The 67,874-nt window shown below is 39.2% G+C and overlaps 1 protein-coding gene and 1 pseudogene across 1 annotated transcript; both read left to right on the forward strand.

Annotated features, from left to right (window-relative positions):
• Positions 1 to 26,992: 26,992 nt before the first annotated feature.
• CXCL13 (C-X-C motif chemokine ligand 13) lies at positions 26,993 to 33,064 on the forward strand. The gene is made up of 4 exons (XM_019719978.3): positions 26,993 to 27,139; positions 28,791 to 28,923; positions 31,813 to 31,890; positions 32,180 to 33,064. Exons 1-4 carry the CDS (start codon positions 27,076 to 27,078, stop codon positions 32,199 to 32,201), a joined length of 297 nt encoding a protein of 98 aa, XP_019575537.3. The 5' UTR covers positions 26,993 to 27,075; the 3' UTR covers positions 32,202 to 33,064.
• Positions 33,065 to 50,670: 17,606 nt separating this feature from the next.
• LOC109439699 (small ribosomal subunit protein eS26 pseudogene) lies at positions 50,671 to 51,409 on the forward strand (annotated as a pseudogene).
• The last annotated feature ends 16,465 nt before the right edge of the window (positions 51,410 to 67,874 follow it).

The raw sequence follows: 67,874 nt of genomic DNA on the forward strand, positions 1-67,874 counted from the left end.
AAATATGTGTCAGCAAGCAGCACTTGTGGAGAATCAATGTCTATGGTCATCTTGCATAATCTGATCATTTACTAGAAAAAGTATACTTAAATTTTTCTAAAACATCCAGAGTTAGAAATATGTGTCCCTACCTCTTGTTTATCAGTTCAATTAGGGGTTTACAAAAGGACACCTGTTACAAAAGCAAACCATTGCCCCGAACTTTGACTCATTAACTGGCAAGCCTCCTTCAGATAATACGGATTAGAGAAGAGACCAAGAATAATTTAAGACATATCAGCTCTAAAACAATTGCTATATTTTTGCTTCCCAAACCATAGCTTTCCCCCCTCTTTTAAAATAATTATTGTGGTAAAATATAAATAACATTTACTAAAATTTACCTTGTTTTAAATTATAAAAATAAGTACATGGAATGTGAAATGTGAAAATCAAGACCTTTGAAAATTATTTTTCAATTTGTAACTTTTGTTTTTCCTACTAGCAAATAAAATGCTAAAATACTTCAGAGCCTCCTGTCCCTCCATCTACCAGTTTTGGAATATTTATCATTTTTTATCCTAAATTAGCCACTTGGATAGAAATGGGTAAACTTTAACAACCACAAGAATAGTTTTAGATATTCAACTAGCTGTACCTCTTACATAAGCTTACAAATTATGCTATTAAAGGAAATTTGGGGATTCCAAGATGTGTCCTGTTGACGAATTAAAATTTGAGGCTGTAAAACAAATCAAAAGTTTATTTGGGGTCTTAAAGAATTCAAATCCAGGAGACACAGATTTAGGTAGCAACCCAAACTGAGCTCTGGACAGAACAAAGGAAGTCAGGGTTTATAAGGGCAAAACCCACAGTTTGTAACAAAAGAGCCTTCCTATTTGCGGTCTAACATGGTGTGATGACTAGTTCAAAAAGGATTGCTCAGGAAGAGGAGGTGAGACTCTGAGATAAGCAAGTTCCAGGGTGTGCTTCTGCAGTCAGCATGAAAGTCCAAGAGTTCAAACTTCCTTTAGGTCCTCCATGCAAATGATGGATACACTGGTGAACTGGATTGGCTTCTTTCAAGATGAAGAATACAGATGGTCTGGTTGCCACAGTGAGTAGTAAGTCAAGTTCAGGGTGTGGTCTAACAGCTGGTTCAAAAGTTTATAGGTGGGACAACCTGTCTGTGACCCCCCAGATCCATTGTATTTCCCTTAACAAACTCGTAAGTGACTCGATCATGGCAATTTCCACCACAGTTTCGAATCTTGACATTAAGAATAGGAACCACGCTCCCCACCAATACTTTTTGGAATATTTTATGAGTCATTTGGAGCCTTCTCACAAATGGAAGGAAGCTATTTTCCAAAATGGAAGGAGAAGCTATTTCTCCTTTATGTATTAGGAAATATGTAGCAATTAATGCAGTATAAACAGAGTGGGTTGTCTCAAAGGCATGCCCCCATCACAAAAGAGATTCAAGCAGAGGCAAGGTAACCTGCTGGTATGTTATCCAGATGCAGAAGAGTGTCAGGATTTATAGACTTTGGGGACTTCACTTAGATGACCAGAACTGGCAAGGGACATAAGAGTAATAAACAGGAATTTCTTTCTTTTTGTTTTTTTTTTGTCTCCTGGCCAGCTAGAGGGTGAGCAATCTCTTAAGCGCTCAGACTCCTCATCTGTAGGAGCTGGGTATCCATGAAGCCAGAAAAGATGCTGATTGGGAATCAACCTTGGGTTCTAGTTACTGGTGGGCTCCACGACCTATGAAAAGTCACTTAGCCTTCTTGGGCCTTGCTATCCTCTGATATAAACCCAGGACACAAGGCTACTGCTCCTCTATGTCTGCTATGTGATCATTCCTTGCCTTCTTCCCCTTCTCCCTGGGCAACAAAACTTGTCTAATACTCTGTTTCTTCAAGTTTCTGGTCACTGATAAATGCAAATAATATGAAAATAAAGGCAAATAATCCAGTACACCTTCTTTACATTTTTAATCTGGATGTGGAGGGGCAACCAGCAGTCTGTGCCACTGGTTGAGAATCAGCACTCCCATTCTCTAGTTTTTCCAGGATAACCACATTCCCAAGTTTTACCCAGTATATAATCATACAGAATAAAGGTGCACATCCTAACCTCTCTTGCATCTGCTGGCCAGATAACTATGTCTGATCAATAAAATGCATGCAGAAGTGTTAGATGGCAATCTCTGGATATTCCTTATGAGACAGTGGGAAGGTGCTTTTTGAACTTCCTTCATCATCTTTTCTTCCATCTGCTGCCTGAAACGAGAATTTGAGGCTGAAATTCCAGCCACTGCAAGGACCCACTCTGGGGACAGCAGAGCAGTGAGGTGAAAGGGCCTGGGCCGCCCCGACTGTGAAGAAGAGCCACCACACAGCCATGACTACCTTCCTTCAAACTGACACCTAGCAGGAAAATGCATTTCTGCCTCATTGAAAGCACTCTTATTTTGGCTCTCAGATACTCATCTCATCCTAAATGATAGAGTTGTACCCAAACAAAATACTTTTTCTTTTCCAGAAGGCTCCTAAGGAGTCACTCTCCAGGTGAAATTTTGGAAAGCTAGAACGGGGGCCACTTTTTTGAGGAAGTGCGTATTGCTGTTGTCGTTTACCCCATCAAGTACGAGTAGGCTTTCTGAATTCTTCACATTTCTACTTCTTCACTTAAATAATAGTGTAAAAAACAAGTCAAGGATGCAGCCTCTGCCTCTCAAAGGTTGCCCCTTGGTTCAATTGCAGCCACAACCCTGTGGTGAAGTGACCATCACTCAGACCGAATGATACTCTAACTAGAAAGTGGTTGTTTTGTCATCAGTCTAGCAATCCTCATTAGCTATGTCTCCAACTCATACCCCATATTTTATCTTATTATTTTCCTAACAAACGAGGTCTGTTTTATTATTTATTTATTTACTTATTTAAAAATAATTGCTTATTTTTCAATTACAGTTGACATCAATATTACATAAGTTTCAGGTGTACAATATCATGATTGGACATTTATATAATTTATGAAGTGATTGCCCCAATAAATCTAGTACCCATCTGACACCATACATAGTTATTACAATATTAAATATATTCCTTATGTTATACTTTATATCCCCGCGACTATTTTGTGACTACAAATTTGTGCTTCTTAATCCCTTCCCCTTTTCGCCCATCCCCAACCCCCCTCCCATCTGGCAACCCTCAAAATGTTCTCTGTATCTATGAGTTTGTTTCTGTTTTGTTTGTTTGTTTATTTTGTTCTTTAGATTCCACGTATAAGCAAAATTACATTGCATCTGTCTTTCTCTGGCTGACATACTCCACTTAGCACAATACCTTCCAGATCCATCCATGCCACTGCAGCTGGCAAGAACCCATTCCCTTCCATGGCTGAGACATATTCCATCGTATATATGGACCACCTTTTATTTATCCGTTTATCCATTGATGGACACCCAGGCTACCTCCACATTTTGGCCATTGTAAACAAGCTACAATGAATGTATGGATGCATACATTCCATCAAAGTGGCATTTTGGGTTTCTTCAAATAAATACCAAGAAGTGGGATTGCTGGGTCTTCCTTTGTCTCTAGTTACAGCCTTTGTTTTAAAGTCTATTTTGTCTGATATAAGTATTGTTACCCAGGTTTTTAAATTTTTTTTATTTCAATTTTCATGAAATGTTTTTTCCCATTCCTTTACTTTCAGTTTGTGTGTGTCTTTCATTGTGAAGTTAGTCTCTTATAGGCAGCATATATAAGGGTAATGCTTTCTTATCCATTCAGCCACCCCATGTCTCTCATACACTGTATTTTAAAAATGCTCGTTTGCTCTCGTGGTTTTACTGAAAATTCCAGAGTTGTATCCTCTGGTATGTTGTTATGGAATAATTTTTTGTTTCTTCTTTAAATTCTGATGAGCATCAAGCTCTTGAAATTTGACCTCCAGCCCCTTGAGGAATGATGTGCTCAGTTGCCTGAAAATACTCTGCTTCTTTGCAGAGGATGTTTTTGGATGATTGTTTCTAGGAAAATACACCTGAATGTGTTGGGGTTAGGCACCCCGGATCCTTAGATTATTCTCCAGTTTTGCCTGTCCTGAGGAACGCTGGTAACTCGAATCAAGGATTTACTCAAGGATAATATCCTGAAAAATGGTTATGCCACCCCAGGGTGATATTTATAATTTTCAGCAATAGACAGGACACAGGTAAAAATAATCACATGAGACCTTGGCTATGTAAACTGTCGATACAGCCTTGTACACACCAGTGTGAGGCAGAATGATGATCAAAATGGAAGTTTCCACACAGATAGATTCTTGAGGTGTCCAATACATGGTTGCACAACAGGACTTATTTCTATCTTTGCCTTTCTCAGTTTTGAAGGATCGTTTTCAAATCTTGACATACTCTTCTCTACCCTATTCATCTTGGTGTTGAGACAACATGGCTTTTCCTTTGACCGAAATTAAAAGCCTTCCAAATTCTTCATATTCCTACTTCTTCACTGAAAAAATACCATCCCTTAAGTGAAAGAAGCCAGTCACAAAAGACCACAAAATACATGATTCCACTTAAATGAAATGTCCAGAATATGCAAATCTATAGAGACAGAAAATAAACTAGTGGTTGCTAGAGTTGAAAAGTAGGTGATGGGGGTAGATAGAATAGTGATAGCTAAAGGATGCAGGAGTCTTTTTGAGATGAGGAAAATGTTTTTACAATTGTCTGTAGTGATTGTTGCATATATTTGTAAATTTACTCTGAAACAATTGAATTGAATTAAAATCAATTGAAATGGGTGAAATGTATTTTAATAAAACTATTAAATACCATACCATCAATTCTCATCTAGAGAAAAATGTGCTAAAATACAAGTTCCCAAGTATTTGCCAATTGACTGAATATTAGCTACTTTTCTTTAACTTTTGTTTAAATCAGTTGTCAAATTTAAAAATTAAAGGAATCTCACATAAAAATCCAATTTATTGACATCAGAATCTCCAGTGTCAATGGCCCCATTTCCTAGCATGGGGGAAAATGCCTGGCTCATAATTGCTTAGGACCCCTTGAGATGAGATCTCCCCGGCACCTCTTCATGCTGACTTGACTTGTTTTTTACATTATTATTTATTGAGTATATGTTAGGTTCCATGTACCTCCCTCTCTCCTCTCTTAGGACAAAATCCCCATAAACTTCTATAATCTCTTCTTCTTCAGCTTATAGACTTTCTCTGGTCTCTATTATAAAACATTTCATGCAACTAAAGAGTCTTCTGTTGATTCTTCTATTTTCTCAAGTCAGGTGTTATATCTTTCCTCTTCATTTTCACCTACAAACTTGTCACGAATAATCCATATTCACTGTCATTTCTTTACCGCCTACTCCTTTAACTGCTCACAGCTTTGACTTTTATTACTCTACTGAAACTCTCCCATTAAAGGTCACTAGAAAGCAGTAGTAAGCCATCAAACCTAATGCCCTTTTCTCAATTCTCATTTTCCTCAAGTCTTTGTCACGTTTGTGCCTGGAAAATACAGAAAAATTAAAAAGGAGAAAAAATTCTCTATTCCCCTAACATGACAATTTTAAAACTCCATGGAAAATGAATTTTGTTTTGTTTTCCCCCGAAAGAACTCTTCTGACATTTCATAGATCGCCCTCAAGGACTACTCTCCTCCCTGTATATATTGGGGCTGACCCACTCATTCAACAAATAATTAACCAAGCTGGGCCCTATGGACAGACATGGCCCTTCCTCGTGGAGTTTATAGTCTGGGGGAGTATTACATAAATGCATAATTTCTAACTGGGCAGCACTCCAAAAGAAAGAGCATGGTTCTTAGACACTACACCATGACAAAGGAAAGTGACCTAGATGAGATGGATGATGGGATCAAGGAAGACATTCTTGGGGACGTTATGTTTGCCTAGTTAATTTCTACTCATCCTTTGCCTCTCCTCTAATAGGAAGTGAGGGCATGAGAAGGAGAGAGAGAGAGAGAGAGAGAGAGAGAGAGAGAGAGAGAGAGAGAGAGGAGGCATTCTAGGTAGAAAGAAAGAAAAGCATGTTGGCTGGACTAAGAGAATACAAGATGAGGCTAGATAGATTAAACAGGGTCTTCTAGGTTTCTAGGTCATGGTAAGAATTTTGTTATTTCTCCTAAAAATATAGTAAAGCATTGAAAGTTATAAGCAAAAGAGATGACATTATCAGAACAACGCATTATTTTAAAAATGTTTTTGTTGCATTTTGTGGGGAATTGGCAGAGAAGAGAGATTCCAGTTAGTAGGCTATTAATGTAGGGTACATGAGAGTTAAATGTTGCCAGATTCCACAGAAGTTTAGACAGTAAAATCAAAAGTAGGCATTTGGATATTTGGGACACCATCTAAACATCAGAAAAATCTCAAGGTTTTCTCCCCATTCCCTCCAAACTCAAGAAGGAAATTTTCATATCTCGGTCATGGCTGAGTATACTGTTAGTTATCATGTTGTCACGGTGGAAGCTTTTGATGTAAGGAACAAAGACTTAAAACACTTCCTTCCAGATAAACTTAGTAATCGGACTGGGACAGGTTCCCTCCTCACCTCTCCCTCAGGTCAGAAGACCAAGGAAGAACCAGAGTTAGTTAGACTGAGGAGGCCATTTGAAGAGCGTATCACTTACGCCTTGAGCTAGAAGAACAAAAGTTCCTCTTGTGGTTTACCTTGGCTTCTTGTAGACCGCCTGGCTGGGTTAAGGCCCAAATCTCAGCCCTTTGGGAACTGAACATGGACTGATGAAGCTTGGTAGGGATATAAAATCCCTCAGAGATACCATTTCACCCTTTATCTGCCAACACACTTTTCTCCTTGCTCCCTTGTTCTTGCTACCCTCATGGTTTGACAAGTCTTATTTAGCATGACCACTGTCCAAGCCATTGCCTCAGATAGTGAGGAAAAGATAGGAGAGTAGGGGACGGAGAAATAATTTTGCTGGATGGACCCCTCAGCCTTATCTGAATGAAGTACTCCTTCCTGTTTACCTCCTTTTGCACTTCAGTTAGGGCCCATTTGTACAGCACTTCCTCTGCACCTGGCAGTACTGAGTTGTCCTTTCCCTGGATCCCAGATGTAGCTGCAATTAGGATACCAAAGGTACAGGGCTTTGTTGATACTTCACCAGATTAAACAGCCTAGAAATATGATGTAGTAACAACTGGGCTCTCCAGCTGACAGAGAAAATGCTAGGTGGTCATACCTGTGAAGGCCTGTTTTAGGCCATTACGGGAAAGCACCTGATAGAAGTAATGAAGGTGCTGAAGATAACCGCCTATCTGAAATGTTCTCTTCAAAGGCTAGGCAGGTTTATTTGGTGTTTGTTGTTATTGTTTATTTGCTTTGTCTTGTGTATTAGTTTTTTTGTTGTTGCTGCTATTGTTTTGGATTTCAATGAGCTCACCAAAGGAACTACAGGACACACTCTCTCCCTCGAATTCCCACTTTCTCCCTTTCAGATTCAGTCAGTGGCAGTCGAGGTTGGACCCAGGGGAAATAGGCCAAAGCTGCCTCTGAGACTGTCCTAATTTAGGTCCTACAATGGAGGGGCAAAAGAAGACTTCCTGGCGGAGGTCCACCCCATGTCACTGAATTAGGACATTACATTTGACTTTAGGGACAACACACAGACCAACAGCATTGTTCCATGTCTAGAGTAATCTTTAAATATTAGTCCTCAAAAACTGTGGCGTGGTCACACCGGATGGCTATTCAGGATTTTTATGCCAACCACTGATTAATACTTACCTTCCCAACTCTTCTCACCTCACAATTCTGTTCATATCACCTCGGTCTATTTGCCATTTCACCAACATGCCCGATCTAAACCTACTAACATGCCCTGTCTTCGTTAGACAGTTGCTAAAACTGATGTGGTTTCAGAACAGGGAAGAGACCATTCCAGGCTTTCTATCATTTTATGCTGCTATTTCTCCAATAAGCAGAGTATAGGGAAATACCCTTTCCTTAGTTGCTACCTGAAATCAAAATCATATCAGAATTTGACAGAAAAAAAAGTTATTCCAGATGGTTCCAAAGCCTTCTAAAAATCTGAATTTTATTTAGAAGATACATTTTTAACAGTATGGAGAAATTCACTGAACAAAAGCAATGGCTGGATTTGACTTCCTGGGACACTGGAATGCCAACAAATCCACCAAGAGAAAAAGGAGCATTGTTATTGGCCTAGAATATCCAGTGCACTGACTGGGAAAGTCATGGGCAAGAAGGAATTACCTGCAAGGAGATGGAAAATCTCGTCAAGGACTTCTGCTCCTTAGGCAAGTGGTAGGAGACAACAAGGATACTGTGATCTGCTTCCACTCCTCTAGGTTTTGTTTAATGGCAAAAATAAGGAGATACACCAGGCATCGAAATCCAAGCATCTCAAATTCAATTACCTTCAATCCTATAGCTGTTGCAGTGACAGCTAGAACTTACACCTGTCCAGACCTCTTATATGCACTAAAGATTTTTCCTTCTTCAGAGAATTCAACATGAAAACACATGCAGCTGGATGAACACACTGTCAGAAGAAGCCCATGACTTGTTGAAAGCTTTCCTGAAGGAGTGCCCTGAATTACACGTATTGGGCCACCATCCTACAGCATCACTGTGCGCCAGATTCCCCGTTAGGGCCCCTGAAAGTTGAGGTTTTACCAAAGCTGTTGGCTTCTTTATTTGATAAAAGTCTTAATCTTAGTATCTGGTTATTTAAAATCTCTCTCCAAGTGTGGATGCTCAGGGGAAAGAGGAAGCAGTTGATGTGGATCAGGAATGTTTAATTTAAGGAGAAACTAAATTTCAACAAATGTTTACTTAAATCACGACAGATCTCCAGGTCTGCAGAGCAGCTGGGTGCTGGTGTTACTGGATGCCACATCCCGTCCAGGAAGCTGCAGTACTGACTCCTAAACTTCCTCAGCCACTCGATATGAGCCTTTCCCATAATACACACAAAAATGATAAGCAGGCAGTCTAGTTAGCACCGCCTTTGACACTCTAGCTCTTTTCCATTCAAATGCACGGGGTCAGGGGAAGAGAAGATGCACCCCCAGCGGACGCCAAATCTGTGGCATTTAAACCTAACCCATGACTAATGATCACTAATTATTAGCTAACCATACTCACTTGAAGAATATTTTTCTTAGAACTGGAAGTTCATGGTAAAATAACTGGCCATGTATACTTTGGAAGCTTCAAAACATCTAAACATTTAAGAAGTCACCCCAATAAACTTTAATTTGAAAACAAAAAAAGAGAGAGAAGTTCTAGTAAGTCCCCAAAAAGTTGACTGATGACCTTTCCACCTCTACAGGGCATGCAGCAAGCATTGTCCTGAGTGACAAAATCTACACCTGGTGATTCTCCTGAGGGTGATTCTCACCTAACACTTCCCAGACGTTGGGCCTCAGTATTTTTACAAAGGAACTGTCAAAAGAAGGTTACAAAAATAGAGTGCATTTTAAGGGTTTACATTTAATAAACTAACACATAAACTTAATACAATGTAATTGTGCCCAAAGTAAGTTATAACAATTAATTCCGGCTGTGTAGTATTATAATGAGACAACTGTATAGATGCACAAAAAACATGTCTTCTTTCACTCCCAGTCTCGATCTCTGTGACAATATGTATAACTTCATTTACATTTAAGACAAAAGTGTAAACTTGATGCGTTTTGTGACATGAGGCCTAGGCCAACACCAACGGACTCCTGAGGAGTCATCCGGGCCTAGATAGACTTCGCTCTTTCTGCTCTCAAACAAACACAATGGATCGTATTTTTAAATTTTTTAAAGGAACAAGATGATTAAATTTGATGACAGAGGCCCACATGTTGGCAGGATTCTTTTTTTTTTTTTTTCATCTTTGCTAAGGTTGCAATATCTCTGGTCATGCAATATCTTGTCATGTCATGATATTCAGGACTGGCTCTCTGACAGTGGGGAAAGAATAATAGCTTTTGTACAGGAGGCTTAGCAGCCATATTTCCCTGGCTTCAGGGGAATAACTCATTTTTTAATCTGCAAATAGAGGACTGAGATGAGACATCAGCTTCACGCAAACTTGCTGTACGTCAGGGTCACTTTGGGGATCATTTTGCAGCTTAAGGGAAATTTTACAGCAGAGGTGAAAGTCCAGGGAAGAAAGGGATCTAGATAGCAATTGAAACTTGGGTGACGATGAAGGCTAGTTTGACACCACAGCTCCCGTATGCAAATTACAGACCCAGCTGCAGTAGGTGGTGCTGAAATGTGAGAGGTGGAGGACTCCATCCTCTTCAACAGGTGACAGATAACGTGAAACCACACTGTGTCCTGGCAGTGTGGGGCTTCGTCATCTTACTCACTCCTAACGCAGCAGCCTGGTATCGAAAGTTGGAGGAGGCTTCCCTGCCCGGCTCTTTAAAAGTAAAGACAGCCTAGACTGCCTTTGTTCACGAGTTAGTCAACAGCACTCAGAATCAAATCCAGTAAGTCTGGTGTCTTGCTAAACTAGTCAAAACAAGAAAAGGATGCTATGTTGGAACATTCTCCTCGATTAATAAAGAGCTGCAGTTTCGTTTCTCCTCAGCACCATCCCCCCGTCATTCATTCACATATGCACTCAATCAGCAGAGGAACCACAGGGATCTGACACGCTTGCATTGACTATGTACTACTGATGGTGCTAGTTACAGTGTGAGGAATACAAAACCATCGGGTTTGACTTTTTCCTGCAGAAACTCACAGTCTAACTAAAAATAATGTATAAAAATAAGTAGTTGTGTTCCTTAGGGTTGGATGCAATAATGGAGGTGAGTACTTGATAGAACATGGGCTCAAAAGAGGGAGACAAGGAATCTGCTTAACTGCACTCTTCACAAAGGCTGATATCTGTGTGCCAGGCACTGTGTTAAATACTTCACCTCCTTTAGCTTATTTAATTCAATGACGATCATTTGGAAGATTAGAAAACCAAAGCTCCAAAAAAGCAAGTAACACAACCAAGGCCATGAAACTAAGAAGAGGCAGAGCCAAGATACATGTCTAGGTGGGTCTTTTCAGTTCTCTGATTCTCCTCATCAAGTGACTGATTGCGAGGGCAAGCATGTCACTGCCCAGTACATTTGGCCTGGGGGTAGGGTCACATGGATTAGGGATTAGCGTTGTGTGGAAAGGCTGAGCCAAGGACAACTCCTGCTCCTGGTTGCAGAGGGAACTGGATGGAGGAGGCAGCCCTTCCTTAGGACTGGCATGAACTCTGACCAGCACCCTTCACCTCTTTTTCTACTCCTTTCAAGGGGTCCAGGTGTCCTTGTCCCCAGCCTCATCTCCACCCAGGAAAGGCCTTTGGGACACTATAGGGCACCAGTGTTGGTGGCCAAGGGGATTTTTGTCTTCCTTCCTTTACATGATATCTATTTCCTCTTTTTACCCTTGGCAGATTCAGTAGAGAGAAAAATGTCTCTTCAATTAAATGTTGTGACTCCTACTTAATTTTCCAAGAGCCCCCTACTTCTATCATTACAGTCTTCATAGAAAAAGGTCTAGTGAACAATCAAATATCTCTATGAATTTGGGTACATACTTTATTCTACTGTCTCTTACCACTACTCCACCCTTGAGATATAAGACAAACTACAATTTGAAAGAGTAGTAGGTCACTACAAGTGGGTGGGTGGGGAAGTAGATTGGTCCTGACCCTCAGGGATTCTAGTGCCACACCTGCTGCCCACCTCTGGGAATCACTCTTCTGGTAGGAAAGTATTAGCACCTTCATATTCCAGTCAGCTAAGTTTAGCCTTACAGGGGTCCTGCCTTCTATATTATTGACAATGCTGGTGCAGCTGAGATAGCATACCAGAAGAATTATTTTAAAACCTGTAATCTTTTCTTATTCGTCCTTGGCATGTGTGTCATCCGTGGAGTTTCTCCCCAGAACTACCTACCTGGCTGTTGGTCCTTTAAGCTCCGAGTTCTCTCTGGCCCAGATTTGGATCTGGCTCCATGTTCATACTTTTAATCTGTTCTCATGTATATCCTCTTTCTCCACTTCTTTCCTGGGTTAACCTCATATGCTCTGCTCACTCCTCCCCCAACCTTCCCATCTCAAACATACATAAACAAGGACAAAACTGAGCCCTCCCATAGCAATCACTGCTCACCACCCTTAAAACCACTAAATGAAGTCATGTAGGTACATCAAACCAAGGGAGACTAGGTTAGACAGGTCCCTTTTACAACAACCAGAAATGAAAATTACCCCTCATGGTTGAAGCAACATCTGCTGAGCCTCTTCTATTTTCAGTCTGTCTAAGTTTCTATTTCAGGATCATGTGTCTGGGAAGGCTGAAGATTACTATGGACCATATACATTTGGTAATTTACAGAAGTTCTTGCAAAGATCTTGCTTTGATTGTAGGCAGGGTGGAGGAAATTGTTGAGAATTATATCTAAGTTCTGCTTCCTGATTCCAGGGCCAAGCACCAAGTACTTTTCATGTAGATGGTATTTGGCAAATGTTTGAGAGGGATTGTTTGCTTTTCTAGAGTCACAGAGAGACTTTGAAAGATATTCATGTTTTCAACTGGCTCAAGCTGTCTAATGTTCCTTTTTCACCAGTTAGACATAGGAAGTTAGGAAGAGGTTTGTTCAGCTCAATAGACAGCACATAGACACACCGCCTGAGCCTCCATCAGAAGAGGAACACTGCTCGTCTCCACTTCGTCATTGCCCTAAACACCTACACGTATATTCCCCACACTCACATCTTCCACATACCAAAAGTTCATGACCCATGGAAATGCTCTATGAAATTTGTTGATGATGGAAGTACACAGAGGACAGTTTTTATTAAAGGGTAATCACAGCTCCTCAGGGTTTGCAGGGAAGTTCCAAGTCAGAGACCTTTGCATTGAGTGGCTCCAGGAGACGGTAAAATATATATTTAATTCAGAAGCGAATAACCTCCCAAATTTATATATAAATTGCTAACCACTTACCACAAATCAGAAATGTCCCTTTAGAGAATGTCTCTTCTTTGTCTTTAGAAACCAGTTTCCACAGGAGGAAGAAACAGTCAAAGGTAAAGCAGAGTCTTTCTCTTCCAGCAGAACAATGTGTGGGCCAAGGTCAAAAGTGCTTATTCAAGTTACCATCCCACTTCAAAGAAGCTGATGGTTGTGGGGGATTCACAGAGGCAATTTACGGGAAGTTTGAACTCTTCACTAATTGCAGCCAATAGAAGTTTTATGCCTTTTAAAAAAAAATTATTTTAAATAGAATTGCACATGGCATAATGATTTAATAAAGCAAAACACAGTATCTAAAGGTTGATCATAAACTTACCTCTAAAAGGCCTAAATAATGCATTCTCTATGAACACAAGACACATTGTAATTCCTTCCTTTTCTGCTCCTGGTTTTAAAACCAAACAGCGTAAGTTCTGTTGGCATGACAGTAGCCCATGAATTATCCCCTCTCCCGCAGAGATGCCACACACTAATTCTATGAGGTAGGATTCATATAATAGCATTGTGCAATATTTTTGTTTTGTGACTAGAAAGGGCATGTTAAAAGCTTTTTATGCCATATAAAGTCTGTCCATAACAAATGCTACCTGTCTCATATTCTGTGCTATACATATATCATATAAGGTGTGATCAACAAATACTGTGAATGTTTAAATAAAAAAATATTACAGTAAAAGACACATTGCCATTAATCCTCCTCAAAACACTCCCCCTTGCTTCAAACACACTTATCCCATCATTCTTGCACTTTCTGAAGCAGTTCTGGAAGTTCTCTTTCGTGAGAGTCTTTAGTTGTGCTGTAGTGGCTGCCTCGATGTCCTGAGTCGATTCAAAACGTTTACCGTTCATCATCATTTTGACTTTGAGGAAGAGCCAGAAGTCGTATGGTGCCAGATCCGGTGAATAAGGTAGATGAGGACACCCTGTAATGTTTTTATTTAACAGAAATTACCATACCAGAAGCGATGTGTGACAAGGAGCCTTTCCATTGTGATCACAAAATACGGTGACCGCTGCTACTGAGTGCCATCCAACGGAAAGTCAGGGATCTTCAATATGGGAAGTGGCGAGTTGACCCTTAGTAATAGTGTATGATAAGTTTCAACTTGTTTGGTTCAGTCAGGAGGGTCTCAGCTATGGTTGAGAGAAGGTGTGTTTTAAAGTGAGCCATAAATCATCCTCCATCATGACAATGCTCCATGTCACACATCACTTCTGGTATATGGCAATTTCTGTCAAATAAAAATATTACAGTGTGTCCTCATTCACCTTATTCACCAGATCTAGCTCTGTACAACTTCTGGCTCTTCCCCAAAGTCAAAATGATTCAGGACATTGAGGCAGTCATGACAGCACAACTAAAGACACTTATGAAAGAAGACTTCCAGAACTGCTTTGGAAAGTGGCAAGAATGATGGGATAAGTATGTTCAAAGTGAGGGGGAGTATTTTGAGGGGGATTAATGGCAATGTATCATTTACTGTAATATATATATATTTTTTACTTAAACATTCACCATACTGTTTGATCACATCTCATATACTCATATTATCTGTGGCTGGTGTCACCATATTAGGAATGGTTCTCAAACTTGAGAAAGAATCAGTATCCCTTGGGAAGTTTTTAAAAATTGAGCCGTAATTGACATATAACAATGTAAAAGTTTAAAGTGTACAATGTGTTGATTAGATACACTTATATATTGCCAAATGTTTTGCCAAACTGCAGCATTAGCTATCATCTCCATCACATCACACAATTATCATTTCTTTTTGTGGTGAGAACATTGAAGATCTAGTCTCTTAGCAACTTTCTGTACTGTTAAGTATAGCTGCTATGCTATGCAGTAGATCTCCCCCACCTGGGGACATTAACCAGGCAGCTTCTCTAGTGTGAGCCCCAGATATTCAGATGCAGTAAGTTGGACTCTGGAATCCACATGTGCATAAGTGCCCCAGATGGTCCTGACGTATATAGGACCCAGGCCACAGTTTGCACAGCTCTGCACTGGCTTCCCACCCATGTCATTCACCGTGGTGTCTCTCATGCACGTAAGTGCCTGGCACATAGTCAGTATGCAACAAATATCTGCTGAATGATGGACTTTAGAATTAGGTTACTTAGTTGAGAGTTTGTTCATCTCTAACTGATCACTTAACCTCTGAGCTCCATATTTTCTTATCCCTGTGTATCTGTCTACACAGGGTTCTGGGTTGTCAGTGACAAACGAGCAACAGCAATAAATAAAAACAATTCTGGCTACCTGAAAAAAACACTGGGAGGATGTTGGATAGACCATGGAACCCAAAGGAAGGCTGCAGAATCAGGGGGCAGTCCAGTTAGAATACAAACTTTGAATCATTCAAGATTTAAAGTTTTGGTGACAACACTGAGGTTGCCCTCCGGTCTTGTGCCCTGACTGCCAGAAGCCTTATTTGATTGCATAGTGAAAATTAAGACTTTACTGCCCTTCAAGACTCACACAATAGGAGATCTCTCCAAAACAAGAACTTTTGAATGCTGTGCAGATAAACGCACATTACAGTATGATTAGCTCCACTTTAAAGATGGAGGTTAATAACTGACAAACAAGTGGGTAGAATTGTGATTTTAACTCAAATCTTTCCTCTTTCTAGACCACTCTTTTTAGGCTCTGTCCTTTCATCATTGCCTTCGACTTTGGTAGTCTCAGGCAATTCTTTTCCTGCATCCATTCTTCCAAACCAAGATAAGAAATTCCTGGCCAGAGGAGATTAGTAGAAGTTGAAAGCTTGCCTTATTTCCTTGACTGTGTGCTGTTATGAATCACTTGCTGATAAAACAAAGCTGTTTCTAAGTGAAAATTAAACATTATAAGAGCCAACTAGGCTTGAAAGAGTAAAGAGAATTACCTCCAATTTACAGTAAAAAGGAGCAATAACCATTGCCTCACATCACCTCGTATGTGTCCTCTGTTGGGAGTCATACCAAAGTCAGAGATTTGTCACTGAAGCTGTCACAATAAATGAATGGACATTCCCTTGAGACCTAGCCATTAAAAATAAAGCTAAAAAATTACTGTGGCATTGAGGAAGTTGACCTCAGGAATTACATTAATGGGAGTGCATAAATGGAGCAATGAAGAGATAGTAAGTCTCAAAATTATTTTATAGTTTATGAAGCACTTTCACATACATTAATGTCTTACATCATCCCTATGTAGACAGGTTTTATTTCCCTTTTCAAAGGAAGCAAATTTGGAGCACAGAGTTTAAGTAGCCAGTTTAAGAGCAGTGAGCTTTCAAATCTACATTTCCTGATTTCAGTGAAAACCTTGGAATGTTTGAAGCAAAGGGTATCTCGTACAAAGGAATGTGTGCCGCAGAGGTATTACCAGCTGGGCAAAAAATCTCTCTTCAACCAGTAGAGAGGAGGGCAGGACAGGTGCTACCCCAGATGTGGGAACAGACAGAGAGCTGCTTGGAAATGAGAGGACAGGGGTCTCTCTAACCGTTATCAGGGACTGAACCCAGAGACTGGGCTGGGTGAGAGGATAAAGAAGGGCAGTGCTATTCTCTGAGCAGCAGCAAAAGGTGCGCATTGCTTTTACATGACGTGAAATTCATACTGAAAGCCATGTCAAAAAACAAGGCTTAGAACTTCCAGAACTATGTTGAATAAAAATGGTGAAAATGGGCAGCCTTGTCTTGTCCCTGATCTTAAGGAGAACGGTTTTAGCTTTTCTCCATTGAGTTGATGTTAGCTGTGGGTTTATCATATATCCCTTAACTATGTTGAGATATGATCCCTCTATTCCCACTTTGCTAAGAGTTTTTATCATAAATGGCTGTTGGATTTTGTCAAATGCTTTTTCTGCATCTATTGATATAACCATATGATTTTTATTTTTCATGTTGTTAATATGGTGTATCATGTTAATTGATTTGCAGCCACAAGATTGCCACGGGGATATGAAAGACAGTTTGGGAATATAATCAATAATGTTGCAAAGATTTTGTACAGTATCAGATGGACACTTGTCTTATTAAGGAGACCACTTCATGGACAGTGTAGATGCCTGATCACTGACTGCACTGTACACCTGAAGCTGAATAATATTGAATGTCAACATATATATGTATATATATATACACATATATATCCTGTGACTATATATGTGTATATACTATATATGTGTATAGGATGAGGAGTACAGCATAGGAAATAGAGTCAATGGAACTGTAACAGCTGTATATGATGTCAGAGGGGTAGTAGATTGGGGGAGGGGGTTATCACTTTGATAGGGGTATAAATATATAACTATTACATTGCTTTGTACACATGGAACTACAAAAAAAAAAAAAAAAAAAAGCAAGGCTGCTTTTCCTTAAGAAGTGACAAGTGACATCTGCCTCTTGGCAATACTTCCTGCAATGCAGGTGCTTGGGAGCTCAGCTTAATGGTAAGAACTCTGGGTTTTAAGTTGGAAGAGCTAGATATGAGTGTCTCAAGAGCCTATCAGAGTGAGTTATAAAGAGGAGGACAGGGGTGAGCTTTTAGACAACTAGATTCAGGTCCACAGAGACCCAGTTTCCCCCTCAGCCCTGGAAACCTGGGTCTGCAGACCCCCTCACGGGTCTCGAGCCCAAGACAAAGGCCCTCACAGCATCCCTTCTCTGGAGAACAAGGGCACTGGAGCCAATGTGTCTCTTCTTTCCCAAACAGGGACAATAGTAACAATGTTGAGACCGTGGGCTGCTCAGGGATTCCACTGGTACTTGAATCAAAAATCATCCATTTTGTTAGCTTTGTTATTAGAGCTATGGGCAGCAACATAGCTCAGAAACTTCCCTCTGGCCATCCTCTTGGAGAAAGAAGCACTGCCCACCCAGGCCTCTGCTAAGATGAATGACAGGGCACAGAATCAACCCTTCATGTGAAAGAAGACTATTAGTAATTTTTGCTCTGGCCTCCTTGTCAAGGTGCATTGCTGCTCTTCTGCAATGGCCTTTGGTGAGGAGGCTGCTCTGTCATCCTGAGCCTTCACAGTCTTCGAATTTTACTATTATCTGCAGAACAGTTCAAGGAAATGGCCTTCTTCCCAGATCTCTGTCCCACTTCCTAAGACAATGTCCCTTGGGTTCCAAAAAAGCCTGCTTCTGTCCAGGGATGTTATCGCATGGAGCCTCCTCAACTTGGCATCCCAACCCTCTCTTAATGGCCCTAAATGGTCTTTCAGCTTGAATTGGGATGGAGAATTGACCACCCCCATGCTACTCCTTTACTGACCTAGTCATACTCAAAATATTGTGGCCCATATTTTGCGAACAAAGCAAAATTCCTTTACATGTCACCGAGGCAGACAGAAAGTAGTGTAACAGGAAATATAGTGGGATTTTTCCTGGTATGTGCTAAGAGCTAAAGCTGACAAGCAAACGTACTAAGAACATGTGTCCATTATGAAACTGAGAGTTGATAGCAAGCATGGTTAGGTATTAGATCACAGAGTCTAGAGATACAGGCATGGGATTCAACTAAATGTTTCAAATGCTTTGGTTGTCATGTAGCTTATAGTCAAAGACTAAGAAAGATGTCAGAGGGGTAGTAGCTTTGAGGACATGGAGTAAGGCAAGAGATGAAATCGGAGAGGAGGCCAGGATCCACATAAGGACTTACCCACATAAGAATAATGAGAAGCTTTTGAAGCAGAGCAATGACATGATCAGCTTTGTGTTGTGACAAGATGACTGGCTGTAGTGTGGAAAATGATTGGAGGAAGGGTGGGAAGAGAGCAGTTAATGCACTATCATAGTAGTTCCTACAAAAGACGATGGTGGAAGGCTCAGGTCCAAGATGGTGACACAGGAGGCTCCTGAACTCACCTTCTCCCACAGACACAACAAATCTACAGCTGTATATGGAACAATTCCCTCTGAAAATTAGATAAACTGCTCTCCATAACAAAGGATAAAAGGACCACATCAAGATAAGTAGGAGACACAGTCTCACAAAAAACAAGAAAAAACAACAAAAACAAAAACCCCACCCCTGGTGGGACAATACACAATAAGGAGGGATCTCACCAGACACACTTCTTCCAGAAAAATGAGGGGTTGGTGCCCCACATCAGGCAGTCCATCCCCTGGGATCTGCACTAGACAGATGAGCCCCCAAAGTGTCTGGCTTAGAAAACCAATGGGGCTGCCATCCAAGGGTCCAAAAATACTATAGAAAACTAAGATGCCACTCTTAAGAGCTCATGTTTGGTCTAATTTGCCCCAAGACCCAGTGAAAACACAGCAGTTTGAAAAGTGCCTGGACTATATGTGAAAGAGATTCATTTGCAAATCTAAAAGCATCAGATTATCAGATGCTCCTGGAGGGGCAGGGGATAGTTGAAATGCTCCCCAGAGATAGAGACACTGGTGGACACCAATATTGCACTCTCCACCTAACCTGCTAGCACAGGCAGACGACTCTGATGTGGCACTCTCCCATTTATTTGTTAGGACAGGCGGGGGTGAGCAGTTGTGACACTATCCCACTGCCTTGCTGAAGCTGGAGAGTGAGGGCATTTGCAGCACTTCCCTGGTCCTTGGCTGGGGCAGGCAAGCCCAAGGATTGTGGCATTCTCTTGCTCCCTGGCTAAAATCTGCAAGTGTGGCTTGCCTGCACTCTGGCTTGGCTTGGCGAGTGTGAGACGCCACAGCATTCTCCCACTCCCAACCTAAAGCTGTATGCACACACAGACAAGGCACTCTCCTGCTGTATTGCTGAAGCCTGCAGTCAGGGCATTTCCCATCGCCTTTCTGAAGCAGGCGAGACTGCCCTACCCATTACACTCTCCAGCTGCCTTGCTAATGCCAGCGGGCAGGCACAATCCACACATGGGATACCCCTTGATCACCTGGCCCTGGTAGTCAAGGGGGCTGGTGCTCCTGGGACAATCACAATAAAAAAGACAGTTCTTGGAAGGCCATCATGCTGAGGGCACTGCAGAGACCGCAGACTAAAACACAACCCCAGCCTTCTTGTGAAAAGGCCTGCTTACTTAGACTGGAGCTTCAGCCTGAGGGACAAGCTTCCAGTCTCCCACATATGCACAGGCTAAGGAGGCACAGCCAGGAAAGTAAGCAGGGAGACACTGCCCTTGCATAGCTCCTTGGCTTCACTACAGCTCAAAGAGACTTCCCAGAAAGGAGCTTATACATTCATCTGGAGCCCCAATTTTTGCAAATGTCACCCAGGGGACACCTCTAGATCTCCTGATCTGGAGGCCAGTACGTATTACAATCGAAACCTTACAGGACTGTATATATTTGCATACTCTGAAAGCTGCTGCCCGAGGTTCTGGCTTCCAATCAGCTTGAAACTAAGTGTTAAATGAGATTCTTTCCCTTGGAACATTGACAGGTCTTGGCACATCCTCAACAATGAGGGCATATCAAGAATAAACTAGGCTACTTAGACAATCACACAGGTTCAAGAAACAACCAAGAGCTATGACAGGTTGAACGAGAAGGATCATTACCTACACAAGGCAATTTTATCATTTACTAAGACTTAGTCTTCAAGACTAAGAGAGGTGATCATTTCTTAAAAAAGAAAAGAATAAAAAAAGAAAGAAAATAAACAAATAGAGTTCAGCAAAATGAGGAAATAGAGAAACATGTTCCAAACAAAAGAACAAGACAAAACCCAGAAAAAAAAACCATAATGATACAGAGATAAGTAATCTACTTGATAAAGAATTCAAAGTAATAGTCATAAGGACGCTCAGAGATAAGTAATCTACTTCTAGTTATAAAATAAATAAGTCATGGGATGTAATGTACCGCATGGGAAATATACTCAATAGCGTTGTATGAACTTTATAAGGTGACAGATGGTAACTAGACTTATAGTGGTGACCATTTCATAATGAATAGAAATGTCAAGTCTCTATGTTGTACACCTGAAACTATTATAATACTGTATGTCAATTATACCTAAAAAAAAGGACATTGGTGGCTTGGAATAAGAGGTGGCAATGAAAGTGGAGAAAAGTAGACAAAGCTAAGACACTTTAACAGATACAAATAGCAGTTATTGGAGACGCAGTAAATATGGGGACTAAGAGAGATGAAGGAATTAAAGATGATTTACTGGTTTCCAAGCAACTTGGTGAGTGATGATACCATTTACTAAGAGTGGGAATACTTGAAAAAAGAGCCGATTTTGGAGAAACTAAATTCAGTTTTAAACATGATTGGTTGGAGGGACTTAAGCACCCTCTATGAAGACATGACCAGCAGGCTATTGGATAAATGTGAGTGGACTTACATCTAACTCTGAAGCAGGGAAGAGACATGCTTGCTTAGGGAGAGAGTGCACAATGAGAGGAGGAGCTTGATGTCTGGTTAGACGAAGAGGAGGCACTGGCCAAGGGGTGTGAGACCAAGAGGATTACTTGGGGGGCCCCTGAAGTCTAAGGATCAGCAGATATTAAAAGAACGAGTGATAGGCCCAAAACTTTCAAAATGAAATAGGACTGCTCTTGCTGGAAAATGAAACCACTGACTTATTATAAGATCCAGGATTCCATGCATGGTTACAACATAAAGACGTGCTAAATGAAAAAAGCAGATGATGAAATAATCTGTACGTGATGGAGTCCGAGCAGGAGCTGGAACAGGGTGACTATTTGGTTCATTCTCACTGTCTTGTTTTAAAAGGCTGGAAAACTTGACCGTCACTTTGACATTGGTATGTGGTAGCCTTATTGTTCTCAGAAACCTTTCTAATCACAGAAGGTTCACACCCAGCTGCTGCTGAGGCCTAACATGCTTGCATGCCAGACAACTGATACACAATCTGATTTTGCAACCTCTGGGCCAAGAAGTTGGATTTGGACCAGAATTTATTGGATTACTTCAGATTTTTAGGGGTTTTTTTTCCCCTTCTTGGTTAACATTTGAATCTAATAAAAAAAAAAAAAAAAACAACTCAAACTCCACAATATTAAAAAAAAAAGCAATAAACCAAATCAAATAAGTGAGTTGAATGTTGAAATAATGTTCAACTCAGCTCTCTTGTCAGCAAAGCAGGATTACCTGAGGATAGGCCTTTCCCTTTCTGCAAGCTCTTTTTATAAGTAATACTGTCACCTAGCGGTCTTCTGGCAAATCACCCTCCTAATATATAGAAAAGGAGTCCTAGATAGCCACATTTTAGGTTTGTTTGGGATTGACTGTATTTGAGTTGAACTTGAATAAAACTTGAAATATGAATTTAACTACCTTTGAGAAATACCTTTTCCACAGGTATAGGTCTTGAAACCATTGTCTGGCAAACACCAGGCTGTTGTAAGCAATTCAGCCGAGATGAAAATAATGTTAAAAGGTAAAACACCTGCTTTGTAAAACTTCAGTACATTTGTAACAGATACAAACCCTCACGGGTATCTTCTCAGGGAAAGAAGATCAATATTTTTGTTTCAGGTGGGTAAAAATAGAGTGTGGGTGATCACTTTCAAAGTGGGACAGCTTTTTGACCAGAGGACATTTAAACTTAAGGAATCATCTATGTCCAGTGGAAACCTAAGTGACATTTTCATTCATGTCAGGAGCTTCAATTCCAAATCAAGCCAAAGTTGCTTCTGAAGAAAGATGAAATCCTGCATGATAAACTTATATATTTAAGAGGGTAGACCTCATGTTAAGTGTTTTTACTACAATAAAATAAAATAAATGAAATAAGAAAACAACAAAAATTACACATTTTGTGTTTTCACAATAAAATATATCTGACATTTATTGAATACTTTCTATTTGCCCGAAACACACTGTTATGCTCCCTACACAACCCTCTAAGAAGCTATTACTGTTGCCAGTAACTCCTGTTGACATAGAAAGAACTAAGCCTTGGGGATGTAACAAGGCACATAAGTGTTGGAGCTGGGAATAAAAACCCAAATAGTCTGATTTCAGAACCTGAGCTCTTACCTGCCAGGTTAGAATACTTCTCTGTTGTGCTGAAAGGTATATGGAAGCAAGTATATGTCAGATTTTCAGCAGGTTGGAAGATTTGTTAACAGAATAGAGTAAATTTCTGTTTTCTAGTTGAGTTGTTTTGTAAATGACATGAAAAAAAATGTTCTCAATTTGGTCATAGTGACATTTGTCTTGTCTCTTGTTTTATTACAAACTACTTAAAATTTTAAGAATTTTATTCCTAGAATCATTTTAAACTTTACCATGGGCCCTCTGTTCAATGTCTATTGGCTAGCTAGATTGGTAGATACCTTGACCAGGTATGCCAACTCTCAGTGACATTTCTCTTTTTGATATCTTGAGAGAGCATTTCCGTGTTATTGTTACTGCTCTGCGTTTAGCTGTCCTGTCCGCTTTCACTAATATGCACATTATACTCTGAGGAGATGATTTATGTAAACATTTCTCTGAAGATAAGTTGAATACACGAGTACACATGGCTCATGCTACAGGAGACCAGTGCTTCTCAAACTTTAAGGTGCATTAAAATCACCTAGGAATCTTGTTAAAATGCAGGACCTGAGATTCTGCATCTTTAATAAGCTCTCACGTAAAGCTGATAGTGCCAGCCTATGGCCCACAATTTAAGTACTAAAGGTACTCAAAACTACCCAGTTTTTCTAGTCTAGAAAGAAAACCTGGTTTGATTTCAAAGTCAGGGAAAAAATTCTTCTCATTTTCACTATTTTTATATATCTGGTCATAAAATTCAGGTTTGCCATAAATCAATTTATATGTTTGCAAACAAAGGTATCTATAAAAACTATTTAACAAATAAAATGTTTCCATGTGGGACTTACATCTATTTGTTCAAAATATTTTTCTTCTTGACTTCCAAGTTTTTGAAATTCATATCCCTCCTATAAATGAGATCATGGAGTCATACTTGAAACTTCTAGAATCATCTGGCTATCAGAGATCTGTGCAATCTCTAATCCCATCTTGGGGCATGCAGGTGTAAATTTCCTTGGTCAGATTAAACTACATCCAGAACTCTGGGCATTAAAAGGAGCAAAATCAAATTTTAGAATTGCTTTGGAATTAGTTCCTTGATCTGGAAGCCCTATTTTAATAAGAGCCAATTGTGGAATTTCCTAGATTTATTCAGGTCCTATTTCAGGTGCCTTTGTTCCTACACTCTTTCTGTTATTGTCAGCATCTCTCATTTTTGTTCTAACAGGGAGATGCATAGTACATATAATAGAGGCAAATGACATGTGGGTGCCAAGATCAAATTGCAAAAGAGTGAAATGAAAGTGATATAGTCTGATATTGACCATTTTCAAAAAAAAAAAAAAAAAATTTTGTTGCCTGCCATTTCAATATAAGGGACCAGAATACTGTTATGCAGTCTGGGTATGAATTAATGGAACAATAGTGTCTAGGACAAAAAAAGTAACGGCTTCCTCTACTTTGTGTTGGCAAAGCCATGCTTGGGATTGTATGGTATTTGGATGTATGTGCATACCAATGTGTGTGTGTGTGTGTGTGTGTGTGTGTGTGTGTGTGTGTCGGAGAGAAGTTATGGGAAAGCAGAAGAAAGGCCAGTCATGATTTAGGACATTGAAAAAGTTCAACAGGTTTCAAAAAGGTAAACCAAATGGTGGCTTATATTTTTGAAAATAAGTTATGATGAAAAAAGATGGTGAGAGAGCTTCAAATTGTGTTATAAGTTAAAAAAGCATAGGGTATTTACCTCTGAAGTGTGTTAGTAATACCTATGGAAGTTGAAAAATAATGAATGTGAACTATAATTTAATGTAGATATAATTACAGGTAGAGTACAGATAAGGAATAGAGTCAGTGGAACTGTAACAGCTGTATACGATGTCAGGGGGGTAGTAGATTGGGGGCGAGGGGTTATCACTTTGTGAGGGGTATAAATATCTAACTATTACATTGTTTTGTACACCTGAAACTAATAATAATGATAAAAAAGACCTATTGAGGATGGATGGATGGATGGAGGGATGGATGGATGGATGAATGGATGGATGGATGGATGGGCTATCTATTGAATTCATTTGATGTGCTATGCACTCTGCTGAGACCTCTACATACACTAGATGATTTTATTCTCCAAACAATCCTTTAAAATTATCATCCTCATGTGAAAACCAGTAAATATGAGGCATAGATAAGTTAAGTGATCTGTCCAAAGTCATTGGCTAGGTGACGCCATAGTTTGTGCTCATAACCTCTAGTTTATAACCCTGTGTGACAGACAGTCAGAGAGGTTCACTACTCAGATCTCCCTTAAAGAAATAACTTGCTGGCCAGCTGTGAGACGTGTGGTTAGCCAACAGACAGCCTACAGATGTTAACACCCTCAGGACCTGTCTCTGATTCTACCAGAGGCCATGATGTTTCTGAGAGGCACCGGTAGCAGGGCCTGGACACCTCTGCCCATTGTGGGGCTCCTTTAATAGTCTTTTTTCAGGAGTTTCCCACTGAGTTGTCAGCATTGCGATCCAAGGCACTCCCTGCCCACTCCTGCCTCCTCCCCCCTTTTACCTATCACAGGAGTTATTCTGAAAAACAACAACAGAAACACAAAACTTCTTTTACTCCCTCAGCTATCTCAGCCTCTGCTTCCTGGGGGATCCAACTGTCTTCAAACATTTGGAGTGCTACCATATGAAAGAGCACTTAAAATTGTTTTCACATGATAATCAGGGGTGGATTAGGATAAAGTGACTGAACTATTAGGAAAGCAGCTTTCACACATACATAAGAAAGAATTTTTTTAATGACTAGAATTACCCAAACAATAGAATGGGCTGCCTAAAGACTGATGAGTTCCATGTCCCTACAGTCATTCAGGCCAACCAGAGAACTGCTTGTTGTACGAAGGTTGTGTGACATTATCGCATCCCCATAGCCATTCACAATGGAACACCTAAGATGCTAAACATCCGCAATGCTAATTGAGTAGCACAAATCAAATTGTTGAGAAAGTCACACCAAAAAGGCCAAACCTCTGATTTTCCAGTGATTTAATGCGTCCGGTTTCATACATGCACACTTGTATACTCCCAGGACAGCCCAGTAGTAAATTAAGCCAGACCAGCCATTGTCCACATAGCTTTTTTAAATCAAAGAGCTCCTAACAAGTGAGTTGAGGCTGTGGCTTTATTGTCCCCATGAGTTATTTGGCTGGATCAAAACCAAACTGCACATATGCTTTGTTAAACAAACTGCAATATGGGTACAGCATCTGATGATATTCTAAGGACACCACTCACTGACACCTGGATCTCAAGCTCAATAACTTGCATGCCAGAGCCAGCAAGATTCACTTCCTCAAAGCCATTGCCTTCCTCTTTCATCAAGACACAATGAAGGGGACACATATTTGCCCCTTCCAGGATTTTCATGATGATCAGACGACATAAGTAGTCATATATTTCAGATAGTAAAATAAGAGATGGGAAAGGCTGGTAGAAAAACAACAAGCTAGGCAGCATAGGAGCCTGTATATAAAGAGACATGTATTAGATATGCAAATACTTACTGAGCACCTACCAAAGGCAGTTCCCTGACAGACCCCATAATTTCACTGAGTGTATATTCAGATGCCATTTAGAAAGCCCGCTGGCCCCTCACCGAGAGAAGCAATCAAAGGCACAATCACTGGTAGTGACCCCAGAGAGAGTGCCGTGGAGCCTCCAAATGGATGTCTTTTCCCTCTCTTCCCATCCCCAAATTCCTGCAGCATCCCTGCCACTTATAGTCTACATTTTCAAGAAACATTTTATTACACTAATAGTGCTCTGAAGCAAATTCATAAAATTTGCAAGAGGAGGTAAAAAAAAAAAAAAAAAAAGCAAGCTCAGCAATATTTGGGTTTTTTCTTTTTTTTTTTTAAACGAATGATGCAACTGATCTACTGAAGACAAAAGCAGGGGGAGGGCCCTTACTGGTGTAAATAAATAGGAGTCTGTGCTGAGAACCCACAGTTTGGACTCAGAGCTGAAGTCTGAACTCCACCTTCAGGCAGAATGAGGTTCATCCCTGGATCTCTGCTTCTCATGCTGCTCGTCAGCAGCCTGTGTCCAGTCCATGGTGAGAACTTTCACTTAATGTCGTCATTGTCCTTTGAACAGAAATGGTCTTCAGACATTTCCATTTTCTTTTTCAATTAGAAAATGGAATGAAATATGATTGAAGGAGAGAAAGTGCTCTCTGCTCCTAGATTTCTAAAAGTAAGGTGCTTAAGGATTTAACTCTTGCCGCTGGAAGCATTTATTAGGTTGGTGCAAAAGTAATTGCAGTTTAAAAGGTTGAAAATAATTGCAAAAACCGCAATAACTTTTGCACCAACCTAATATATTGTTATGATTGTGAGCCATAGAAGAAGAGATACTGGAAGTTCAGCGTCCATGTGACTTATGCGTGGTGTGTCTATTCCTGGCCTTTTCCAAATTCACTCTGCTATAATGAATTCTTTCCATGTATCTCTTCTTTGTTCTGCCGGCCTGTGCTACCTGTCTGACCAAACCCTTCACAGGGTGTCAAGATTATTGACCTTAATGCGCGGGTCTCCTGCAGGGAACATCTGGTACAATTCTGTATGCTTAGCTCTGGCATGAGCCTTTGTAAGTACAGCAGGGGTACTTAAGTACACGCTTTCTGCAAAGAAGCAGACTTACAAGTCTAAATGGGAAGGCTATCTTTGTGGAAATAGATAAATATCTGTTTGATGTGGTAAGTTATTATATAGGTACAGGAATCAGAAGCATGTGCAGAATGACACACTCGGCTCAGGTTTAGAGGTTTAGAGGACAAATTTTTGTTCTTAAAATGCAGGGCGTAGTTTTTTCAATTGTTATTTTGCTTCACATGTCATCTTCATCCTTCAAGGCTCTCATTTCTGTCCTCCTCCATGAAGCTCTTCCATTGCTCCTGGCAAAACCTTCTGCCCCATCATGCAATTTGGTCCTTGGGTAAACTACAACGTTCTCTGGTATTTTAGTTTTTGCTCATTTGTTTCCTCCACTAAACTGTAAACACCTTGAGAGCTGAGTTCCTTATATCTGGAAGGAACTGTGGTTACAGAGGGTAGAATTCATTAAAATGCATGAGATGTGTTACTTATAGGACTTGGTTAGTACAATAACTTTGGTTGTTGGATAAAAATTGTCTTGGATTTTTATTATTGGCCTTTGTTTAGTAATGATTTGCACCTAAGTTGGAGGATTAATGTATTAAACAAGAACAAAAATATTTTCCACGGTATTTCTTCTCACATAGATTGCTGGGGTGGGGGGGAGGGGAGTGTGATAAGAGAGATAATTGTTACAGCTTGTTTTTCCTCCAGGGACTCTGCGGTGAGTTCTTGCCCTCGGCTTTTATGTGTTGGGAGTGAAGATCAGTTGATTTTATATTGTATTAATTGTAACTGAGTTGTAAGTCCCCATGGTGGTGGTTCTCAGATTTTATTATGTGGACAATTACCTTCATGCCAATATAATTCTATCACAAATTTCGGTAGGAGTTGTGTTTTTAAAAAGTTAATTTTATTGTTAAGGTTTTGGTAGAAAATATTTGAGAATAAGCCAAGACAAGCAGAAATGCACATACTGAAGGCATATGGGTGGAAAAAACAACTTGAAATTTTTAAATCTTCAAATGCACTGTATGAAAGATTAGCAGTTAAGTTCTAGTTATGAATTATGTGCCAAAGGGATTAAAATAACCGATTCTGTGTTTACAGGTATTCTAGAGATCTATAACACAAACTTAAAGTGCCTATGCAAGCAAACGACTACAGCCTTCATCAGACCCCGCAACGTTTCAAGGATTGATATCAGACCCCCTGGGAATGGTTGTCCCAACACAGAAATCATGTAAGTTGCAAGAAAAAAATATATGTGATTCCGTTCTCCCAGTGAAAATCAGCTCCTATGTTGCCACATAGTATTCTTACTCAAACATCTCAAAGTGATTTATTTTGAGCATCGCTAACAATTTTCAAACCAATAATGAGAATCAGCAATGTTTGTTAAGTGTATTATGCAGTGCCCCTGAGCTAAGTGTTTTATATGCATTCACTCATTTTATGTCTTCCGCAGCCCTGTTAAGGAATGTCTATTGTTATGATTCCTTTACAGATGCAGAAATTGAGGTTTGGGGAGGTTAACTAACTGTCCTAGGTGTACCACTCCAAAGAGACAGAGCCAGGACTGCACCCACGTTTCCCCCATTCTCAGGCCCCTTCCCGTAGCCACCAAATTCCAATTGCCAACAGAAGCAGACACTTTGTTTCCCACAAAATTAAAGAGCAAGAAAATAAGTATCTACAACAGTCCTTCGTTTGAAGGTCTATTTTATGGAAATGTCCTTTAGCTTTAGGGTCTATCAACTTTGATCCCCATAACTCTGCATAAAGAGTTAAGCTAAAGGGTCAGTAGTAGCTGCAATAATTTTTTTTTTTAATTTTTTAAAAATTTGTTCATTCTACGTTTAAGAGAACTAAAATGTACTAACATTTCAAAAACATGAGAGTTAGCAATTTAGTACTAACATATAATGATATATTTCAGCACTTATACCCTCTATTAAAATTAATAGATATTTTCTTTTATTGAAATGGTATGACCCCTTGCTTCTGTACTCCCTTTTCTGTATACTCCCAGAGAAATCTGTGGATATTTCTACCACAGCATTTTCCATGGCACATCAAATGAGTCTTTACACACTGCATGTGAAGCCTCTTCTACAGTGCCTGGCACAATAGTAAATGTTAGCTACAATTATCATAGCACCATTGTGTGGAAACAATCAGGTTTTTAATTTTTTTCCCTCCTCTTTCACTCCTGCCAGAAAATAAGCTCTTATATAGTGGATCAAATATTATTTATTCCTCTATTTGCAATGCTTTATCCCTTACCTGGTATATAGTAAAGGCTCAATAAATATTGGATCATTGCATTGAATATTTTAAATGGAGCCTATAGATCTTTTGCATATAACTACTTAGAACTTTGATTTCTCCTTCTTGGATGTATCTTTAATGAACCAAGCACCCACAACACCTTGAAGTATTACGCATAGCAACTTCCTAGGGCTTTGCTGACTTTACTTTCATTTAGACTTGTGAAATGTTTGTAAACGGCTCACTTTTTGTTAGTCCCATTTTGATGTCAATGCTTTGGGCCTCAGACTAATTGTATTCCACTTGTAAGAAAGAAATGTGTGATATGAAAATGTGTATGGAATTTTTCATTAAAAAGGCATTATACTTTAACTAATGTCTTTGCCAATGAAAGTCTAACTAAACCACAATAATTGTCCTTAACTCAGAGGTGTGAGGTCTACCCATGACCTACTTGGGAGAAGTTACTCTGTGCAGAAAACTGAGACTCCTTTCTTTTCATTACATTTCCTCTGTCATGAGTCAAGGCTCTCACCTTTCAATGAGGGAAAGTAATGCACCTTAATTTTCTCTGCTTTAACTTCAATCATTTTGAGGTGACAAAAGTTTAATTTCATATCTGCTCACCAAGTTCTGCATTACTGAATGACCAGCTACAGAAACAAAAGACGCAGATGATTATGAGAAAGTCATACCAGTCAGGGGTCAAAACATTATGAGTCCAGATGATCAGAACAGTCCAGATGATCTGTTTTCATCATGAACACAGAACCCAAATTGGAAGGCTCTGCCCAGGAACTCAAATGTTCTATGACTTCTGACCTCTTAAGATTCACGCAACAAGCGTGGAGTTTCAAACCTAGCTAGATGGATCCTTGCTTTTTGTCATTTGACAGCTAAGATAAATGACACATTTAGAAATTGTGCTTTGTTTGAGGTCATGCCAATAAAGAGCAGAGTCTCCCACTTTGCCATCACTTGGGAGACCTCACTTCTTCCACTGCAGGTAAAACTTTGACTATCGTGTCTGGCAGTTGATAACCATTCAGATTGTGCCCATAGCAAACTGTGGCTAAATGTGTGTAGGTTTTGGAGTCAGGTAACTTTCATTTGAATCCTGCTCTATCATGCATTTATTGTGCAATCTTAGAAAAGTTGTTTAAACTCGCTAGGCCTCAAGCCTTCAGGGGAGGAAATAATAGTTTCTGTAGCACAAGATTTTTGTGAGATTAATGGAGATGTTTCACGCTACCTGCTGAGTACAATGCCTGGCACATTGTAAGTGCTTGATCAACATCAGCTATTAATTATTGCTGCTGCTTTTTTTATTGCTTAATTTCTTAGCACAGTGAAAGCGTCACTAACTGGTGGTTCAACCAAATGCAGATGTCACTCAGATCAATCAGCTCTGGAATCTCTCCCATATTAAATTTCATTGAATTTTTTTCAAATAAAAGGTCCCCAAGAGAGTGTGTTTTATAGTCTGTTTTGTTCTCCCAAGCTCAATGGTCAAACACATTTAAAAGATATTGTGACATAGCTTTAGAAGTGAGCCAACCTTGGAGCCAGTTATTTGGTCTGTCTTCAATTCATATAAAAGTTGTCAACAAAGCAATAACCTGACTTGTGAGATTCTGTCAGCTTTGTATTCAGCTCTACCAGTTCACCCATGTGAGTCTGCAAATGATGTTTTTCTTATTCCTCAGACCTCATGCTACAAATCACCTACTCCAGATCTAAAACTGCTTACCTCCAATTTTGCTTGATCTGGGAATAATTATTTTTGTACTCAATTATTTCCTTAAGTGCAAGATTAACTAAAATTTAACAGTGCTTTATTTTCACTTGTGTTTTGCTCCAGAGTCCGACTGAGGAACAAGGCAACTATATGCGTGGATCCTGCATCTGACTGGGCAAAACGAGTTTTGACATTATGGAGGTAAGTCAGGCATACAAAGGGTTTTCAGATTCTTATTTGTACTGAAGGGGTTCCCTTTCCTGGGCAATCAAAATGGGGGCCATTTTTTAATTTATGAGAAATTCCTAAGACAAATGCCAATTCTTCACTGTTATTACCTATCATACAGAGATGGGGTGACTCAGTCTAACAGCTCAGTAAACTAAACTGGAAGCCAGCATTCACAATATTCCTTGCTTGATATGTCCAGGAGAAAGCCACAGTTTATGGTCTTCTTTAAACAAGACTCTTGTTTTTGTTTTTGTTTCAGAAAAAGAAAAATGAATATCTGATTTCACCAGCTGCAGCTAAGGCACAGAAGGCCTGATGCCAACATACCTGCTAAGGACACCTGCATTCCCCCTTATTCCTGCTATGGGTTTAGTTTTGTGTTCTGTTGAATCTTTTCCAAGAAAAAGAGCTTCCCCATACATGCGAGCATGAGAATACATGGAAAAATCACCCTGTGGAGACTGATAGGGCAAATTTGAACTTTTTTCGCATATAGTGCCCTACATACTTGGAATTTGCATTTTATTCACCAGGGAGGAAAATTTCTTTGAGTATAGTTACTTAGTTATTCATCATATAAGCTTATTTTGATAATATGCCTATTGTTTAATGCTAAATTGTCCTAAAAATATTAGGAAATGAGAATTTAAATCTCAAATCTGAACATCTGGCTTGAATTAAGAAATAAATGATGGAATGTATTTTAATCATTTTACACCCTGAGAAAAGCAGGCTTCCACAAGAGATTCAAACAGCTGCCTGGGAAACCCATGGAACTTCATCAGCCTGTCAAGAGACAGAAAGGTCCACATAATAGATATCCTCCTTTTGAAAGCTCACTATTGAGAGGAATGGGGGTCCTTTTTCTACTCTTAAGGAGCTTCTTTGTAAGACATATTGTCACAGATAAAAACTAATAACATTTAAAGATCCCCAGACTTAAATTCATAGACTATTCAAGAAAAGACTTTAAAGGGTGATATTCAGATGTGTTCTTTTATAAGTTTGCTCTGAAAAACTTTTTTACTCACATCTTTTGCATAGATTTTGTTGTTGTTGTTGTTGTTGGTTTCTGGTATCCAATTCTGTAATGCTTCTTATTACTCTAATGCTATTCAATAAACATGAGCAATATTTGACTTAATTATGAGCAATTCGTTCTTAATGGATCATTTCCTCAAATTTAGACATGACAATCTCTACGTTTCTTCATAATGAAAAGTAGGATTTCATCATGTTTATTCATTTGCATGCCTCTTACCTTTTAGAGATGATCGAGATTATATGGCAAAGGGTGAGTGATGTTACTCCTGATATTAACACAGTGGAAAAACACTTGACTACGAGAACCTCTTTCCATTGATATAGTCATTGTGATTTCCTCCAGAAATGTCTAATCTCTTACTAAAACCCGTTTTCACTGTCTCATTAGATTGATTCTTAAAGTCTCCAATGTTTTATTTGACGAAGTTATGCATTGGGTTTGAAAAACAGAAGTTGTAGATAATTAAACTCCCATCCCCCTCCTTCCATGGTTCTAGCTCAGCTCTCCCACCACTGTACTGTGAGCTTCACTGGGATTGCACCCCACACTCTCCCCACTGCTTTAGGAGGGCTCTGCTCCCAGCATTCCCAGGTTCCAAATTATATCTAGCCCCCCTCATCCATTTTTCTCTTTTTATTTAAATAGGTTTCCTGGGAGGGAGTAAACAGCACCTATAAATACTACATTTTTTGTTGTCTACAATTCAATGTTTCTTTATACACACACATAAAAGGGATTATAAAATGTCATCAAAATCCTGCATTCCAGCATTTTTCAATTTCAATATTTAGAGGTCAGGAATCATTTCATGCTTTAGATTGATTTTGGTCTTCTTTGAGAAATGTGGCCAGACAAATATTCAGCAGCCTCAAATAAGAAATGTCACATTTCATATGAGGTACTATTATCATCCTGGTTTTACAGATGTGGAAGCTGAGACACAGCAGGGTTAAGTAACTTGCTCAAAGCCTTACAGCTACACAATGGCAAGCCAAGCTGTGAACCCAGGCAGTCGGGCACCAGAATCCACGTTTACAACCAATACACTATGCTTATCTTATATGGGGTAGATATCATCAGCTCCACTTTACAGAAGCAGAAATGGAGGCAAATAGACACTTACTTGCCCCAAACCACATAACGAGTAAGAGACAAAACAAGAATTCAAACCCAGGACCTCTGACTCCTCAGTAAATGAATGTTCTTAATCATAATACTATGCTGCCTACAGTTCTTTTTATCCCTAAATGTATTTCTTACCTCCGTCCCTTGACCCACCCTCCTTTTCAGGGCCAATCAAAACCAAGGGGAGGGTAGGAGCTCCAGAACATTCAGGTACCCCCTAGGTTGGGACGCCCATTGAGTGTAGTTCAATCCCCAGGAGACTGGACAAGTGAGAGGGCAGCAGGAAGGCAGGGGGCAAATGTGGAATGAGAACCAAACAACAGGGGCAGTGAGGGCTTCTGAATTTGCTTTTCTTACCACACAAGCACCCCTTCCTCAAACAGTCATAGTAGATTTAGGGGCTTTCAGCTTGATTTGGAACAGGGATCTTAACCCATGGTTAAAATGTAGGATAACTTATTGAGCCAGTTTACGGAAGCCTGAGGAAAAGTGATTTTAGGTGATCTGAGTGGGTTGGGAATGGTGAAACAACAAGTTAGATTTCAGGAAATTTATGGCTACATACACAGATATATACACAAGTTAATTAAAATCCAAACTAAAATAGAATTGAAGGGAAAACACAAGGGAATGCTGACTAAAACAGGATGTTTTACTGCAGGAAACAGAATAAAAGAGCTACAAGGCCAAGTTACGCAGGGGTCTCCTAGGAGCAGAGTGCAGGGAACCTCTAACAAAGTGAGTCGAGCCTCAATTGTTTTGCTTACACCCACCTGACCAGCAGCGGCCAAGGAGAAAATGATTCTGTTTTCTAAGGAAAACATAACTCTCCCTTTCACCCAAGGTAGGGGTTCAGCCCCACCTCACCAGGATATAACTTGCCCAACTGTCCTAGTGCTTTCCATTTTCTATCTCTTTCCTTTCTACAATTCTTCCCTCTTATTGAGATGTGCCATTTTACTGCTCTAAACCTTGTGTAAGGATTGATACATATCCCTAGGGCTTGCTTTTTTTTTTTGCTGTGAAGTAAAGTTTACTAGTACTTTTGAACAGAATGAATGTGCTGGTCTACAGAAAACTTGGTGTAACTGAGAAAGAGAGTAAGTCCATGAATCAGAAGGGTAAGATTTGAAAGAGAAATTATACTGTCTTGTGACCCTCAAGGACAGTAGAATGTTCTCTATGTGTGGTCTTTCTGAAGTACGCCATCAACAGCATCTGGAAACTTGTTAATATATACATATACTCAAACTCTTCCCCAGACCTACTGAATCAGAAACTCAAGGGTTGGGCCCAGGAATCTATGCTTAACAAGGTGTGGTATAATAAAAAGATATATTTGGCCTTTGTCCTGGTCCTTGGCACAGAACCCTGAAAACTCTTGGAATTTCCTAATAGGAATGCTTTTCATTATTCACAATGAGCCCCTTTCAACCATACTTGAGTTTATGCTAATGAGGTGACTATGACCGTACCCCTAGATAGCTTCAGGATGGGGGCTGGTTACCAGAGGAACAACCATGTGATTAGAGGGTTGGCACTTTTAGGCTCATCCCTGGATCTCCACAGAGGGGAGTGGGGCTGGAGGTTGAATTCCATCACCAATGCCCAATGATTTAATCAATCATGCCTACATAACGGAACCTCCGTAAAAACCCTGACACAACGTGATTTGGAGAGCTTCTGGGCTGGTGAACATATTGAGGTGCTGGGAGAGCAGTGGACCTGGAGAAGGAATGGAAGCAATGTGTTCCTCCCCCATACCCTGTCCTATACATCTCTTGCATTTGGCTATTCCTGAGTTGTATCCTTTATAGTAAACCAATAATAAAGAACGTTCCTGAGCTCTATGAGTTGTTCTAGAGAATTATCAACCCTGGAGGGTGGTGGTCATAGGAACATCCAAATTTATAGTCGGGCAGAAATGTGGATAGCCTGAGCACCCATTTGCAGCTGGTGTCTGAAGTGGGGGCAGTCGTATAGGACTGACCGTTAACCTGCGGGTTCTGCACTAACTATAGATAGTGTCAGAATTGAATTAAATTGCTACACACCCAGTTGGCATCAGAGAATTAATGAATTGGTTGGTGTTAGTAAACACTTGCGAAAAAAACTTTCACAAAGCCTCCAGGATGCTGCTAAAGTTTGATAACCATTGTTCTAGGATAAGCACTCCAAACCTCACAGTACATTAGAGTCATCTAGGGAACTTTCTTTTATAAATATCAGGTTAATCAAGTTACAATTTACATACAATAAAACTCACCCTCCTAAAGGGTTCAGTGCAATGAGTTAGTTGGCACAGCCCTTCTCAGTCAGTTTGGGCTGCTATATCAAAGTACCACAGCCCAGGTGACTTATGAACAACAGAAATTTATTTCTTACAGTCTGGAGGCTAAAAGTCCAAGATCAGGATGTCAGCATGATTGGGTTCTGTTGAGAGCCCTTTTCCAGGTTGCAGACTGCTAACTTCTCATTGTGTGCTCACATGGAGGAGAGCAGACAGAGGAAGTAAGCTCTCTGGTGACTCTTATAAATGTACTAATCCTATTCATGAGGGATCCACTTTTATAACCTCATCTAATGCTAATTACTTCCCAAAGGTCCCACTTCCTAGTACCATCACATTGGAGGGTAGAGTATTAACATATGAATTTGGGGAAGTGGAGATAAATATTCAGTTCATTACTGCTCCAGCCTCTGTTTTGTTCTTATAATTTTGCCTTTTCCAGAATGTCATATAAAGGGAAGTATGCAATGTGCAGCCTTTTGTCTGACTATCTTGCATAATGTTTTTGAAATTCATCATGTTGTTGAATGTATCAGTGATTTATTCTTTGTTGTTGTTGACTACTATTCCATTTTATGGACATGCCATAATTTATTTATTCATTCACCAGTTGATGGACATTTGAGTTTTTCCAGTTTTTGGCTACTATGAATCAAACTGCTGTCAATATTTACATGCAAAAACATATGATTTTGTTTCTCTCAAGTAAATACCTAGACTTGAGACTGCTGGGTCATATTTAACTTCCTAAGTTTTCCAAAGTAGCTATAATAGTTTGCATTCCCACCAGCAATATGTGAGAATTCCAGTTGCTTCGTGTTTTCACCAACACTTGGTATTGTCAATCTTTTAAACTTTAGATAGTTCAGTAGATGTTTAATGTTTTAATTTATATTAACTATGGCTAATAATATTGGGCAGTTTTTAATGTGCTTATTTGAGATCCATACACCCACATTAGAAATCTGCCTTACATGAAAGCCTTTCTCCATTGAGTTATGTTGGCAAACACATAAAAAAGAAATTAACCATATATGGCTGTACTTCTGTACTCCCATTTTATTCATCTATATGTCTATCCTCATGTCAATACCACATGGCCTCAATTAGTGTAGCTTAATAGTAAGTCGTACATTTAGGAGCCAGAGTCTTCTAAGTTTGTTACTTTTCAAAATTGTTTTGGAACTAACTTCTTTGCTTTTCCATTTGAATTTTTGAATTATCTTGTCAATTTCTTACTCCCCCACCCAAATAATTTTGATTGGGATTATGTTGAATCTGTAGATCAATTTAGGGGAAATTGGCATCTTAATAATATTGAGCTTTCTAGTCATGAACACAATATATCTTTCCATTTATATATGACTTCTCTAATTTCTCTCAGCAATATTTGGTAATTGCAGACATTCAGATCTTGCAGTACCCCAAACCAAAACCATGAGCTGTAGCCTTTGAACTACCTTCATCTCTAGGAACAAGACAAGCATATGTGTTCTTTATTTATCATACATGTCATTTGGGAAATGGTCAGATGTGGCTTCTGGCCTAACTGTAATTGGATACTATTGCTTCCTCCTTCATAGAAAAGTAGTTAGTCACTTAAAGCAATTAGATAGGACACTCTCAAATTTTCCTCACACGATCTGCAAGTCTACCTAAATCTCCTTCCATCCTTATCAATTCCCTTTTGCTACATTAAACTTGGTACCCCTTCTCCTCATTCCTCCAAGGCCAATCGCTCTACCTGTGTTTAAATCTCATCTCTTCTTCCTATCTCAGGAGACTCACAGTATCAGCTCTCCTTTTGTTCTTCTCTATAATCAATCACTTCCTCCCAATTAGTTCGACCTCCCTACCATTTAAATATATTCTAGTCTCTCCAATCTCAAAAACAAAACAAACAAAAAAGCCTCTTTCTGGTCCCTTTCTGGCTATTGTATCCTTTTTCTTCTCCTCCAATACAGCCAAACCTCTTGAGTTGTCTGTACTTCGTGTCATTTCTCCAAGGTTCTCTCTGCAGCACCTTCCAGATAAAACTTCCATCCATCTGTGCCCCCAAACAACTGTCAATAATGTCACCAATGACCACTCTAGCAATATCACTCAGCCAGTTCCACAACAGTGCTATGTAGCTCAGTGGATTACAACAAAACTGTTTATTTCTTGTCCAAGTGTCTTCAGTTCAGCTGAGGTTCAGCTAACAAGGGTGAGTTTGGGGTTAATTCAGGCCATTTGTTTGGTTCAGATCTATTCCATGTGTCTCTCATTTGGGGGGGAATCAGATGGTATTACAGGGCATATTCTTCCCATGGTGATAGTAGATCCAGAAGACGGGAGCAGAAACATGCTACGCCTCCTATGGTCTAGGCTTGGAATTATCAACCTATTACTTCCATTCATATTTTATTGGCCAAAGTAAGTCATATGGACATGCCCAATATCAGTGGGGCAGGAATTTATTTTACATCTAGTGGAACTGCAAAACTACATGGCGAAGGGCATGGGTACAGAGAGGAGTAAAGTAATGGGAACAATACTAAACCTGTCACAGTTGTCAAGTCAAGTGCAATGATAAGTATTTCATACTCATCCTATGGAACTCAATAGTATTTTACAGGAAGGGAGGAGTAGTGCACAGTTACAGTCTCTTCCCTTGGCACTCAGAACGGCTCACTTCCCCTAGATTTCCTTCTACCTTTCTGGCCACTCCTTCTCAGTCTTTACTTTCAGGCTCACCTTCTCTCTCTGGCAAAGAGAGAGAAGATGACTTGGCTTTTCTTTTATCATTATATACGTTCTCCCCAAAAAATATCATCTAAGGCCACAGCTTTCATTATTAGGTAAACACTGATGATTCCCAACTTTTCATCCCTAGTTCTCTGAACTCTATTCCATTCCACCCAAATGACTCTGCTATGTTTCCACTTTGGATTTTGCAAAGGTACGTCAAACTCAATGTCAAGGACCAAAATTCATGATCCAATTCCAATCTGGTCCAATTCCAGTATTACCTATCTCAGTGAAAGCTCCACAACTTGGCTAATTGTACAAGATGGAAAACTAGGACTCATTTCAATTTTTATTTCTATCACTGCCAGCTCTGTATCCAATTCATAGCAAAACTTCCCTAAATATCCCCCTATCTGTCCACACTCTCCATCTTTACTGCCACCACCTATGCCAAAATGCCATCAATTCTTACCTGGCTTAATTAAATAGCTTCAAATTATCTATCTCCCCCATCTTCTCTGATATCCTTCCATAATGCAGATAATTAAGATGCTTCTTACAAAATGCAAATTAGATGACATTACTCTTGCTTCATTTTCAAGCAAAGTCACTTTCTCAAGAAAGGCTTCCATGTCCATCCAACCTAAGTTAGATCTTTTTGTGATGCGCTGTTATGTAACTGTCTCTTTTCCTTGAGAACACTTACATTAGTCACTAGTAATACACTTGTTAGTGTGACCACGGTACAAATATCTATCTCCCCATTAGGCTTTAAATTCCATCAGATCAATAACTATGGTTTTACCCATCAACAAAATGAAAAGACAATCTAGTGAATGAAAGAACATATTCACCAATGATACATCTGATAAGGGGTTAATATCCAAATTATATAAAGAACTCATACAACTTAACACCAAAAACCCCCCAAACAATCCAATTGAAAAATGGGCAGAGGACCTGAATAAACATTTCTCCAAAGAGGACATACAGATGGCCAACAGACATATGAAAAGATACTTAATGTCACTAATCATCAGAGAAATGCAAGTAAAAACCACAAAGAGATATCACCTCACACCTGTCAGAATGGCCATTATCCATAAATCAACAAACAACAGGTGTTGGCTAGGATGTGGAGAAAAGAGAACCCTTGTGCACTCTTGGTGAAAACAGTATGGAGATGCCTCAAAAAAATTAAAGATAGAACTACCTTATGTCCAAGCAATTGCACTCCTGGGTATTTATCTGAAGAAATCCAAAACACTAATTCAAAAAGGTATACGCACCCCTATGTTCATTGCAGCACTATTTACAATAGCCACGATATGGAAGCAATCCAAGTGCCCATTGATAGATGATTGGAGAAGAAGAGGTGGTACATATATACAATGGAGTATTATTCAGCCATAAAAAAGAATGAAATCTTACAATTTGCAACGACATGGATGGACCTAGAGGGTATTATGCTAAGTGAAATAAATCAGTCAGAGAAAGACAAATACCATATTATTTCATTTATATGTGGGATCTAAAACACAAAATAAATGAATAAACAAAACAGAAACAGATTCATAGATACAGAGAACAAACTGATAGATGCCAGATGGGAAGGGTTTGGGGGCCTGAGTGAAAAACGTGAAGAGATTAAGAAGTACAAAGTGGCAGTTACAAAATAGTCATGGGGGTGTAAAGTGCAGCATTTAGCCAATAATATTGTTATAACTATGTTTGGTGCCAGGTGGGATACTAGACTTTTCAGGGGGATTATTTCTTAAGTTATATAAATATCTAACCACTATGCTGTTCGCCTGAAACTGATATAATATTGAATGTCAACTGTAATTGAAAAAAAATTAAAATTTAAATTAAAAAGTAAAAGAACTATGGTTTTGTTCATCCTTGTGTCCCTAGCATCAATTATGGCCAGGCACATAGGAGGAATTCAATAAATATTTGTTGAATAAATATGTGAATGGATGAATGAATGAGTGAATGAATGACTTGTGAGTGTCTCATGTATTATCATTTAAGATAATACAACAAATAACTTTTCACATGTCTGTCTTGGTTTGCAAATATCTTGAAGACAGTGTCAGACTTTCATTTCTTTGTCTCCCACATGGTATCCTAGTTATGCAGTAAGCAACTCTTGTGAAAAATGAAGACTATCTTGCACAGTGTATAATTTGTTTGGAATATTTAGGAAAAACTTTTTTTTTTTTTTTTAACCACACTACCTAGAACACATGACCAGGAGAAAGTAGGACCTAACCACGTTTGTAACTACCATCGTGTACCTGAATATGCTGGTAGATTTGAATCAATTGATAATTGTCATTGAAATTTAATGTCATTGTGTAATATTAAGATCTTCAAGTTAAATTCCACTACAATTATGTCATTATATTAAGGCACTAGTATATATTACTGGAAAAGGCAAAATCAATAGTGAATCCATAGTCACCATAAATTTAAGATGACAAATATTTATTAAACTCTTATATACTATATAGAGTCCCATTAAAAAACAGCACGCTTAGCTGGAATTTTGAAGAGAATGCAGTGAAGGAACTATTTCAGAGATGTGGCCAGGGTTAAGGGAACCAACAAGAAAGGCTGAGGCACCCAAGGACTGGTGGCCACTCCTATGTCTGCAGGAGAAAGGAGAAGGAAATGGTGATATAGAAGGCTGTTTGGAGAGCTGCAGCTTGGAAACCAGAGAGCCTGACAGAAACCATCGCTACTGAGGGATCAGCCACAACTAGGACTGAGTGTGAACAAGGAGTGGAGTAAATAAATTCTTCTCCCTCCATTTCCTTTCACCCTCTAATCTCCTAGCCATACTCCACTCCCTTATTGACTGAACTCATCCAGAAAGGGTCAGATGAGAAAACAGAGAGGTTAAGGAGTTAGCCCAGAGTCACAGAGCTAATGAATGTCAGTTCTGGTTTTGAATCCCAGAAGGCAGACCTCAAATACCATAATCTTATTCATTATTGTACACATCCAATAGAGGACTGCGCCAATTACAACTCCTTATAATAAAAGCTAATGAAGCCTATATATGTGTATTGTCATATGTTCCACTATTGGAAAAACTTGCTCACTCTTGTGGTAGACAATAAATTTGATCAATTCGCAAGCATTATTTTCATCTGGATGACAGCCTCTCCATTTGAAATCTGAAGATCAAATAAATAAATATCATGTTCCTAAATTTAGTGGGGCTTGAAGCCCCAGGAAAATTCCCCGATATAGTAGACAATAGGACTAACATCCTCCTCCCTCGAAGATGGGCAATGAAGAGGCCCAGCTCTCCACCGGTGCTTTCTTGGTCTGATTCTTTCTGCTGATCTCCGAGTAGGGTTCCCAGCAGAGGCTCCAGCTCTATCTCTGACATCCTCCAGTCTGGAGGCCCTCATTGTTTCTCATCCACTGGTGAACAATTGCCCTCCCCACCAATCCAAAGGGCAACCTAGGAGCCTCTTTTCAAGAGGTTCTTTAATACCTGCTGGTGGCTGGCCCAAAAAATACCATGTTCAAGTTGAAGAGTGGGGTAGTGCTTCTTTCTCCATTCAGAATGAGACCCCTAAGGGACTCCTAGGGACTGCGGACAGGTAGATCCTGTGACTCCCTTCTGTCAATGCTCAAACTCAGGACCCCAGGACTTGCCTCTCAAAGTATGTTCCTTCAACCATCAATGTCAGCATCATTTGAGAGCATGTTAGAAACGCAGAATCTGAATCAGAACCTGCATTTTGATAAGAGTCCCAGATGATTTATATGCAACTAACACTGAAAAGCTCTTTGGTTTACATTTCTCTCTGCCTTCCCACTGAAAAAAAAAAGACAATGGGCATGAAATCCGAGGGGGACACCATAATTCTCCCAAGCTGGGTCTGCACAAGGCTAAGAAGAATAAAAAGATGTAGAAGTCAGAAGACCTTGAATCAAAATCTGGTCCTACCTGTATGATTAACTAACATATAACTAAGTTATCTGAGTCTCATTATTCTAAATTTTCAGATGAAAGTGATATCTACCCCTTAGGGAACTAAGCATAAAAACATTTTCAGATCAGCTCCATGAAACTTGGGGTCCTTTCTGGGATTTATAAATTCCAGGAAGTTGGGATTATATTTCCATTTCTAATATTATTTCATTGGCCTAGAAATGGTCACAGTCAACACTGTGAGTTTAAGCACAGTCCTCTACTGGCATCCAGTGGTGAATGGTACAACGTGGCAACAACGAACTCACCAAACATAATAATTCAGTAAACCCTAGAACTGACCCAGGAAGATGAAGCAGAAAACTAGCATGTGACTCATTGTTTGGACTCCAACAGAGAGACCCAAAAGAGAAATGGAAGAAACGTGGCTGGCTACAAACCCAGTGTCAGCTTAGACCTGATACAGATTCAAACTTATTGTTCTGAGCAAGAAAATGCATACCAGTCCATTATTAGCTGCCAGGTGCCTAGCTAAAGAGATGTGTGCTCAATTTTCCTTCAAGCACCAGCTCAAACTAGATGTGAAATAATTGTGTAGAGTTCAATCAAGCTGAGACCCATTATTCAGTAACAAAATGAACATTTCTAAAGTACTTTATCACAAACGACAGGTTGGTTCACTCAGCTTCCTTGCCTGAATCATTAGCCCCAGATTTGTGTCTTTCCATTTGCCTTATTTGCATGTTCTCCCCTTTCTGGTTCCCACTCCTGAAAGTAAAAATGAGGACAGGCAAAGAAACGCACACTGATTCTCGCTTTCAATAAAGGAGATACTCCATTTATTAAGTATCTAATAGGTATGGGTGGAATTCCATACATATTCTATTTTTGTCATAGTTGATGTTCCCAACAGACAATCATGGTGTCCAGAGAGTCCAGTTTTTAATTTTGCCTGACATATAGTTTTGGAAATTTTAGTGTGTTTTATCATTAATTGCAACTTGTAGACTCTCTGCCTAGGAGCAATTTCAAAGAATTCCATTTTGGAAATATCCAACGCATCATTTTTTTAACTTAAAGTACCTTCCCATATTCTCCCACCTAAGATAAAACATCATATGCAGATACAGTTTTCACCAAAGTCAATGAAAATCTGAAAATCTCAATTGTAATAAGGGCAGAAACTGGGGTTAACAGGATTCACTGTGCCACCATTTTCCTAACCTGGATTCAAGTCTTTGGAGTTTTTTCTTTTCCTATTTGTTAAAGTAAAATAAAAAAATAAAAACTTTTTTATTAAACCCATGTCCCCTTTCTATTATCCGACTACCCTTATAGGATTAATGAAAAGAAAGATTCTTTTTTCTAAGTACTTAGAGAGACTCTTGAATGTGTGACCTGTTGATTCCTTCAAGGAGCACACCTGGTGGCGTGGTGAGGCAAGGAGTCGTGTTCAGTTGTGGTGCTGCCACGTGACAGGCCAGCAAAGTGGTTCTACTTTCTATGAATGCCTGTGATTCCTGGACTCTCTGGTAAGTTCTAAATCCTTCTGACTAGAAGAGACTGAGAAGTTCCCTTTACATTTCTTTTATCACAATAAGAACTAGGGTTTGTCTGTTTTTGTGTGTGTGTTTTCTTTCCCAGCAAAAGCTAAAATTCCAAAGAAGATTAAAATTGAGGAAGTCTCCTAACTGTTTTTTGGCCCCTCCATTGTCCATGTGCTCCAGCTTTGCACTCTTGTTCCCCAGAATAGATCTGGAAACCTGGTATTGGCTATGACTAATAAGACCATCCAGCCAATGTAAAGTGAAAAGTTTGTGCAACTTTGGGAAAACCTTGGCCAAAATCTGAGGTTGGCTTTTGCCAATGTTAAAGTCCACATATATTAACAACAAAAATGCTGCTTTGTGTCCTGTGACCTTGGGACAAGCCACAATATTTTGACATCTAGCGTTCATCCTCATACCCAACCAGTGAAATTGGTGGTGGCGTGTGGCATCTTACCAAAGACAAAGGAACAACTTGGCTGTTGTGCACGCTCTGTATCTGCCTGACTTATAAATATAGTTTTTGTCTTTTTTCAAAGCCCTTATCTTTTTCATCTCAGGTTGTACGTGGAATTTTGGAAGAAGTTTTTCTACTATTGCTTTGTCTGTATTCCAGTACTTGGCAAGACAAGAATGATCTCTAGCAGGATCCCGCTTCATCTTGTCCATTTGTGAGACAGGAATACTAAAAGGAAGTGAATCTAGGAGAAATGTGTGTTTCACTCTCTAGTTATATACATTGAAAAGAGTGGTTTTTGGTTTGTGTTTTTTTTTAAAGGTTTCTTACTGAAAAAGAAATCACTTGATTTCTAAGTCTCAGCTTCCTTACTTGTAAATAAGAAGAGTGATCTAGACAAATGCTAAAGCATCTTCTAGCCCTTATACAATGTATACCTCTATCCTTCCCACATACTTTCCTCCTCTGATTCTTCCTGCCCCAGTCCACTCTGGCATTACTACCCATTACAATTAAACTTGAGTATCATCTCTGACCCTCTGCCTCCCTAACTTTCCTCTTGAAATCATTTACCAAGAGTGACTGTCCTCACCTCCTTGACATATCTGGGGTACATCCACTTTATTTCCACCACTGTGTCTGGCTATGTGAATGAGCTCTCTTATTTGGGGAACGAACTTTACAACCCAGGCGAGTTTAGAATTACATTTAGCAATGATGGAATAAATCAAACTCATGGATTTATTAAGTAAAAAAGAATCCGGCCTCTCAGAGAAATGTGACTTCAATTTGAATTGTATAACAACTCAAATCTGTGATTCTAAGCTGAAAAGTTTATTTAATATCAATTTTAAGCAAATTAGAGTATTTAAGAACACTTGATATGCAAAAATTCATAATTTCATATAACTTAAGATTTTCTTAAGTAGCCAGGAAGATGTGTTAAGGTTGTCATTTTTGTCTTGTTAAACATTTGAAATACCTAGAAAACTGGAATATATTACATTAAGGTATTTATTGTAAAATAAAAAAATATACTTTAAAATGCATTCTTTTGGAAAATACAAATTTTTAAAATTATAATTGACATTCAATCTTATTTTATATTAGTTTCAGGTGTACAGCATAATGGTTAGACATTTATATAATTTATGAAGTGATCTCTCCAATAATTCTAGTACCCATATTGCACTACACATAGTTTTTACAGTATTATTGACTATATTCCCTATACTGTACTTTACATCCCTGTGACTATTTTGTAACTACCAATTTATTCAACTAAATTGAATAAATGAGCCTGATTGTTTAAGGTAAGTTTTAGTTGTTGGGCGAGTTAAACATTACCTAAGCATCAAATAAAAGTGGTTATTAATATTTTTATAAATATTAAAATAAAATTTATAGGCTAACCTTAATAAAAATGTGTTTTTGAAAACTTACTTTAACAATTAACATTAATTTTAAACCCAAGCAACTATTAATAGTCCTTTCTGTACTCAAAATTCTCCTCCAGACATCAACTTCACTGACAATAGTAAAAAGAGTTCCCTTTTATCATGAAACTCTGAATGTTTTAAAATTTAGACTGAAACATCTTAATATATGTCTCTTGTCTCTTAAATACTACATGAGTACAAGGAAAGAAAATCTTTATAACTAGGTGAAGTGTTGGATGATGGAATGAATGGATGGATGTTAAGTGATGGATGTCGACTAAACTTGTGGTAATCATTCCACAAGTATAAATATATCAAATCATTATGTTGTACATCTTAAATTGATACAATATTATATACCTATTATGCCTCAATAAAACTGGGTGGGGGGTGAAGGAAAAACAATACTACACAAGTGCAAAGTCAAACCAAGTTCTCGTGCATACACCAATTTAAATACTTTGACTCCTGTATAACTTTTTGTGATTAATGAAAAGCCAAATGGTATCTCTTAGAGTTGTACTGAAATGCTGCATTCCAAATTTACTTGAAAAATAGAGAAAATGTCTTAGCAACTTGATTTTCTCCAAACTATGATCCAGGCTTTACTAAAAATTTATTACTTGATCTACGTAACTAGAGCAGCCTCTCAGCCCCTTCTTTTATCTGGCCGGGATTTTTTTTATTAGTCAGGTGATATTCCCTAAAACATAGTTATTACAGATTGATAATATCTGTAAATATAAACTATAAGAAGCATGTCTGCCACGTCTCTGGGCAACATAAAGAAGCTCCTCTCTATTCACTTTGCTGACATCTCCCCCATTGTATCAATATTTACTATCCCACCCAATTAATGTGCTTCGTTATTCTAAACTCAAAATGAGTAAGAAGTGAGACCTGAACGAAAGGCTCTTCTGCTTTACAGATGATCTCTTCCTTTGCCTTAAGAAATTTTAGAAGAAATACAGCTTGCTACACTCTGACTCATAGCTGTGCACCACCTTATGGAGTGGGGAAAGTTTGCAGGGAGAATTCCAGAGCCACATCTTCAGCATCCTCTGTGTGCTGAACTGAATGTGAACAAACCAAGCGTGAGTCTATGTATATAGAAATCCATAATGTGGGCCATCTCCAGTTCCTTCCCCTCCTCACACAACCTCCCTCAATAGCTGGTTTCATGTACCTCCGATGCTTTTCCTTTACAGGAGGTAGAAAGTGAAAAGACTCAAGGATTATCCTCCTGTGGTTTCTCAATGAGAGCTCTGTTGGCATTTCTATTCCTGGGGTGAGCATCTCCTGCAAACTGGGAGATGTTTCTCATCTCTAGCCACTAGCCAGTAAATACTGTTAGTCATTGGGAATTTGTGGGAGCTTTTTTGCTTGTCACCAACATAAGGGCAATTCTCCCCCCTCTCCAAGAACCCCTAGACCTCAATGGAACAGAGTAGACTTTCCACCACTGGTTTTAACCCCTTGAACTCTGAGTAGGGGCCCAGCTCTTTGCCATATCTCTGCTTTAACAGAACAAGTGGCCTTGTAAACAAATGAAGCAGCAAAGCTAATCTGTACAGACATTCCCTCCTTCATTGTTCTGTGGCCGTGAGGCACAGCACCCTGGGAGCAATGAGAGGCAGGAGTTTATGTTGTGATAGAAGCTTGAGCAGAAAAGGAGATGCTAGAACATTAGAGTTAGAAGGTATCTTAGCAGTCGTCTTGTCAAACACCTCATTTTAGAGATAAAGAAAATGAGATTTGGAATCGTTACCTGTAAAATATACTCCCAATGTTAGTTATTGCTGTGATAATTAGTAATTATTGTATTTACTACTATATTATTATTTTTATAATTATTTATTATATATTATTTTTATTATTATTGTATTTACTACATCTGTCTTAAAATTGCTTACCCTCATGGGAGGGTGTTTAGTTCAGGGGTTCACCAGAAGCCAACCCTGATCCAAGGACTTGGATGAAAGTGCTTTATTCTAGAGGTGACCCAGGAAGCACAGTGAGGATTGGGAAAGTGATGCAGTGTAGAGGCCATGCTGGGTGACCAGATCCACCTTCAAGACTGAAGCACTTATTCCCCAAGCTGCTGGGCGCATTGCTGGCAGCAGCTGACGGTCTCTGGGAATTGCTTTCACCCAATGTCATGCTCCTTTCCCAGGAGCAGCCTGTATCCAAGGACTGGTTGACACAAGGGTATATATGTCCAACCCTCATCTCCCGACTCTCAGCAAATCTGAATGGTCATCCCAGCTTTAGAGCTTCCTGTGGGGTCACTGACACCTTTGTTGAGACTGTCTCATCTTCAGCTTCTCCCTCTGCCTAATCCTGCTTGCTTTTCTTCCCCTGCAGGTGTTAACCCTTAAAAGACTCCCAAACAAATGTTCTGCTTGCTCATCTCCCTATCTGTACGCTTACCAATGAGTCTAACCTGCAAAGGTGGGCAGGAGGAGTTGTTCAAGAAAGCAGAGGCTAAAAAAGGGATTTTGGAACTGCATCCCATGCCAGCCAGCTGGCTATGAGGATGCATTTCTGGTTGTACAGGGAGCCCAGACCACCCTGCATAAGATAGCAGGGCAATTGTGAAAACTTCTGCCTGTTGGGAACTGAAAGATGGCAAACTGGTAAAAGGAGATGCACTACGAAGTGTAATGTATCAGGTATTTGAGAAATATGGGGAAATTAGTAATGCTAAGAAAAATGGATTGGATGGCTATTGCTGGAGGCATTAGATGATTTGGAAAAACATAATAGAAGGCACAAAATGATTAATCAGTAATTAAAGGCAAGATATGAAAGACAGACGGCCTCTTTTGAACACATGAAGAGATTCTCCTCTCCTGTTGACAAAGAGCAGAGAAATCTGAGGACCCATCCAGGATGGAATCATAACAATACCAGAACTCCCGAGAAGGCTGAACTCTCAACCTAGCCAGGTCTGCACTAGATCTGCCATAAGATCTGCTGGATCATATGGGCAAGAAGCATAGCCACTTGCATTTTAGCCTGGTGTTGAGCATATTCCTGCTCAGCTGACATCCATTCATTCACCCAATATGTTGGTTGGAATAGTATTCCCAGATACGGAATATTGTTCCTCCAGAAATCTTAAAAGCCCATTGGGCAATGTGTTTCCTTTTTCATGGTGGAAGGTGCATGATGCAATAATGTATCCTTTACTTCGGAGGGAAAGTCCGGACCTGCTCCAGACCACAGGATCCCTAAATATTTTATTGATAGGGATCACTTCTGAATCTTCATAGGTTTTGTCTTATCCTCTCTGGAGCACATGTGTCTTACTCAGGACTTTAACGTATTTGCCACTTGTTGCTCTTCTAGTCCGATTAGCATGATGTTATCAATATTGTGGGCTAGGGTGAAATTCTAGGGAAATGTCGGATTATATTAGGACAGAGGACAAGAATGCAAACCTATTTATTTGTCTTGTTCCTGTGTTGTTTTCAGTTTTATATGCCACATAACATTACTAATGCCTGTCACACCAATAAAATTTAATAAAAAATAAAAAAAAAAGAATGCAAACCTAGTCCCGGGGCAAGCCTATAAATATAGTATTTATAGTCTATTATAGTCTGTTCCAAGTGAATGCAAACTGTTTCTGGTCTTCCTTTCTGATGGGAATGGAAAAGAAAATATTTACCAGCTTAATGACTGTAGAGCACTTGGCTGAGGATCTGTTAATCTGCTCTATCGGAGATACCACACCTGGCCCGATGTACAATGAGTGTAAATATTTGGTTAAGTTTGTAGTAGGCTATTTTCAGGATCCAGCTGGCTTTTGTGTAGGCCAGACTGGTGAACTAAATGGCAATATGATGGGGCATCATTCCGTCATCCCTCAGGTCTTTAAGAGTGGTCCTGACATTTGCCATTTTTCCCATGATGCAATACACTTTCTGATTTGCTATATTGCTTGACTATCAGCGGTGGGATTGGGGTGGGTTCCACTTGATCTTCATGCTATAATTGCTTTTATTTCACTGGCCAAGAAACCTATGTGGGGATTTTGCCAGCTTCCAAATATGTTCATTTCAATTATGCATGTGTGATTGGGAAAACTACTACTTGGTCCAGGATCGAGACCATGCCATCTGCAGTGGAAAATGATACCGTTTTTGAAAAAACAGTTTCTAGGTGGCTACCGGCACTGTAAGCAATGGGGTAACACGTTATCATGTGGCCAGAACTGCCATGTTAGCTAGGTTCCGTCAGACCCATAATTGTAAGGTCAAGCAGACCCAGAGCAATCCATCCCCCTCAGGCATGAGCAGAGTTGAGGGGGATAAGGAACTGGCACAATCAGGTGTCCCAGGCCCTCTTGTCATCCACTGCTACTGAACTGTCCCTCAGCTCACACCTGTGGCCACATTTAGGGGTTGCGGGAGAGGGGTGATCCTTTATAAAAAGGTATGGAGAAGGATAAAAGCTGAAGTTGCTTCATACATGTGTCAACTCAATATGCCAAAATTGACAGCTGCTGCACTGAAGCCCCATTCATGGGTGACCTTAAAAGACAGGGTAGCTCTCTTGGGTCCTCGCTCTCAAGATGACCAAGAAAAGAAGGAACAGCGGTTGTGCCAAAAAGGGCCAGGGCCATTTGCAGCCTATTCACTGCACCAGCTGTGACCGATGCATGCCCAAGGACAAGGCCATTGAGAAGTTCGTCATTCAAAACATAGTAGAGGCCACAGCCATTAGGGAGATTTCCTAAGCGAGTGTCTTTGCTTCCTATGTAGTTCCCAAGCTGTATGTGAAACTACTGTGTGAGTTGTGCCATTCACAGCAGGGTAGTCAGGAATCGTTCCCGTGAAGCCTGGAAGGAGGGAACACCCTCACCCCAATTTAGACCTGTGGGGACTGTCCCATGACCTCCACCAAAGCCCATGAAAGGAGCTAAGTCCTTAACAACTGACCCAAGAAATATTCTCTGGGGGAAGAAATAAAATGGAAATTATACTTAAAAAAAAAAAAAAAGAAAAGAGGACAGGGGTAAGGGGAAATTCTTTCAATGTCTCAGTGAACAAAGCTTTGAACGGTATACTTGATCAATTACTTTGTGAGGAAAGAAAAGTGGCTCAAAGTTAAAATATATGTGGACTGAAGGTGTCCCCACCAAAACTATGTCAAGGCCCTAATCCCCAATGTGATGGTATAATTGACCCTTGAATTACACAGAATTTAGGGGCATCAAGCACTTGGTAGTGGAAAATCTACATAACTAGAGTCAGCCATAGCTGGTTCCCAAACTCTATTGAATTGAAAATACAATTGACCCTTGAACAATGTGGGTTTGAACTGTGCAAATATTTATATTATACACATATATAAATTTTTTAAATTTAAATCTAAAATAAAGTTTAAATCCGTGTGTAAGTGGACCTGTGCAGTTCAAACCTGCATTGTTCGAGTCAACTGTATGTGGAGAGGGGCCTTTGGGAGGTAATCAGAACTAGATTTGGCCATTATGATGGAAGCCTTGACAGTTGTATCTTTTGTTTTTTTGTAACGTAAGTGCCTGACTTAAGCTTTGATTGCTGAGGCATCTACTTCAAGGATGACTGTCTGGAATAAACACATTGTAAGCCAAGACCAGGTACACATGCACACACACTCCTCCCCCTCACCCCTGCCCCTTACTGAGGCTCCTCTGTTATAGAGATCTTGGTTGACCATTTGAGCCAGTTGGGTTCTTTTTTTCCTTCCTTGAGCTTTAAATTCACAAATAAAGTGTGAGACCCCAAAAACCTAGGCCCTACCTTGACTCCAATAATAGTAAAACACTAGGACTATTTCCTCTCTCTCCCTCTCTCTTTCTCTCTCTCCTGTGACCTTACTGTGTAGCCCCAGGTGTGCTGTGTAATTTCTAGGTCCTGTAAGTAATACACCTTTGTTTTTTTCAGTTTCCTGATGATTATTGCTGAATGTCATCTTGTAATCATAATAAGAACCACAAGTGTCAGTCCAACCACAACACTGGTTATCAACAGGCTGAGACCTGTACACACAGCCATGAAGGCGGGGCCCTCTTGATGGGATTATGACTTTACAAAAGGAGGAGAGTTATAAGATCGATCTCCGCCCTTCCACTCCCTCCCTGCTCAAGAAGGGCTATGTAAAGAGGAGACAGATATCTGCAAACCAGGCAGAGGGCCTTCACCGGACATGGAATTTGTTAGCACATTGATTGATCTTGGACTTCCAAGCCTCCAGAACTGTGAGAAATAAGTGTTTGTTGTTTAGGCTACCCAATCTATGGTATTTTTTATTATAGCAGCCCTAACTAAGACATGGACTCATGGTAACTGGCTTCACTGGTTGGTCAGAGGCTTAGAAGGAGAAAAAGTAGAAGAGAGGAAACATATAGGTCTAGGTTAGGAGCACGCGGATCTATAGGAATGGACATAGAGGTGAAGAGCTCTATACCACGTGTCAACACCCATCAAAGAGTGTCTACTACAGAAGAGGCATTAAACAACAAAGTAAACAGAGTGATTTAGTCAGATGACATCATCCAGTCATTGACAATCTGAGTGCTGGCACAATGAGTATGTGAATGAACTGGCCGTGGTAATAGGGATGGAGATGATTCATGGGACCAACACCCTTCCATTCAACAATGCTGATCTAGATATTGCTGATGCCAAATCAGTGTCCTGACAGCAACAGAAACCAATGCTAATCTCCTGATTCAGCACCATCCCTTGAGAAGCCACATGATGCCAAAATAACTACAGAGGGTACCAAAATATGTATACACATTTTAGGAAAGGAAAACAGTATTGAAATTATAATAATATATACTGATAACAAAAGATGAATACAAGTCACGTTTGACTTCTGCAATTACAAGAGATGCTCAGAGTGGTTACCATCGGCGTCCAGACACTTCTGATTACGGCGAACAACTGCTTGAGCAACGTTGACCAAAGTGTCCACTTGTATACATTTTTTTTGGCACTCCTGGTACATTTGACCCCTTTCATCCTAGGAGAAGCAGAAATTCATTCTGACTAGAATCAACACATGTTTCTAATGAGGAGTCTCATTTCCTGCCCATAGGGTCTGGTGAAGACTAACTGGAACTTGAAGCAAACATAAGCAGTCAGAAGGGCACATGGGAGGAGCTAGGGCTTATGGAAGTTCTCGTACTCTACATAATTATGAGAACCCTGAAGGAATGACTGTTTATAATAGAGCTCTGTGATTCTAACGTCCCCTTCCCTTAACTTCCTTTTCCCTTCTATAAATAACCCTCCATCTTGGCACAGGGGCCAGAGTGTGACGTGGCTTGCCATGTCTGCATGCACTGGGTTGCAACCCTTTCTTTTTCCCAAATAAATCCTTTTTGGTGACAAAACACCCAGTCGATATTATTTTTCAGTTGATAGAGTTTAGCCAGCATCACTAACAAGAGCTTACAAAATATTGGATCCACACAACATCACATCAGAACAAGGGCCCCCCTTTACAAAAAAGGAGTGTGGCACTGAACACATAACCGCTGGATCTACTGGTACTGTCCTGTAGCATGCCGTCCAGATACTGTTAGTCTAATACAGTGATGGAAGTCCTTTTGAAAGCACAACTAAGGTGCCAGCTCAGAAACAATAGACTGTGAGAATGAGGCACACTCAAGGATTCAGTACATACTCTAAATCAGTGACCACCACATCGTGCCATGTAGGATATGTAATTCCAGAAACCCAGGGCTTAGTATGCTATGTATCATTTCCAGTGACCCTCTTTGGATTTTTTGCTCCCCATCCTTGCATCTTTAGTCTCTGTGTGTTAAGGTGTACTAGTTCCCCCCCCAAAAAAATATTTCTACTTGGGGATAAAGCAGGAATCCCATTAAGCTTTAAGCTATGGCAACCTCTGGGCATTTTGGACTACTTATTCCAAAGGACAAGAAATCAAGAAGTCGTATCTCGGCAGATCATCAGGGGAAGTCAGGCTTCCTTTACACATGCAAAGAGGCATGTAGGAATATGTTTGGCACCCAAGCAATTCACTTAGGCATCTCTTGATAACACCTGGCCCAATTTTTCCTGTAAATGAACAAGTGTCGAAGCCACAACTTGAGGAGGGAACACGGACCAGGCTAAGAGCCCTCAAAAATGAGAAGCTACCAAGAGCAGCAGAGATACTAGCTGAGGGTGAGGGATAGTAGAGGAGGGAGATAATGCATATCAGTCATGGCCTTGATATTATCACTAGCTATAGGAGCTGTAGTTCATACCTCTAACTTTCCTCTTATAAGTTTAGGAAAACTGGGAAAAGACGCCTACCAGAATCCTAGCATTGCTGCTCCAGAACTTAGATGAAGTGAAACTGAGGGGAGTAAGGGGTGGACTGCCACGGATGCTGTGATACATTGCCCAGATACTCTCCCCCCTCCACCATGGTTTATTCCACAAACTGCTAGAACTGCTGCTGGATAAACCCCCCTCCCCCCCACATACACTCTTAACTGTCAGTCCTCCCCAAATATTGCCCTCATCTGAAGAGACCTACCTCACTAAGTTACTCCCCTTTCCTGGAGACAGACTGAATCTGATAATAACTTGTCAATGCAGGAGTATTATATGTATCCCGGCCTCTTTGTTCCAAGTCAGACAACTTTGAAGAGCCATCCAAGCTTCAGATCTCCCTATGGCATCAGTTGATACATTTTTAATAATTCCATTACTGTTTGACTTCTCCCTCAGCCCAACTTTCCCTCCTTCCTTCCTTTCCCTTTACACAGATTAATCCTGAGAGCACTTTCCAGTAAATTTCCTGAACATCAGTTTCCTTCTTAGCCTCAGCTTCCTGTGGAATCCCAATGTGCAGCAAGCGGGGAAGGAACTTACACTGGCAAGCCTGTTATAAGCAGACAATTAGGGCTCGTCTCCCTAGGGTCCATCTCAGAAACTATGTGGAACATGTCTCAGAATTTTGTCATCGAGAAATGAGGGTGTCAGAGTATTTATATACCAATTCCTACCCATCATGGGCTCAGCAGTCACTCTGGAGTGTTTCACATACTGGAACTTTCTTCCTGCTCTGTGGACTGCGGAGGTTCCTACAGCTAGAGGACACCATCAGGTAGAACATCTCAGGAATCCATGACCGTATAAGTGGGTCCGTCCCCAGGGCAGGTGTAGGGGCTGCAAGAGGAACATTGACATCTTCTGCAACAGAGGCCATGTGGAGCCATGTGATGTATTTCCACTGAGGGGGATAAAAGCTAAATTATCTTTGTGAATGATAATAGAAATGAATCCAAGATGATAGTTGGAATAAAGCAGCACAGGTTGAGGCCAGGAGGAGAGAAAACAACTAGTGATTCTTTGTTACCATATATTTTCAGTGTGGAGTGCATGAGACAGCACTGGGTAGGGGCAGGGGTGATAGGGTGGCTGTGGAGGAAAGGCACATCATGACTGTATTTTTTATTAAATTTATTGGGGTGACATTGATTAATAAAATTATATAGGTTTCAAGTGTACAATTCTATAATACATCATCCATATATTGCATTGTGTGTTCACAACCCAGAATTAGTTCTCCCGCCATCACCATATATTTGACGCCCTTTACCCTCTTCTATCTCTTCTTCTCTCCCTTTACCCCCTAGTAAACACTAAACTCCTGGCTGTGTCTGAGTTTTTGCTTGTTTCTTTGTCTTGTCTGTTTGTTGCTTTCAGTTTTATATTCCACATATGAGTGAAATCACATGGCTTTTGACTTTTTCTGTCTGACTTATTTTGCTTAGCGTGATAATCTTAAGATCCATCCATGTTGTCACAAATGGCAGTAGTTCATCTTTTTTCATGGCTGAGTAATATTCCATTGTATATAAGTACCACATCTTCTTTATCCAATCATTTATCGAAGGACACTTTGGTTGTTTCCATGTCTTGGCCACTGTAAATAATACTACAATGAATATAGGGGTACATATATCTTTACAGATAAATGTATTCAGGATTTTTGGATAGATACCCAGAAGAGGGATTGCTGGGTCACATAGTAATCCTATTCTTAATTTTGTGAGGAACCTCCATGGTGTTTTCCATAGCAGCTGTACCAATTTACATTCCCACCAGCAGTGTATGAGGGTTTCTTTTTCCCCACAACCTCTTGTACACTTGTTATTACATGTCTTGTTGATAATAGCCAATCTAATAGGTGTGAAGTGATATCTTATTGCGGTTTTGATTTGCATTTCCCTAATAGCTAGTGAAGCTAGTGAACATTTTTTCATATATCTGTTGGCCGTTTGTATATCTTCTTGGAAGAAGTGTCTGTTCAGGTCCTCTGCCCATTTTTCTGGATAGTTTTTCTGGATCTGGATAGTTTGTTCTTTTGTTGTTGAGTTGTAGGGATTTTTTATGTATTTTGGATATTAACCCTTTATCAGAGGTATTGTTTGCAAATATCTTCTCCCATTCAGTTAGTTGCCTCTGTTTTTTTGATGGTGTCTTTTGCTGTGCAGAAGCTTTTTAATTTGATATAATCCCATTCATGTATTTTGCTTTTACTTCCCTTGACTTTGAGGTCAAATTCATAAAATCCTCTCTAAACCCAAGTTCTATACACTTAGTACCTATACTTTCTTCTATGAAACGTATTGTTTCAGGTCTTATATTTAGATCTTTGATCCATTGTGAGCTAATTTTGGTATACGGTGACAGATAACATTCTAGTTTCATTCTTTTCCAATTTTCATGCTTTCCAATTTTCCCAGCACCATTTATTAAAGAGGGTTTCTTTTCTCCATTGTACGTTTTTGGCTTCTTTGTCAAAAATTATTTGCCCACATATATGTGTGGGTTTATTTCTGGGTTCTCAATTCTGTTCCATTGTTCTGTGTATCTGTTTTTCTGCCAATACTATGCTGTTTTGATTATTGTCATTGTGTCGTATAATTCAGGGAGTGTAATACCTTCAGCCTTGATCTTTTTTCTCAGGATTGCTTTGGCTATTCAGAATCTTTTGAGATTCCATACAAATCTGATGACTTTTTGTTCTATTTGTTTAAAAAATGCCATTGGGATTTTGATGGAGTTTGCACTAAATCTGTATATTGCTTTGGGTAATATGTCCATTTTAACTATGTTCATTCTTCCATTCCATGAACACAGAATATTTTTCATTTTTTCTGGTGTTCTCTTTAATTTATGTTAACTTCTTGTAGTTTTCAGTGTAGAGGTCCTTCACATCCTGTATTAAATTTACTTGTAGGTATTTTATTTTTTTGTTGTTGCAATTGCAAAAGGAATTGTTTTTTATTTCTTTTTCTGAAATTTTATTATTAATTTATAGGAATGCAATGAATTTTTGTACATTGACTTTGTATCCTGCAACTCTACTGTATTTGTTTATTGTTTCTAATAGTTTTTTGGTGGAATCTTTAGGGTTTTTCTATATAAGGAATCATATTGTCTGCAAAGAGTTACAATTTGACTTCTTCATTCCCACTTTGGATGCCTTTTACTTCTTTCTCTTGTCTGATTGCTCTGGGTAGGACTTCCAGTATTACATTGAATAACAGTGGCAAGAGGGGGCATCCTTGTGTTGTTCCCGATCTTGGAAGAAAAGCTTTCAGTTTTTCACCATTAAGTATGATATTACCTGAGGGTTTGTCATATATGGCCTTTATTGTGTTGATGTAGTCTCCTTCTATACCCATTTTATTAAGTGTTTTAAAGATAAATGGATGTTGTATTTTTTTAAAGGTTTTTTTCTACATTTATTGATATGCTTATATGATTTTTACCCTTTATTTTGTTTACATGGTGATCACATTGCTCAATTTGTATATGTTACAATATCATCCTTGCATCCCTGAATGAACCCCACTTACTCATGATGTATAATCTTTTTAATATATTGTTGTATTCGATTTGCTAGTCTTTTGTTTAGGATTTTTGCATCTGAATTAATCAGAGATATTAGTCTGAAGTCTTTCTTTCTTTCGGTGTGTGTATGTGTGTGTGTGTGTGTGTGTGTGAGTGTGTGTTGTCCTTACCAAGTTTTGGTATCACATAACGTTGGCCTCATAAAATGAGGAAGTATTGTCTCTTCAATTTTTTGGAAGAGTTTGAGAAGAACAGGTATTAAATCATCTTTGAATGTTCAGTAGAATTTACTAGTGAAGCCATCTGGTCCTGGACTTTTGCTTTTTGAGAGGTTTTTGATGATTATTTCAATTTCCTTGCTGCTAAGCAGTCTATTTAGATTTTACAGTTCTTCATGATTCAGTTTAGGAAGGTTATATATTTTTATGAACTTGTCTATTTCTTCTAGTTTATTTAATTTGGTGGCATATAGTCTTTCATGGTATTTTTTTATGATCCTTTGTATTTCTGTGATATCTGTCCTGACTTCTCTTCCATTTCTGATTTTGTTTATTTATGTCTTTTCTCTTTTTTCCTGAGTGAGCCTAGCCAGGGGTTTGTTAATTTTATTAATCTTTTCAAAGAATCAGCTTTTTTGTTGCATTAATTTTTTTCTATTGTCTTTTTGTTTTCTATTTGGTTTAATTCTGCTCTAATTTTTATTATTTCTTTTCTTCTGCTGATTTTGGCCTTCATTTGTCCTTCTTTTCTAGTTCTTGAAGCTATAATGTTAGGTTGTTTATTTGGGATTTTTCTTGTTTCTTGAGACAGGCTTATAATAGCACAAACTTCCCTCTTATTACTGCTTTTGCAGCATCCCAAAAGTTTTGATGTTGTATTTTCATTCTCATTTGTTTCTATGTATCTTTTAATCACTCCTTTCATTTCTTCTTTGATCTAGTCATTCTTTAGTAGCATGTTGTTAGGAGCCATATTAGTTTTATGAGTACTGACTTCAGTGAAATAGTCAGAGAAGGCTTCTAAAAGACTCCAATATTGACAGCATTTTAATTTAGTTTCAAACTACATATTTGTGGTTTTTACTGATTTCTTTTTTGCAGTTGATCTCCAACTTCAAAGCATTGTGGTTGGAGAATGCTTGATATGATTTCAATCTTCTTAAATTTGTTGAGGCTAATTTGTGTCCCAATATATGGTCCATCCTTGAGAATGTCACATGTGCACTAGAGAAGAATGTATAGTTTGGTGTTCTGGGATGAAAAGTTCTGTAAATGTTGATTATGTCCATTTCGTCTAATGTGTCATTTAAGGCCAATATTTCCTTATTGATTTTCTGTTTGGATCATCTATACATAGCAGTCAATGTGGTATTTGGGTCCCCTAATATTACTGTGTATTTGTCAGTTTTTTGCTTTAGTTCTGTTAGTATTTGCTTTACATATTTTGGTGCTTCCTGATTGGGTGCATATATAGTGTTATGTCTTCCTGTTGTACTGTACCCTTTATCATTATGAAATGTCCATTTCTGTTATCGTTTTTATCTTGAAGCCTATTTTGTCAGATATAAGTATGAATATATCTTGCTTTTCTCTGAATGTCATTTGCTTGGAGTGTCATTTTCTACCCTTTCACTTTGAGTGTGTATTTATCCTTGCAGCTGAGATGTGTCTCTTGGAGGCAGCATATGATTGGGTTTGTTTTTTTGATCCAATCTGCTATTCTGGGCCTTTTCATTGGTGAGTTCAGACTATTTATACTTAGGGTGATTATTGATATATGAGGATTTCCTATAGCCATTTTATCTTTTGCTTTCTGGTAGCTCAGTGTGTCCATTGTTTCTTTGCCCTTGTTTCTGTGCCCTTTGCCCTTGTTTCTGTCTGCTATTTTAGTTTGGTGCTTTTCTATGATTTTTTCCTCTCTGTTTCCTTTTTTTTTTTTATGTTATGTGTCTCAGTTGTGGATTTTGTGTGTGTGTGGTTACCATTTAGTTTATGTAAAAGCAAGTTGCATATATACAGTAGTCCATTTTCTTTTGAGTGCATCTTATCTCCATTCCCCTTTGCAAATTCAGACCTCCAATTTTATATTTTTTGTTGTCACAAATTATCCCTATTTATGCTGTGAGTTCACTTCTGAGTTACAGTAGCTAGTCTTTTCTTTTTCTTTTTTATGTTTTCACCTCCTTTTACTTATATGTTATATTTAAGTATATAGTTAGTCATCTTACTCATAGTTTTGCATCCTTTTGCCTTTTGTTTCAGGTAGAATAAACCCCTTCAGTGTTTCCTGTAATGCAGGCCTTGTGGTGGAAAATTCCTTCAGCTTCTGTAGGTCTGGAAAGGTTTTTATTACTCCTTCACATCTAAAGAATAGGTTTGCTAGGTATATTATTCTTGGCTGGCAATTTCTCTCTTTCAATGGCGTGAATATTTGATTTCACTCCCTCCTAGCTTGTAGAGTTTCTGCTGAAAAATCTTATGATACTCTAAAGTGCTTTCCTTTATAGGTTATTGTTTATAGGTTATTGTCTTCTTTTCCCTGGCTGCCTTGAGAATTCTTTTTCTTGTCATTTATTTTTGACAGTTTTAATATTTTGTGCCATGGAGAAAGTCTTTCTGGATTGAGAAAGTTGGGTGTTCTGTTTGTTTCTAGGATTCAAGTATCCAGTTATTTCCATAAGTTTGGGAAGTTCTTGTTGGCTTTTGTTTAGATAGGTTCTCTGTTCCCTTCTCCCTCTCTTCTTTGGTATACCCATTATTCTTATATTGCTCTTTCTGGTGAAGTAAGATAGTTCTTGTAAAGTTCTTTCATTTCTTTCTACTCTCAAGTTTCTCTCTTCTTCCACCTGGGTCATTTCCAGATTTCTATCTTTGATGTCACTAATTCTTTCCTTCATCTGGTCAGATCTATTTCCTAAGCTCGCTACTTAATGCTTCACATCTTTTATTGAGTTCTTCAGCTCCAGAATTTCAATTTGGTTCTTTTTTTTAAAGTTTCAGTTTCTTTGGTAAAGTATTCCTTTTTTTCGTTGATTATATTTCTGAGTTCATTAAACTGCCTATGTGAGTTTTCTTGCATCTTGTTGAGTTTTTTCAGAACTCCAATCATGAGTTCTCTGTTATTTAAGTCACATATTTCCATGTCTTTAAGTTTATTTTCTGGAGATTTTTCATTTTCTTTCTGAGCTGCCTTGTTACCTTGGTTGTTCTTGGTATTTGATGGATTATTTTTCTCTGCCTAGTCATTTATGGAAGTGAGTTCTGCAGGAGCTTGATAAGAATATGTCTTTTGTTTGCCAGTAGGTGGCACTGGAGCATTTTATTTTTTCTTGCAGTGCTCTTGCTTCTTGGATCTCTGCTGGGTAGTGAAAAATGCCTTGTATTGCCTGGGGAGGTGGGCCTCTCTTCTGTGACCAGGTCACCTTGGTCTCAGAGCACCACCCCTGTGGGAGAGTGTCATGGGTGATGGGGTTCTGAGCCACTGAAATCACAGACATAGTGCTGTGCTGCCTGAGGTGTCCCAGGGACCCCTGCAGAGATAAGTTGCGAAGGGTGGAGGTGGGGTGGGCTATGAGAGGCTGTGTGTTTGTGGCTTTGTTGTCTTCCTAGTAATGGCAACTGCCAGACCTGAGCTGCCTCACCTCTGTATCTCTACCCTTGTCACTAGGATTAGCCACAGTATATGCCTGCTGCTCAGGAACTGTCTCTCTAGTTCTCAGAGCTGTAGATACTCTACTTCGTAAACCAGCACTCACTGCTACAGTTTTTTCTGGGGCTATTGCTAGCTCTGGGAGGATGTGGGGAGGTGGCTAGGCTTCATGACTCTGTTTTCTGCCTGGTATTGGCAGCTGCTAGAACACAGCTGTTGCACTTCTGTATTCAGCTTCTGTCCCTACGTCTCTGCCCTGATTGTTGGGTTCAGCCATATTACATGCTGAATACTCAGGCAGGAATGCTCAGGGCTACAGAGAATACACTTGCAGCCTAAATCTTCCCCTCTCTTGGAACAAGCAGTGAGCTCCAGTCTCCATCTGCAACACCTGTCTCTGCTCGTCTCCTTTCCTTTCTCCCCTGTTTGCCTAATTCTCCCATCTTCAGATGTTTTAATGCATGGATCTCTCAGATGTGTTTGTGTGTTGTGCAGGGAATCCTTTGTTGAATTATAGCTGTTCAACTTGCTGTAACTTAAAGGGGAAAGTTGAAAGGGACCCTCATGCTGCCATGCTTCTGTCATCCACCACATCATGTCCGTATTTTACACACTTATAAGCATTTCACTGGCTCCTGTCTTAAAAGGAAGATGAAGCTCTTGAGAGAAGGAACGGTCTTGCTCATTTTTGATGTGATGGAATGTCACAGGTTTGTGGGCCACTCTACCTTCCCAGGCCAGGCACCATGACTGATGTGACAGAGAGAAAAACTGGGCCTCTGATATCTGCTCTCCCACTCCACAGCTCCATGATCTTAGCTATGTTACTGCAACTCTCTAAATTGCCATTCTGTCTTTTATAAAAATGGAGATAATAATACCTATTTCATGGGGTTGTTAAGAGGAGTCAAGAAATGCAAAACACCTGACATAACTCTTGGCAGATAGGGATGCTCAATAAATGTTCATTACCTTTTCCTCAAAAAATATTTTTAGGTTGAATGAATGAATGGATCTAAATTTACTTGAAAAATATCAGTAACATCACATAAATCCAAAAGTTGTCATGAAGGAGTTAATAAAGGATTATATTGTCATGAAGTATTGTTATTGTCCCGAAGGATATGACAATCCTTCAGTTTTCATGAAGGATCATACTGTTAGGAGCCAAATTAGTTTTATGAGTTCTGACTTCAGTGAAATAGTCAGACAAGGCTTCTAAAAGACTCCAATATGGACAGCATTTTAATTTAGTTTCAAACTACAGTATATGTAAATGGAAACAAAGTGTCAGCCACAGTGGTGATTGATTAGGTCTCTTGGAATCTGTTTATTATTATAGTCTTTAAAATGCCTTTTTGATCCAAGGCCACTCTACTTGATCTTTTTATGACAGTTTGAGATTTAAGAGCATGTTCCATTTCCCCAAAGCTATTTTTTAACTTTTTAAAAAATTTTTTATATCTTGAGTGGGAGAATAAAAAACACTTATTACTTAATCCCACTAATTTCTCCTCTGTTGAGTACAATCCATCTTCCCATTCATTCTCCATTTATTTTACCCACTCACTGAATTGTAGTGTTGCAAAGATAGAATAACTTACTCAAGGCTACTGGGTCTAAGATAGTTTCAGGAACAGTTTTCAAGATTTTCATTCATGTCCCTGAAACTTCAAATCCTCACCATTGTGGACCATGCCCGAAATCCCCGAATTTGTCATAAATATATATATGACATATAAACATACATATCTTTTTTTTTAAGAGAAATTGCAGAATGTCTTTATGCTTCAAGGATAAAAAAAAATAGTCTCAACTGAGGGGAGTCTTGAGAAATTCACATATACACCAAAAGAAAGAGTCAATCTATGGAAGGCTGCCAAGGAAGCAGAGGAAGGTGAGGCAAGTAAAGTTTATTTGTGGTGAGAAATATAGTGAGTGGGATTTGGGTTTTGTAATCTGCTAATTGCTATTTCAAATTAATTCTAGTCAGAAGTAGCCCAAAGCCATCTCAATTTATTTCCAATTGGCAAGCAGTAATAATGATAAAAACAATAATATCTAATATTTTCTGACAATACTCAGTAAGATATTTTGTATTAATACTTTGTAATATTACTACATTTGTATTAGTACTCAGTAAGTACTTTGCAGTAAGTGTATACTTATTGAGTACTAAAAACATTGTTAAATGCCCACTGTGTGAGTATTAAGTACTTTACAAGCATTATCTAAATTAATCCTCATTTTTGCCCAATGAAGTAGGTTTTTTATTATTATACCCATAGTGCAACAAATGAGGAAAATGAGGTTAACAGATATCATATCAATCAGGGTTCTGGCAGGAAAAAAAATGATCATAAAGGGTTTAAATAAAGTGTTTAATGAAAATCCCTTTAGCTTTTATATAATTGTGGGTAGAGCTGAAAGGAACCAACAAGGAAACCAGCAAAAGCTGGAGCCATGGAAGAGTGTCCACTGCTAAAATCATGGCCCTGAAGTGAAGGACTGGGCACCAACTCTCCATCCTCACATCTTCTGCCAGTTCCTCCCATTGGCTACACCATCCAGATACCAGAAGGAAAGGTAGCCAGTCATTGCATTTGGTGGAGGTAAGCCTCCCAGGGCACAGAGCAGGGTGCAGAAAGATGGAGATTGGATCTGGAAAGGCAAATGGGAAATAATCTCTGTTGCATGACTACATGGCTTGCTCATGGTCACTCAGTAATAATGACTTGCAAACTCATGCTATGCGGCATATCACAGGTCTAAGGGAACTGTGTCATTACTGTTCCCAAAAGAGGTTCTAGAAATGAAATAGAATATTTTATCCACCCATAGTCTACCCAGACAAGTTCAACCTTCATCCTACTGAGCCTGAAGAGAAAAAAGTGGATACCAGAGATTTCTTAGTGTTAATGAGTAGGGCTGGCCTTCTTTGTAAGTTATTGTCTTAGGGGCTGAAGAAACTTTCTACACAAAATAAAAGTAATTACATCCGTACTTTCGTTCAAGGCAGTGATACTGCAATTTCAATGTATAAGAAAAAGTCACCATATTAGTTTTACCACCATCCTGGTTTAAATTTTAATCCCTCCTTGCAACCTCAAAGAGATATAGAAGGTAAGGGGGAAATGTGATTGAAAAAGGGTAAATATACTTGAAAAGTGTATTTTGATGATATTGATAATAATTACACTACATTCAACTAAACAAAGACTCATGTAGCCTTGTTAGCTTGTTAATTTATATTTAAATGCATCAACTCAAGGAACTTTTAAAGCCAACTTGTGAAGTGGGCGAGGCAGATATTGTGAGCCCCATTTATAGGCATCTCCTAAATGGCAGAAATGGGATGAGGCCTATAAAATCTCTTCTGAAATAAATCTCTCTATGTATATATAACCTCTTTTTATATATATATATATATATATATATATATATATATATATATATATATATATATATATAAAATGTATACACATGACTTGTAATTATCTTTTGTTATCGGTATATATTACTACAACTTTAATACAATTTTTACCTTTCTTAAAATGTGTATACATTTTTTGGCTCTCTCTCTCTCTCTCTCTCTCTCTCTCTGTGTGTGTGTGTGTGTGTGTATGTGTGTGTGTAATCTTTAGGGCCTCATAAATATGTGCATGTATATATACAGTGCTACCCTAGTTGGGTGAGACTATTTGTCCGCCAACACTGGTGCAGGCAGAGAAAGCATTATGAATAAAGGACAAGTTTTAGAAGAGAAACACGGCAAAAAACACCCATACCACCTTCCTCACTACAGATTTCCCAGTTTACGACAGGCCTGAGCTAAGGAGAAGCTTTATTTTGGATCAAAAATAAAAAATTCCAGACTTGTCTAATACAAACATTTTAATCTCTTAAAATTTAAATTCGTTAATCCTGATAACAACCAGAAAAACCATGGTATCTACCCAAGATTTTTGCCTAAGTCCTGAGAAGCACAAATGATAACTAAGAAGAAAGTTGTTTTCTGCACACGTCTAAAAAGTTCTGCTCATTCCATAAAGTAGACACTGGGGTCAATGATGACGTGTGTGTGTGTGTGTGTGTGTGTGTGTGTGTGTGTGTGTGTGTGTGGTGGGGGTCGTTCGGTGTCAGGGCCAGATGAACTGGGTGGAGGAATGAGAGGGATTGAGGAAATGGAGATGGTGAGACTAGAGATTTGCCTTAAAAAAAAAGAAAAAAGAAATTCTCTTTTGAGAAGTTTGTTTGTAAAAGTAAGAGAAGAGATGGAGGTCAGCTGGAGATGGACATGAAATCAATGGAGATGTTTCTTTTTTAAAGAGAATAATTGAAACGTGTTTACATACTCTGGGGATGACCCAATGGAGAGGCAAATGTTGCAATCAGAGAAGATAAAAGAGACAAGATGTGGCACACAGTTCTAAAAAGGAGGGAGGAGGGGAGGCCCTAGGCATAAGGGAAGAGTTTGGACTTGGATGAGGAAGGAGGGCACCATTCAACAGAAAGGAAGAAGGAAAGAATGGGTAAAAATCGGAGGGATTGTGTGAATTTGAATATGTGATATTTTTTCTAGAATAGTTGCAATTTTCCTTATGAAATTAGAATACAATAGCAGAAAATAAAAAAAATGACCCATCTTCTTTTTTTTTATCCATCTTCTCATTGATCCTGTTTTGCATAATAGTTGCCACCATGTATTTGAGAATCCAATAAATAAACACTTTTTTTGTGTTTTATAATGGTTGATAATGTTTTTAGTAACATTGCTGAAAAGAAGGTTTTAAAAATTCCAAATGATCACTTCCAGCTAGCTTTTTGTACCACCTATAAATAAATAATTTCACAGCTGGTAAAGTGGAGTTTTGGAAGTCCCCTATTCAAGTGTAAACAGGACAGTCTCTCCTATTCACTTTTTTCTTTTTTTTTAAACCTCAGATAGCAGGGCCCAAAACTTCCTTCACTTTGAGTATGAAAATTAGAGGGAAGCAATGGCCGTGGAGAGTCCCTGTGGATGGATGCTAGTTTACATTTATGGCCTCTGATGGTTATTGAACATATAACATGGCCCACAATCTTTGCTTTTTGAAGGAAAACATGTTGATACAAAAGGTACAAAAATTAAATAATAAATTCCCACATACCTACCACCAGAATCAACAAATCCGAGCGGTTAGTCATATTTATTTTAAATCTTATTTTTCCCTTTTACTAAAAGGCATAAAACATAACTGATAAAGTTGAAGATTCCTTAAGTGTAAAAAAGCCAATAGAGAGACAGAGAGAAGATACAGCAGAGCAAAAAGATAATCAGTTGACCCAAGTTTCTAGAACGAGATTGGTGGTTTATGGCAGTTTTGAGGAGAAAATGATAACATAGCACAGGTAAAGATATTAGCCTAGACAGTAGGGGGGACTCCTCCTGGAGGGAAGGAGAAAGGATGACTCTCAATTTAGAGTTGGTGTCAGGAAATTGAGAGAGCTTTTGTCTCATGGCTTCTAATATTTTCTATGAGCTAGCAGCCCATTTATTTGTTGAGCGTGAAGGGGAAGTTTGTGTGCTCAGAAGCTTGGGGAAAATGGAGATCTGAAATAACCCTTGGTGCAAAATGGGACTTGATATAGTTCTAGCTCAACAAATTGCTTCCTCTGGAGCTTAAGTCAAATCTCCTGAACTTCTGTGAAATGATAGAAGATAAATGGTTTCTAAGGTCTTTTCAGGTTGTAAATCATAAGGCCTACCCTCAAGTTCACCCAAACCATTGGAAATGCTTCCAAAGACTTCTCTTAGAATTCTTAGATTAGAAGTGCTCCATGGCTGAGTCAGCCTTTA

The sequence above is a fragment of the Rhinolophus sinicus genome, chromosome 1, assembly GCF_057876585.1.
Source record: "Rhinolophus sinicus isolate RSI-liver-muscle chromosome 1, RSI-T2T, whole genome shotgun sequence".
Taxonomy (NCBI): domain Eukaryota; kingdom Metazoa; phylum Chordata; class Mammalia; order Chiroptera; family Rhinolophidae; genus Rhinolophus; species Rhinolophus sinicus.

Excerpts from the sequence above, each read along its gene's own strand:
- CXCL13 (XM_019719978.3), top strand. The coding sequence starts at position 27,076 with ATGAGGTTCATCCCTGGATCTCTGCTTCTCATGCTGCTCGTCAGCAGC. Across the intron at positions 27,140-28,790 it reads CAGCCTGTGTCCAGTCCATG|GTATTCTAGAGATCTATAAC; the intron begins GTGAGAACTTTC and ends CTGTGTTTACAG. Across the intron at positions 31,891-32,179 it reads CGAGTTTTGACATTATGGAG|AAAAAGAAAAATGAATATCT; the intron begins GTAAGTCAGGCA and ends TTTTTGTTTCAG.